Source organism: Pinus tabuliformis, chromosome 9 (genome assembly GCF_031772625.1).
Source record: "Pinus tabuliformis cultivar Carrire ecotype Pingquan chromosome 9, CPIR1, whole genome shotgun sequence".
NCBI lineage: Eukaryota > Viridiplantae > Streptophyta > Pinopsida > Pinales > Pinaceae > Pinus > Pinus tabuliformis.
In genome coordinates, this window is record NC_142307.1 from 875,202,784 (window position 1) to 875,274,872 (window position 72,089).

Genomic DNA, 72,089 nt, shown 5'->3' on the forward strand with positions numbered 1-72,089 from the left:
CAATTTTAAATATGAGAGAATAGTCAACTAGCCTTTTCTGTATAGTTTCCAGAAAATCTTTAATTTTTGAAAAATACCCATGGGAAGGCCTTCAAATATTTATTCTCCCAAGGTGACTCTTTTAGCATAGCATCCATCTTAAAAAGGAGGTAGAAAGGTGATTTCTTGAGGAGTTTTTTCCCTTTTCTACTTGTGAGAAGCTCTAGTTTTTGAAGTGACAATAGTCAAAATTGCATGTAGAAGTCATTATGAATCCAAATATCCAAGCCATTTTCCATTTGGAGGTCTCCACACTAAGCACAACATCCAGGTCGATGCGTTTATAACTTGCATTGTGTTTTTTAAAACAGTAAAAGAAATCAAAATTTGAAAATGACAAAAATTGTTGAGTGAAGCTATAATATGATATGCTATGCCATGAGGGAGGCCTCAGAAGGTAAATCAAGCTTCTCCTTTTCCTTTTGTCTTGTTAGGTTTTTCTTCGTCTTCTGTAACATTCCTTTCTTTCTCCATCATGTTTTTTTAGTTTAGAAAACCTAGGGGAAAGGTGAATTGAAAGGGAGTGGGATAACTGTGTTAGGGAGTTGGTATAGGTTAGGGGACAATTTAGGGAAGTGGGGAAGGGAATGTTAGGAATTAGGGAAAAGTGGAATTCCAAGGATTGAGTGAGGGGAAGCCATTCAAAAGGTAAAAACACAGGCCGAGCCTAGAAAAGTGTAAAATTGTAGCAATAGGCTAGGGTTTGTGGGAAAATGGTGATGTTGAGGGATAGGACTAATCAAAGGTGTTTAAGAAGGTATATTAAGGATACGGGAAGGTTTATGAGCATCATGATATGATTTTTGTTGATATTTTTACCATGGAGATCATGAAACCGAGAAAGATGTCCTCAAAACTCTAGGAGAGGGAAATGAGCTTTATAAGTAAAACTAAGAGACAAATATGGTAAACATAAGGCCACTTACTTGGATTTTATGTAACAAAACCTGAAGTTGATGATGAAAGCTTCTAAAATGATGATTTGGGAACCCTAAAACCTAATGGAGACCTTGGAAACCATAAAACCTAAAGGGAACCTTGGCTGAATGTAATCATGATAAAAATGATTATGATGATGAAGACAACTCATGACTGAAGTACAGTCAGTACAAAGGTGATATGAGCTAGCAAGGAATAAAAATTCTTTAAAAGGATTTGAGAAAAACCCAAGACTACATCTAGTGACCAAATTTTTGCATGATGACCTAATGGAATGATAAAAATTTGACTATGGGACCCTAACAAGACATGATAAGAGCCCATTTGATCACTTGTGACAAGATGCAAAGACTGACAGTTGTAAGTGTTGTTTCGGTGCATGGTATTGACAAAGGCCCTAATTATATAAGGAGGATAATATCAAAGGGTTAAGTGTTCAAGTGAAAGGGTTTTTCACGAATAATTCTATCTGAACTATATTTTGTGTTGTAAGGGCTATGGTTATGATATAGATCTGAAATATCTTGTGCACCCTTGGATACAATGTTGGATCAGGATAATGAGACCTGAAATGACTTATCATTTTATGACCTCATAATGGATAGACTAGATCTGAGTGCTAATACATGTTTTATCCTTTATATGATATGATCTAGGTATTTCTAAAGTCTTGAAAAGTTGCGAAAGTTATAAGTCATTATTTGCATATCTATACGCAACTTCACCTCGGCGAAGGTGCATATACAAGCAAATTCGGCACTTCCAAGTAGCGTATGTAGGACGGAGGGCCTGTTGTTCATAAATGACTAATCTCTCTTATTAGTGTTGTTGTTTTACTGTTGTTTGTTAATGATTTCTTCATTATATCTGAATTAAAACTGATTGTATAAGGAGAATGAGTCTGGTTGACTAATTGATTGAGTAAGAAGGGTGATATTTAGTATCTATTTTGAACTTTGTAATATGACAATAGGTCTTCAGAATGTCTTTAGTTAGTACAATTTTTGGCTCAAAATTTTTATGATTCAGTATCTGTAGAGATATACACAGGTTGGGTTACTGAAAGTGATGTATACATGCAGGTTGGCCTCACTGATGTAGAATATATGTTACGATATATGATTTTCGAGGTTGGAGTTGATTCTAGTTGTCGATGCAGTGTTCTAGGTTCAGCTCTATCTTCTGGTGATAGTGATCTGAATATTCAAATTGATTGATTGACATTTGCTTCAGAGTTGATTAGGTCTCAGTGATTGGCTGATGCAGTTGTATTTGATGGTTGTACTACAATGGTGATTGAGTTTTTTCTTCAATGTTACTGATGGGTCCAGAATGAGAATTTGATGAAACATGGCCTACATATTGTGTTGATGTATACCAGGAGCATCAAGGCTAAAAATTTATGAACCGTGGTACTTGGAGGGAGAGTGAAGGTGGTAGCCTTCTGTAGGTCAACACCTATGTACTGGTAAACATATCAACCAATACAAGAGCTAGGTGGTTGGATCTCCCTTCCAGTAGCAGCTAGGGAACGAGTGAAGGTTTCATCATTCAGTAGGCGTCACCTATGTACTGGTAAACTTATTAGCCGGTATAAGTGCTAGGCGGTTGGATCGCCCTTCCAGTAGAAGCTGGAAAACGTGTGAAGGTTGTAGCCTTCAGCAAGTAGATGCCTACGTAGTGGAAAAAGTTTGCACCATTACAAAACTTGTAAATACTTTTTATATTAAAATAAGACAGAGACAACAATAGCAGGTGGTTTTCTCTCGCTTTGGGTTTCCACCTTAAATATTGGTGTTCATGTGCGTTGGTTCTGTGTGATGGTTTATTTTTTTATTACAGCACATGGTTACCATTTATATAATGTTTAATAAAGTACAGATGCATTAGCTTAAGACAAACATATGATGAATTAACTAAATCATACATTTACTAGATATACGTTGTTTGTCTTAGGAATAGTCGCATGCACGTGTAGGTTACTTTTAGTAAAGTCACGTATAGAAATTTGAATCTGAAATGTAAAAAGTTATTGATTCGGAAATACTGATTCACCCACCAACTCCCCTCTTAGTATAAAGAGTGAAAATTAGATTGATTATATATGGTGGAGAAATAAAATTTTAATTTTAATTAATACCCAACATTTATTCCCAAATAAAATATTAATGCAAAGCAAACAATAACTAATTAATTTGCACAAGAATAACATTGAAACACATGCTACACTACATTTATTTTTGAAGATGAGAAAAACACTTTTTCGTCATCAAATAAATGGATTTGTATTGGTTTGCCTCCACGATAAAAAAATTAATGCGATTTCAAAGAAATCTAAGGCCTCTAATACTCCAATAGTTACTCCCATAACTCTCCATATCCCTAAAGACTATAGTCAGTATTAGTACTTCCATGCCTAATGAGATTCCTTCACTATTCAATGAAGCTTATACTTTTCATGACAATACCAATCCTTGAAATTAGATATATTTTCGTGTTTAACAAGTTTGGATTATATCGAGGGTTAGCCTATGAATGGATATTTCTCATCATGCGATGTATGATTTTGTTGCAAAATTTGCCACATTTAAAAATTTTATACCCACATTCAAATCAATAAACAACTAATTTGTAAAGGTTTTCATCTTCTATATAAGTCATTCCATACTTTTCTATGAGGCAGTAAGGGTTGATTGTTGATCATTCCACTAAGTACACTGACATCCATAAATCCTATATGTATCTTCAATATTAAGTCAAAAAAACATTGCAGTTTTCATATGCATAAGATCATTTGATTGCTTACCTAAATCCATGGATTAGATCATCAACCAGGATTTCTACATATTGGATGTTATTAATGGGTAGGAAAATGATAAGGAAACAATCTGAATCGGAGAGTTATTATGGATTATCACTTAAATATCCAATTGTGTCAATTCATGCTAGTGATCCTACACATTCTATATCTACTCTTATTTAGTCCTACAATGAAGTGCCATCACTTTCTAGTACCCTAAATTATGTGCTACATGGGATAACCATCACTTACATCTAGTTAAAAATACAACTACTAAGATTCAAGCATAACAAGAAGTCAAGGTCCGATTTTTTGGTTTTATTTGTTCTTGAAGGGACTCAAGATCCCATTTTTTTATTTCAATTAATATTGAAAAATATCTTTAAGAACTTTTGGTGTTTGGTTTAAAGATCTTAGTTTTTCTTATATTCATGGTAGGATTTTTTTATTTCACTTAACCTTGAAAAATATCTTGAAGTACTTTGGGTGTTTGGTTCAAAGATCCTTTTTTTCTTATATCTAGATATCTTTTTTATTTTGGTTAATCTCACTAAACTTCCCTCTGTGAAGGCATGGTAGTACAAAATTAAATTAAATGGAAATAAAAAAATATAATGTTAAATACTAATAAAAACCCAAAAGGCTTCATTGCATAGTTGCGTTGTGGTCAATACTTTAACAATCACAATTTTGAAGCCAAATAAATAAATTTAACATTAAGCGATCAATAAAAACCCAAAAAGATTCATTGCATGGTAGTTGTCCTATGGTCAATGCCTTAATACTCACAACATTGTAGCCTATGTTAAACTAGAATTCTTACCATTAATTTCACTTATATAATTGACGTATATGAGAAATTAGGTTTCACTACCATCCTCTCAAGGGTGCAATAACCAACATATGAGGTATGTTGGAGAATGTTGAATCAAGATGGGGCACAAATAAATAGACCAAAATTACATTATTTAGTTTTTATATCACCCTTATATATGTGTCATCTTTTCTAATTCTTTTTATTTTTAGATTCTCTCTCTAATTATCTATAAACAGATAATATATTTACTATATATTTAAACCATTAATTAATAAGTCATTAGAAACATGTACATACATAGGAAACAGTGTAATAACTAATATGCAAATATTTTTCTTAAACTTACTTCTAACATGTCTGTATGTAGCCCAATATCCTCCTCTAAATTATCTTCATATAGGAGGAAGGACAATGTTAAAGGAAAGGTACTCCTTATAGTATAGCAAAGTATCACTTTCTCATAAATGTAGTTTCTCTGCCTGGTGTCCATTTGTCCTTTTGGAATATTACAACTGCACATTTTTTAATGAAACCATATGTACTCTATAATGAATATCAAATGAATAATTAAGAGAAGCTCCCACTTATACAATTCTCATTGCTTAGACAGTAGTTCAACAATATTTGTTTATATCTATGGAGAATTTTTGCAATGGTCTAGATTGTGAGTACTTTGTAATGAACCTGTTAGGTCCCTATAATACTAGTGTATTCCCTTATTAATATTGTCATTGTATCCCCTTATTGTTATTGTTGTGCTCATGTTGTTCCCATATTGCTATTATTGTTCCCCATAGAAGCCCAGTATTGTTATTTTTGTGGCCTTACATTATTATTGTTATGTCGGCTCTGATTATATTGTGACTCCTTAGATTCCTATATATAGAAAGGAGGCCTTGTCATTTGTATCATCCAAAAAATTTTCATTTGTGTAATGTAAAGGAGGTTCCCCCTTGAAGTGGTTTATTTTGAAGTCGTTGATCTATCTATTATTCTATTTTGTGAGCTGGTTGCATAACATTTGGTATGAGAGGTTTAGATTCTAGGGTTTCGCTGCTCCAAATAGTTCATCGTGGAATTTTCACTATAACATTTTTTCTACGATGTTTAGAGGCTGAAATTAAAACCCATTTGTGCCGAAATCATTATGAACAATGGATCCAAATTTTAGATCTTGTCTCGCTATAATTTTGGAGATACGATCCAAGTAAATTAGGGTTTTTGTAGGCTCCCGAATTACATCACAAACAGGAAACCTTGGGAAAATCGTCATTACTTTCGCTCTGAGAATTAGATATAAATTTCATAAGAGGTTACATAAATAGAATGGACTTTAGTTTACTTTGTATCCTTTTTAGGTTTGAAGGTCAAAACTATGACATGTAGCAGGTCATACAAGTATGCTCTACTAAAGTAGTCTATAATCAGGTCATCATGGGAGATTTGGCATAAATATTTCTTGAAGAATCAAATATTGATAGAAATGGTGGGGTTAGAAAGATTACTCAGAGTGATACCACAATGTACAACTTTATACCTTGGAGATCTAAAATAGAGATGCAACAAATTCAATATCAAACTCCTACAAAGCAAAAAAAGGTGTGTAGTGTTTACTAAAAAATTGCATAAGTTTGGTTTGAAAAATTAGTTTGAAGTGATTCAAAGGGAATAATGAGGCATAATTATCATTAATTGATGCTCCAATGAAAGAAAATGGAAACACCTAGTAAGCAACCTGAAATATCTACCATGACTCATGATGGAGAGGAAGAAATGCAACATGATATATCAAAATTACGAGATCAAGTGCAACAATTTTCACTCTCACAAAAAGTAATCAAAGCTAAGATGGATGGTTTAAAGAAATGCATGGAAGCTAATATGAATGGTGTGGAAGCTAAGATGGATGGTGTGGAAGCTATGATGGATCGTATAGAAGCCAAACGTAAAGGCAACATGGAAGATTTGAAGATAGTTTTGACAAAGTTACTACAAGAAATGCTTACTAATGACGAAAGGGTAGTAAACGAAACTTATGATCAGAAATAAAGAAATGTTAATCATGATTTCATAGAATCTAATGTTGGATTGAAGACCCACCATGCTCCAAATATCAATATGAGGATTTTTGATGGAAAGGATCCCATAACATGGATACTATAGATGGAGCCGTATTTTGATCTCCATAGTGTGAAACACACAAAAGGTATGCATTGAAACATTATATTTGGAACCCAATCAGTTTGTATGGTATCGATGGATTTTCTCTCCTAAACAAATTGTAACTTGGTAACTTTTTATGGAAGAAATGATAGAACATTATGAGGATACAAAAATAAACACCTTTTTTAGCCAATTGATAAATCTCAAACAAAAGGGTTCAATGATCGAGCACATTGAGGACTTTCAAAAATTGAATATAACGGTAAACGATATTCCAGAGGATCATATGATTGATGTGTTCATAGGGACTTTAAAGGATAACATCCAAAATAAGGTTTGCCTTTGCGAACCTGATTCATTGGAGAAGGAATTTAGGTTGGCAAGAAAAGTTGAAAACAAATTATGGCAACAAGGAAGCCTACCACTCACAAATTTAAAGATGGAATTGTTGTTTTCCCTAGCCTTCCACAACCTAGAACATTGACACCACAAAAATAGGAAGAAAAAAGAGCAAAAGGGCTTTGTTAATGTTGTGATATAAAATACACTAAAGGTCATAAGTGTGCTAAGAAGAAATTATTTTACATAGATTGTGAAGAGGAGGAAGAAAAGGGACACGGAAAATCAAAAGAAGAGGATATATGCCAGGAACAAACCCTAGAGAAAGAAGAAATGAATCCAAACATATATTGTAATGCAATGGCTGGAATTACCATTCCTATAACTCTCAATATAGAATGACATATCTAGAAGAAAAAGGTAATAGTTTTGATTGGTTCGGTTAGTACCCATAATTTTATTCATTGTAAGATATCCAAGGAATTGAATTTCTTCCTATATCCAGAACCAGATTGTCATGTGATGGCTGCAAATGGAGGAACCATTAATTGCTCTACAAAGTGCCATAATACCAAGCTATCCATGGGAGAATATGTATTGAATAGTCCAATACTTTCCATTCCTATCGGTGGTGTTGATGTTGTACTAGGAGTCCAATAACTACAATCTTTGGGTATGATAGCTTTTAATTTTCAAGAACTTTTCTTGAAATTACTTTTGGAAGGAAAGGAAGTTGAATTAAGGGGTATCGCAGGAAAACAGAGAAAGATAATTAGCTCTAGCAGGATGAGAAATCCTCTAAATAATGAACAACGTGGTGTAATTTCACAATTATGTTCACTAGATGTTCCCACATAAAAATCATCTATTTCTCAAGATCTCCAAAAAGTCTTGGACAATCATTCCAAGGTATTTGATAATTCTAGAGGCCTCCCACCTCTTTGTGATCATTATCATGCTATTCATTTGATTCCAGGAAATGTTCATCCAAACGTCAGGCCTTACAGATATCCCTATGCCCAAAAGAGTGAAAGTGAACATATGGTTGCAAAAATGCTAGAGGCTAGTATAATTCAACCTAGTCAAAGTTCTTTCCTTGCTCCAGTAGTATTGGTGCAAAAGAAGGGCATATCATGTTGCATGTGTCCAGATTACAGGGAGCTCAACAAGCTCACTATTAAACATAAATTTCCCATTCCTATCATTGATGAATTGCATGGATAAATCTACTTCATCGAGTTGGATCTTCATTCAGGATATCATCAAATCATAATGAAGACTGGAGACATTCCAAAAACAACATTTATAACTCATGAGGATCATTATGAATTTTTTATCATGCCTTTTAGCCTTACTAATGCACCTTCTACATTTCAAGGTTTGATGAATTCCATTTTGAAATCCTTCCTTATAAAATTTTTGTTTACATTTTCTGATGATATACTAATATAAAACAAGTCTTGGAAGGATCATGCTCAACATGTTGACAGGGTTCTCAAACTCTTGGAGGAGAAACAATTATATGCAAAAACCTCCAAATGTTTCTTTGGAGTACAAGAGGTGTAATATCCAAGTCATATTGTATCTCATGAAGGTGTTAAGGTAGAGCCTAACAAAATTAAAGCCATTAACGAAGGGAAAATCGCCACATCCATAAAGCATCTGCAAAGATTTCTTGGGTTGACAGGGTATTATTGTAATTTTGTTAAGAATTATGGAATAATAACAACACCTCTAACCACAATATTGAAGAAAGATGCATTTTCATGGACTCCATAAGCAACGAAGGCCTTTGAACATATTAAAGAGGAAATGTGCCAAGCATCGGTATTAGCTACGCCTAAAAACATTTATTGTGGAATGTGATGCCATAGGAAATGGAATTGGTGTTGTTTTAATGCAATTGTAAAGACCCATTGCTTTTGAAAGGCGTCCAATCAAAGCAAAGTATTTACACAAAGGTAGTTATGAGAAGGAAATGTTGGAAATACTACATGCACTTAAGAAATGGTGACCTTACCTAATGGGAAGAAACTTTAAGGTAAAAATATATCATGATAGTCTTAAATGCTTTTTAGAAAAAATATTATCTTCATAAGAGTAGCAAAGATGGGTCACAAAGATGTTGGGTTATGACTTTGAAATCATCTACAAAAAGGGGAAGAAAAATTTTGTTGTAGATGCACTCTCAAGAAAGGATGAGTATGTGGAAGCATTGCTTTCCATCATTTATATTATCCAACCAGATGGGATAAATGAAGCAAGGGATAAATGGGAGAATGACGAAGAAGTGTGGGCACTCGTTCAATAGGTAGAATAAGATCCCAGTACATTTGATACATTTAGCTGGAAGAATGATTCATTATGGTACAAAGATCACTTATACCTCTCTAAGAATTCCTAAATCAAACAAGATATTGTTATCAAATTGAACACCTCTCCCTTAGGAGGGCACACAGGATTTTTAAGACTTACCTCAGGGTTAAGAAGGATTTTTTTTTGGATGGCCTTAAATCTGAAATTCAAAAGTTTGTGGCGGAATGTTTGGATTTCCAACAAAGTAAAGTTGAACAATTAAGACCTCCAATCTATTACAACCTATTTGAAATAATACTGAGAGGGGGGGTGAATCAGTATTATCAGGTCAATTATTTTTCATTTCATAATCAGATTGGCATACACTACTTCAGTTAATGAAAACCGCATATGTACGCAGCTGTAGTTAAGGAAACTACCGTATAATAAGCAAACTTGTAATTTAAATTATTCTTCAGATGTTGCTCATTAATTTGTGCATCAAACCATATAAAGAGTAACCAGGAACAATAAACCAGAATAAGCAGTCACACATAAGAACACAAGATATAAGGTGGAAACCCAATGTGGGTGAAAACCACCTGCTGCAATTCGTCTCTATCTTCTTTTAATTAGAAAATTATTTTTACAATGATTCTGTACTGGTGCAGTCTTATACTAGTACGCAGGCTGCTACTTGCAGAAGGCTACAACCTTCTCTCATTCTCCATCTTCTCCTGGAAGGGAGCTACAACCCCCTTAGCTCTTGTACTAGCTGAGGTACTAGTACGTAGGTGCTGACCTATAGAAGGCTACAACCTTCTCTTTTCTTTCAAGGACCATGTTTCATAAATTTTCAGACTGGATCCATTAATAACATCAATAAAACATCAAGTATATCTGCATCAACCAATCTCCTTTGCACCAAACAAACTGAATTAAATAGTTAATTCTCTGAATGTTGTACCCAGAAAATAGTAACAGTAACCAGACACCAATTCTGAACCCAGAACACTGCAACAATAAACAGAAGTAGCTAAAACATATTTCAAGAGATGTACACTACTTCAATGTGTACAACTTGCATCCATACGCTTTTGTATTAAGGCCAACAAATGTATACGCATCTTTGACTTTCTTAACCAGCATGTATACATGCCTTTGTTGTGCCGAACTTGCATACAGATCTATAAAAGATAATTTACCCTTTTCACTTATTCAGACATCAGCTATACCCAGATTATCAGATTTATAGGTCAAGTCATGCGCCAAATATAACAGATCAAAATCACACAAAGATATTACTATTCAAGCCTTAAGATCTTGACCCATCAATAGTACTTATCCTTCTTCTTACACTCAGGTTCCTCCTTGATTCAGATCCAGCTATGCACCATAACCCAATGACCAGTATTCCAGATCTAGCTCTTCATAAGATATTCAATGATTGAGTCGATACCTTTTCCTAATGATATCCTTCCCCTTTTATATTCTTAGGCTATACACAATACCATGGTGCAAAACCATAAATAATCAATGCCTTGGACCAAATACCTGGGTTCAACACTTCAAACGAGATGCCATGGTCCAAAACCATAGGTCCAAATACCAAGGACTAAATGTCATGGACAAAAAATAAGTTTTCCCATATGTACGCGCTTTTCTTTGCATGAAAGTGTGTGGGTACGTATATGCGCCTTTTGAACATCGATGTAATATCCCTCCCCTTAATAATAAATAATAAATAATAAAAATAATAAATAACAATATAATAATAAATTATAAATAACAAAATAATAAATAAACACAAAAATAATAATTAATAACAGAAATAATAAATAAATCACTTAATAATAAATGATAAAAATCATTATAAATCATAAATGTTAAATAATAAATGATATTAAAAATATATACAAAGAAAATAAATAAAAATAATAAAAATAAAAATAGTAATAACCATACTAAAGCTCTAAATAAGAATAAATAGAAATAAAACAAGAAAAGTATCAAAAAGAAGGAAATAATACAAGAAAGCTAAAAATCAAAAGAAAGTTAAAGAAATAAAACAGGAAAGCTAAAAATCAAAAGAAAGTTGCATGTAGACACATGGAGTGTGTGCATGTGGTTCCCCTTCCAATGTTTGTTCCATTTAATAGATGTTGAGGAAGATGAGAGGCATTCCTGCATTCCATCATTCCGAGATTCTATCTTTCATTCTCTTGGGAGAATGGTGTACTAAGACTTAGGAGTCACTGGCAGTAGTACGTTGATTGACAGTTCGAGGGTGGTCAGCTGTAGCAAATACTCGCGCAATTGAGCCTATGGTTGGGTGGAGAGTCGTCCCCAAAACCTTGTTGCGGTAAGCCTACTTCTACCACAGGTAAGCACTCTTCATAGTTTGAATTTAGTTAATTAATTACATGTTTATTTGGCTAGGTAAGGGCCACTCTGATTTAAGTTAATGTTAATAAGTTAATTAGATATTTATTTTGGGCTGTTACATGTGGTATCAGAGGCAGGTTAATTCTTAAAAACATTTAAATGTTCTCGAAAAATCTTCTCCAAAATCTAAAGACTTTGTTTTACTTATCTTTAAAATTTTCTATTTACTTCGATTTCCTTAAAATGATTGTGACTCCCTACGATGCTCATACTTATAACTTTGCTGCACACTTTTTAATGCATATTTTAGTAATATAAATATCTACCGTTTAAAATGTTTAGGATCTAATATTAGGGAGGAAAAACAAGTATACCTTGTCATGAAAGAGTAAGCATCCAACTAACATATTTTTTTTTGGTAATTTATTTAATTTTATAAACAAAATAGTATAATGATAGATTTTTCGATTTTCAAAACATAAATATTGATGTCAATGCATGGTCGTTATCTGTCTTTATCATGTGCCCCTATGATATCAAACCAAGAAAGGATAAAATACTGAAAGTAAAATTAATCAATTAATTAAGAGATGCGTTGAAATTTGGAATGATAACACAGATGATGGAGATATTGCTTCGCGTCATCGAATTAATTTTGTTTGCTTTAACCGATATTAGATTAATGAAAGCAAAATCTTTGACCAATCTAAGAATAAATTGGAGCATGAATCACAAATGTTATTGAACCAAACAGTGGATAACTAACGCCTGAATGAAGTAGATTTGTGTGTCAAGGAATTCGCAAGATGGATTTCACTGGTTTTGGTTTTGACTGTGTGACAGAATGTGTAATAGTAATGAATCATACATGAAGCGTTACGGCAGTACGACGAGTATTTTGATCTCCAAAACATGAGAAATATTGGATCTGAGCAATAGGGGTTTTGTACACCAATATACCTTGTCTTGCTTACATATACATAGAAAAGGGTACAGCTAGAGTAAGTTTTTTGTCCCAAGAAGTTTCAAATTCAAAACTAAAAAAAAGTAGAGTATATATCTTTCTTAGACTTTTAACAATCAAATAGATACTGATGTTAGGACTATAATACTATTTATCTTTTACATGTTTTTTTGTGAAAATGATTTAACTATATAAAAAAATAGGAGTTTGAGTCTGTTCAAATACAGAATGGAAATGCGGGGTATCAATACCCGTACCTCTCGCATTCTAAGCAAAAAAAAGTTGCTAACATATTTTCAATAAAGATAATCTAAGTAAAATGAGAACATAAATATATGCTACCCGCGTGAAGCGACCAGACATCTATGCTATCTATCTAATGATTTATGTTTCAAAATATTTTAGTTTTCCGTGGAATTTGGCGAGTCTTCCGTTTTTCAAGGGTTAAAATTATAATCTCAAAGCGAAAATTTCTGAAGCTGGTCCATGCATTAGAATAATTCCTACAGATTGGCCGTATGGTAAAGGTGGATGTTTCAGTTCATTATTTGTTAAATATTGAAAGTCATGATTCATACGTTATCAAATTTATTATTAATTAGATATTTAATAAATATCTAACGTTGTGAAGCTTTCTAAACGTCGGAAAAACAATTACTTCTGAGCATTTTAAATAACCGTCAATTATTCATTTATTTCACTATTTTGTTCTCACGTTGTTAGCTGCTGCTGTAACGGAGGAGAACTCGTCAATTATTCATTTATTTCACTATTTTGTTCTCACGTTGTTAGCTGCTGCTGTAACGGAGGAGACTTGATTTTACTGTTACTGAAAAAAACCAATCGTGTTTCCCTATCTAATTTAAGGAGAAGAAAAGCAAAAATCATGCTATAATTGCTCATAGACATGTAAAGGCATTCGGTAAAAGACCTGCTTGATAGAGTAGGCGTTGATTTTTTTTAATAGAGTGAGTTGGACACTTTACCCATTAACATGGTCTATAGTTTAACGTACTTATTATTATTAATACAATAAGGTGGAAGGTGTTTAAATCTAGTAATCAATTCTTTAACGAAATATACGTGTGTGAGCACATTTAAAATCACATTCTTTTTCTGAGATGTATTTGTAATTTTGTATTATATATATGAGTTATAAAAATATAATTTTTGCAAAGTGAAATTAAATTAAAATAATAAATATAATTATTTTGGATGGATGGTAATTATTTTATTAATAGAATAAATAAAAATATTGTGAGAAAATGTAATATTGTATATTGAAATATAATAATAGGTGAAAATATTTGGTATATTGTTAATTAGTATAGAGTAGTAATTTTAAAATTAGTTATGTTATTAGATTATAAGTTGTAGTGAAGTTGTTTTTTTAAATGAGTTATAAAAGATGAATTTATTTTAAAAAAAAAAAGAATTGAAACTGTATATGTTGGTTTAATGTAAGGGGATATCTTAACTATGACAAGGAAAAACTTAATGAATAATATTAGCCTTCTTAATCAGGATACTCGGTAATGCACAAGGCTAAATGGACATAATAAATATTGATTTTTAGGTAAAGTTTAAAGGACGCCTTGATATACAAACATAGTGATTGGTTAACCTTTTTTTTTAGAGCGAAGGGACTAGAAATACCAATTAAGGCCTATGTGGCTACTACATTCTTTCTATCTTGACAAAAACAAACAAACATCTCTTTTCACAATAAAGTATTTGGATAATGATTGTTTAACTTTTGGAAAACGAAAGACACTATGACTAATGAAAAGCACCAAGCATGAAGTGTAGGAGGAAATACTATTGGAAATTCTATAATGTGACTTTGAGAATGATTACACATGAATTGGCCTTAGTATTAGCTGATGCTTGATTGAATTAATAGGCGGTGAGATAAGATTTATAAGCTGTCCAGGTATGAGAAGTACATTTTCTTTCACTGTTTATTACATGCCAATGATTTTCTTTGTATTTTTTTTTAATTAATCATATATGTAATTTCATATATATATTAACCAACATGTTTCATTGACCTCTAGTCACTTTCTGCCCTTTGGAAGGAATCTGATCTTGACTAATTCTGTTGCCATCTCTGCCCCTCAATACAACAGCCCGTGAAAAAAATATTGTTGTATAATTTCTTCTTCCGGTACTAGTAGTGTGAATACTTGGATAAACGAGTATAAACAAATACCAGTTCTATATAATTTGTTGAAGGAACAATTACCTACCTTGGATGAGGAAATGGTACTATTGATTGTGTAAATGGTACTATTGATCTTATAGTGTGTGCAGATTTCTCGACATTGTTGTCAAAAGGAACAATGGAATTTGCAGGAACACGCATAGCCATGGCCGCAAGCTTACAATCTTATGCAGGCAATTTTACGTCTTATCCGGGAAATTAATATGGCTAAATGTATTGTAATTTAAGGGATGGTGTTGCCTTCGTGGGTGCGCTTGCAGGCAGGCCATATAATTAATAAAATGATTTTATTTTGTGTTGGGGAGGGATAACCTTCCCAGTCATCCGATCCGGTTCTGGATCGGGTGGCGGTGTCTCTTCTTTATGGTGTGGAATATTTCTTTGGTTGTTTTATTTCTTAAATTTCCTGATTTATTTTGTTAAAAGCAGTCCATTTAATTCTTCTAACATAAGTTATGATTGCTTAAACAGATACTCACAATATTTCACTCTACAGCACATAATTTCAATTTATCCTAGCACATAAGGTCATGAATCTGTAGACATAATATTGGCATGACATATAATTTCAAAAGTCATGGTGAATTTTCTTTCAGAATTCAAGTACCTTCTTAAAACAATACTGCCACTAATATTCTTAAGCTTTACTCATTGGAATTTTGATTTTATGTTGAGACAATTCTCTAAGTTTTAATACTACAAAACTAGTGATTATTGATAATTTGCATGATCAATCACACAGTTTCAAATTTGGCAATGGCCTGATTGCATGCCATGCAGTAGGGGAAAAATATAGATTGAAATGAATCAAGAATCTTCAAAACTTTGTTGAATAAATTTGGCATGGTTAATACATATCTGGTTAAAAATTCACTGCATAATTATCACAACAATAATCTAAGTATTTTGGCTCTTATTTTATGCTTCTTCAGTGATGAATCTTGATATTAGTGACTGATTACAGTGTTTGGCTATCATTGCATGCATATGTGGGTGACTTGATTTCACTGTTAGAAATATGATATTTTTAGAGGTCGGATATAGGTCTGATCTTGACATTACCGTGATATATTACCTTTGCATTTGGCACTAAGCTTGAATCTAGATCATTAGTACTCCTTATCTTGCATTCAGTGATCATTTGAAAAGTGAATTAGTGGATTGATTGAATCATCTAGTGACTCACATCACATTGCAGTTTTACTTTAATTAGCTATCCAATTTGGTATCTAAGGACTGATATATTCTTGGCAATAAGCTACAACAATCGGATTCTTGACAACAGAATAACGTTGGTATGACTTAAAGTTGGTGCATTCATTAAATTCCTCATTGGTATTCTCATGCATCATTATAGATAGCAGATTCTTTGGTTCTCTGTTCGCATTAGAATCTCATTACATGGTAAAACCACTATCTCATTTTATTGAGTTGTTTGTGCTTCCATCCTCTTATCATTTTCTAAACATAAAAAGTGTTATAATCAACTACAACGGTTCTCTCCATTACAACCATATAACAAAGCGAAATTCTAAATGACTCACCTAATTAAAAGTATATAGTTTTGTTATGACTCATCGATTCATTAGAAAAGTATATAATCTTGTAATCTTGATGGTGATAATCTACCCATAATTGACGATGTATAATTCTCTGAAAGATTGCACTATTGATATGGCATACTGGCATGTTTTTTGGAACAAATCTTGAATGCTGGTGTAACTACTCACCACTAGTTCATTTTAAAACATAGCACTTGAAGTATTTGGATAATTGAAGTTGAAATTTTTCACCAATTAAGGTGCTCTAAAATAGTTAAATCTGTTCCAATTCACAATGGATAAACTCTGATATGTTAGTACCTTTAGATAATCATTGTTCACTAGCATCTGTTCATTATTTTACTGTTCAATCTGATCTAAAAACATAGAGATAACATTCCTTGAATTTGATCATACTATTCATAATTGGGTTGGATTATTGTTCTCATTTCCTTTAGCGATAACAGTTGCTTGACATTTCTCTAGTCTATTATTGCAAGAACACGACTCTCTCAATATGATCTTCTCATAAATTTAATTTTGCATTGCAATTTCCATTCATATTACATGTAAGACTAGGCAGGTGGAATATTTCCTATGATACTATGATGGTATGGTTAATGCATTAGTTGCATGTTGGGTGTGATGATTCACAGAACTCCACAAATGGGCCGAGAGGGTTGGTTTATTTGATGATCTCGTGCGAGCCCATATGCATGAGAGAGAATAAGTAACACCATATGGGTTGGGGACAAAACTCAATCAACACTACATATGCCAGTGGTTCCTTTGTCTTGTGTATAGCTCTTGATAGATAGCTCTTGAAGAGCTATGGAACCATCTTGAGGAGGCCAAGTGCCTGATGTTCTAGGCTAGGTGCCTGTTATTTGATTGGGATGCCGAAGTCTTGAAGGGATGTAAAGGACTTCGATGCCTGGGGCTGTGCGCCTTAGTAATTGTGGAGGGAGTGGGCCGGCCTTGCGAGATGCCTAGGGTGATTGAGTAGAGGACCGGATGCCTACCTTAGGGCAGATGAGGTCTGAGTCAGGCATGAGCCTTGGGGCTAGCCTTGGACTAGGATACAGACTGGGTCAGACTTATGCCTGGTGCCGAAAGTGGGAAAAAGGACAGATATTCCTTGAAATTTCCCAGGGTGTTGGGGACTTTCGATGCCTGCTGGTTATACTAGTTCAGTAGATGGTGTTGGAAACATGAAGTAAATAAAATAATAAATAATAAATAATTCAACTTAACTTCGGGACGAAATTCCTTAAAGTGGGAGAGTATGTAATATCCCTCCCCTTAATAAAAAATAATAAATAATAAAAATAATAAATAACAATATAATAATAAATTATAAATAAACACAAAAATAATAATTAATAATAGAAATAATAAATAAATCACCTAATAATAAATAATAAAAATCATTATAAATCATAAATGTTAAATAATAAATGATATTAAAAATATATACAAAGAAAATAAATAAAAATAATAAAAATGAAAATAGTAATAACCATACTAAAGCTCTAAATAAGAATAAATAGAAATAAGACAAGAAAAGTATCAAAAAGAAGGAAATAAAACAAGAAAGCTAAAAATCAAAAGAAAAGTAAAGAAATAAAACAAGAAAGTTGCATGTAGACACATGGAGTGTGTGCATGTGGTTCCCCTTCTAATGTTTGTTCTATTTAATAGATGGTGAGGAAGATGAGAGGCATTCATGCATTCCATCATTCCGAGATTCTATCTTTCATTCTCTTGGGAGAATGGTGTATTAAGACTTAGGAGTCACTGGCAGTAGTACGTTGATTGACGGCTTGGGGGCGGTCAGTTGTAGCAAATCCTCGCGCAATTGAGCCTATGGTTGGGTGGAGAGTCATCCCCAAAACCTTGTTGCGGTAAGCCTACTTCTACCACAGGTAAGCATAGGTAAGCACTCTTCATAGTTTGAATTTAGTTAATTAATTACATGTTTATATGGCTAGGTAAGGGCCACCCTGATTTAAGTTAATGTTAATAAGCTAATTAGATATTTATTCTGGGCTGTTACAATCGATCCCACATGTATACGGAACTTGGTTAAGAGGAACCTATGTATATAGCTTTTTCCTTCATTCTAAGAGCCTGAACTATGATCTGTCATCGGAGTGAATTTCCATCAAGGACAACACCTGTGTCATAGTGCTAGACCTGTGTCATAATGCCAACAATCTCCCCCTTTGGACTTGATGGCAACCCCAAGTTCCTCAAAGTCATTCTCCCCCTTTGTTATCAAGGGCAAAGGGTTATGCTCCCCCTGAGTACATGCTAAAATCTCAGTTGTGCTGAGCTGTCCATGCTCCCCTTGACTGTAGGCAAGGTCTGCAAGAAGATGTTCTACAAGAAGAAACGTGACTTTATACATCATAAATGACCTTCCTATCACTAGAGACTCATACAGACATCCATCTCCCAACCAAGTGGGGATATACCAATATTGACTCATCCACCCAACCAAGTGGGGATACACCAAATGTTTACACATGATAAAACAAGAACATTACGACATCCATCCCAGGCATAGTGGGGAAACCAAAATAGGCCGTTACATGACCTTGATAAGAAAACAAATACGTGACATAGAGATAAAATATCAACAACAAGACTATGATAGTCATCAACAACTATCATCAGCAGCATCTGTCAATCATCATGCAGACTAGCAACCATGTTCTCCCTCAGCACCTGTTCCACCTGAATCCATAAACGACTATGAACTTGAACCAATATCTTCTAAGATAATTCCAACAATGTATTATCAGAAGAATATATGCTCCCCCTGAACCTATGCCAGATGGTCTCTGTTAGACCCAAATCAGACACTTTTCATCCTGAGCCTCGCCCACTGTTGCCTTCAAACCAACATATACGCGACTGTGTCCACATAAACCAGCGTATGTACATGGATTCTCCTCATGAAACTCGTGTAGAACCACTTTTCTATGAGATAGACAAGTTTCAACAACAAGATGATGCATCAACTACTCCCAGCTTCTGTCTGAGTTATTCAAATACCTCCCTAAGTAGTGGTTTGATAAGTATATCAGCAACCTATTTCTTGGAGGGAACATACTCCAATTTGACCTTTTGTTCAAGAACTTGTTCTTGGAGAAAATGATATTTGATGGGTATGTGCTTGGTCTTTGAATGCATGACTGGATTTTTAGAAATACTAATTGCACTTATATTATCACATAAAATGGAGATAGGTGGAGTACAAGTGATTTGCAAATCTTGCAAAATTTGCATCATCCAAAGGAGTTGTGTGCAGCAAGATGCAGCCGCCACATATTCCAGTTCAGCTGTAGATAAATAAATTGAACTTTGTTTCTTGCTGAACCAAGATACTAATATGGAACCCATAAAGAATGCACCACCACGAGTGATTTTTTTGTCATCCATGCTTCCTGCCCAATCTGCATCTGTATATGCATGAAGTGTGAGATCTGTATCTCTAGGATACCATAAGCCATAGTTTTGTGTCCCTTGAAGATATTTGAAAATTCTTTTAACCGCCTAAAGGTGTGATTCTTTCAGATTTGCCTGGAATCTTCCAACTATTCCCACTACATGCATGTTGTCTGGTCAGGTACCTGTCAGATAGAGTAGACTACCTATCATGGATCTATAGGTTGGTTGATGTACTGCTACTGAATCATCATTTTCACTAAGGCTACATCTTATTACCATAGGGGTACATACTGGTTTCGAATCTTCCATGCCATATTTCTTCAAGATCTCCTTGAGGTACTTGGTTTGTGACAAAAAGATACCGTATTTATTTTGTTGGACTTGTAAACCAAGAAAATATGTCAGCTCACCAAGCAAGGACATTTCAAATTCTTTCTACATCACCAAAGCAAAATTTTGACTCATGGCTTCTTCATTGCTACCAAAGATGATATCATCAACATACACGACAAGTATTAGCAATTTATCATTATCAATTTTTACATATAGATTGCTATCGACTGATCCTTTTGAAAAACATTGTTGATGGAGGTATTTGTCCAGACGATAATACCAATCCCTTGGAGCCTGTTTAAGACCATAGAGTGCCTTCTTAAGTATGCATACAAGTTTTGGATCATTTCTAAGGATGAATCCATCTGGTTGCTCAATATACACATCTTCTTCTAAATCTCCATTTAAAAAAGAAGATTTCACATCCATTTGAAATACTTTAAACTTATGAAAGCTAGAAAGAGCAAGGAACATTCTTATGGCTTCAAGTCTAGCAACCAGTGCAAAAGTTTCTTCAAAGTCTATACCTTCTTGTTGATCATACCCTTTACAAACAAGTTTGGCCTTGTTTCTAATAACATCTCCATTTTCATTCAACTTATTTTTGAATATCCATTTTCTCCCTATGACATTCTTATCATTTGGTCTAGGAACCAACTCCCAAGTGTTATTGTTTTCAATCTGCTCAAGTTCTTCATTCATGGCCTTGACCCAACATTCATCTTTGCATGCTTCACCTACATTTCATGGTTCATTAGAGGAGAGCAATGCTAAATAGCCTAAAGCTTCTGAAATAGTTCTTCTTTTTTGTACACCTACCTCTTTTTGTCCCAAAATTTGAGTTTCTGGATGATTCTTCTGAACGTACCTGGATGGAGTCTTTTCTTCTACCCTTATCTGTTCTTCTGGTGCCTCAGGGGTTTCTTCTTCATCATAAGTCTGATTTGATGTTGAAGTATTGTCTTCATCATCTTTGAAATCTTCAGATTTTACCTGCCTAGGAATATTTCCTTCTTCATCAATCACTACATCAATACTTTCAACAATTTTTCCAAGTCTTTTATTGTAACACTTATATCCTTTGCTGTGGGGAGAGTAACCAAGGAGAATGCCTTCATCTGATCTATGTTCAAACTTGCCAAGGTTTTCATCAATCCTTTTGATGTAACATTTGCTTCCAAAAATTTTGAAGTATTTTACCGTACGAGTCTTACCATACCAAAGTTCATGAGGAGTTTGAGTGTTGTTTACCCGGATGTTTGTCTTGTTGAGAATAGTAACTACAACAAATGTAGCTTCACCCCAAAAGGTTGCGGGAGTTCCAGACTCATCAACCATAGCACGGACCATTTGTTGAACCATTCTATTCATCATTTCCACAACTCCATTTTGCTAAGGAGTCCTTGCAGTAGAGAATTCCCTTCTTATTCCATGTTCTTCACAAAAATTGAAAAATTCATCCGAGGTAAATTTCCCTCCTCGATCAGACCCGGGGCTTTTGATTCTGTGATTTTATTCGTTCTCAACCAAGACTTTGAATGCTTTTAACTTTTTGAAATCTTTGTATTTATGCTTTAGAAGTCTTATCCAACACATCCTTGAAAGTCTTCAATGAACAATATGAAGTATTCTTCTGCTCGATGTGACCTCTTCCTAGATGGACCACATACATCAGTATGGACAAGTTCAAGTGGCCTATTAGTTGATCCTTCCTTCCCAGGGAAATTAGTTCTAGTTTTCTTACCAAACTGACATGATTTGCATATTGTATTGTCTGGAATTTTGATGTCAGGGAGATCACAAATTGCCTGATATTTGCATTCTTTCCTTATCTGAGAGAAGCTTAGATGCCCCAATCTTCTGTGCCATAGCTAGCGTTCATCATTCTTGCTTAGATAGCATTGTTGTTGTCCTCCCTTAAGTATGTATAGATTATTTGGAGTTCTTATGCCTTTGATCATTGTTTCTCCTGTATCAAGCTCACGAACAATACATCCATTTGATCGAAATATTACCTCGTTTCCTTAATCACACATTTGACTGACACTCAATAGATTATGTTTTAAGCCATCAACATACATAAAATTTCTAGCTTTGAATTTTTCTTTCAAAATAACAGAACCTTTACCTTTTATGAATGCAGGGATGTCATTTCCAGATGAGACCTTCCTTTCCTTTTCAAAGGCAATATATGACAGAAGTTTTTCTTTATCACCTATCATATGTTTTGAGCAACCACTGTCGATGTACCACTGATTTTCCTGTCCTTCCGCATATAAGGCTATACCACATCTTTCTGGTTGTGGTTCTTTCTTCCTCCATGTTTTGGGACTCAATGAAGCTTGTTCCTTCTCAGTTGTTTGCCGAAACCTACTCCTGCATTCAAAATCTTCATGACCGAAATTGTTACAAATAGAACATTCTATTTCTATTTCAAGAGAAGAAAAGTTATTGTAGGTTATTTTCATGATTCCAGTCACACTCCTTTGATTTCATGCTTCTATGGTCATGATGGTCTTGTATGCAATGCATTGATTTGATTTGTGTCCAAAGTTATGACAAGAGAAACATTGGCCATGGAAGAAATTCCTGCGATTATCAAATCTTCCGTCCAGGTGATTGTCATTTCCATAGCCATTCGTTCTTGAGGCAAATTGAGAATGATTTACCTACAGTTGGTTGTAGCTTCTGTTCATCCTTGAACTAGATTGCCCTCGATTTACTTGGTGATCTCTGTCCATTCTTGAAGTAAATTGTCCCTGATTTACGTGGTGATCTGCATTCTGCCTTTGTTGTCGATTATCAACCTGTTCACTTCTCCTTGCTGCTTCAAGATAAACTTTGGAGGTAGATGGCTTCTATGCTTGAGATGCTTCTTCAGTATACCCAAGACTTGTCTTGATTAGAGGATAACATTGCACTTTGATAATATTATCTAAGGTTTCAGATCCTTTAGCAAATCTAAGATTAAGAGATTTTGTTTTCTCAATATCTTTTCTAAGTCCCACAATTTCACATTCTAACTTTTCATTGTGTTTTTCCCTTTCAACAAGTTGGAATGTCAAAGTATCTATAATCATATTCTTTTCTTCTAAACAAATTTTACGTTTAGAAATTTCTTCATAAAGACCTTCTTCATCTATAGCATCGAAGAAATCATCATCTTCAAAAGCCATCAAAAGTCTATAATCATTACCTTGTTCATCTTCATCACTATTTGAAAATCCATTACTATCTCCATGTGTATAATAGCTCTTCTTACTTACATTCTATTTTTTGTTCCATCTAACTGGTTCTTTACCTTTTTCAATCTTATCTTTATGAGGACACTTGGCTGCATAGTGACTGACTCTTCCACAAGCAAAGCATTTAAAAGGTAGCTTACCTCTGAATCTTCTAGAACCCCATTGAAGGTTCTTGATAAAGTTTGATTCTTCCTCTCCTTATGGCATATGTCCTGACTCATTGTATTCTCCTTTTCCTGAGGCTTTGAATGCAGATTCTCTCATGTCTGATGGTCCCCCTTTTCTCATTTTGAAAGCAATTAGGATTTCATGCAGTTGTGACATGGTAATGCCCTGAAGATTCTACTTTTCTTCTATGGTCGAAACTTTTGATTCAAACTTAGAAGACAAAGGTCTTAGAACCTTTTCAACCAAAGTAACTTATTTTATCTCTTCACCCAAGTTTTTCAAACAATTAACAATCTCATCTATACGTAAGAAATTATTAGCCACACTTTCATCATTGTGCATTCTGAGATTTTCATATTGAATTCTGAGAGTTTGTAGTTTTGCACGTTTTACCTGATCATCTCCTTCATAGCTCAGAATGAATCTATCCCATATTTCTTTTGCGGTTTTGATCTGCATAACCTTGACAAATTCTGATTGAGATAAACTTCCTAATAGAGTATTGACAGCCTTTGCATTTGTTTCATACTGCTTCTTACCAACCGTATCTGTAGGAGTTGCTAATGGAAATGTGTTTCCTGTTTCCACGATATCCCAAACTTTAGTACCAAGAGATTGAAGATAGGTTGTGATTCTTACCTTCCAATAGACGAAGTTGCTTCCATCAAAGATCGGTGGCCTGATAGATGCCTTCTTTTCGTAGTTTCTCATGACGATAGATCTTCCTTCAAGCGATCAAGCTTCTTCTGAAGAACTTGGCTCTGATACCAATTGTTGGAAATAATACTGAGAGGGGGGTGAATCAGTATTATCAGGTCAATTATTTCTCATTTCACAATTAGATTGGCATACGCTACTTCAGTTATTAAAAACCGCGTATGTACGTAGCTGCAGTTAAGGAAACTAGCATATAATAAGCAGACTTGTAATTTAAATTATTCTTCAAATTTTGTTCATTAATCTGTGCATCAAAACATATAAATAGTAACCAGGAACAATAAACCAGAATAGGTAGTCACACATAAGAACACAAGATATAAGGTGGAAACCCAATCTGGGTGAAAACATCCTGCTGCAATTCGTCTCTATCTTATTTTAATTAGAAACTTCTTTTTACAATGATTTTGTACTGGTGCAGTCCTATACCAATATGTAGGCTGCTACCTATAGAAGGCTCCAACCTTCTCTCGTTCTCCAGCTTCTCTTGGAAGGGAGCTACAACCCCCTTAGCTCTTGTACTAGCTGAGGTACTAGTACGTAGGTGCTGACCTATAGAAGGCTACAACCTTCTCTTTTCTTTCAGGGACCACATTTCATAAATTTTCAGACTAGATCCATGAATAACATCAATCAAACATCAATTATATCTACATCAACCAATCTCCTTTGCACCAAACAAAACTAAATCAAATAGTCACTTCTCTGAATGTTGTACCCGGAAAACAGTAACAGTAATGAGACACCAATTCTGAACCCAGAACACTACAACAATAAATAGAAGTAGCTAAAAAATATTTCAAGAGATGTACGCTACTTCAATGTGTACAACCTGCATGCATACGCTTTTGTATTAAGGCCAACAAGCATATACGCAGCTTTGACTTTCTTAACCAGCGTGTATACGTGCCTCTACTATGCCAAACCTGCATACAAATCTATAAAAGATAATTTACCCTTTTCACTTATTCGGACATCAGTTATACCTACATTATCAGATTTATAGATCAAGTCATGCACCAAATATAAAAGATCAAATTACACAAAGATACTACTATTCAAGCCTTAAGATCTTGACCCATCAATAGTACTTATCCTTCTTCTTGCACTCAGGTTCCTCCTTGATTAAAATCTAGCTATGCACCATAACCAAATGACCAGTATTCCAGATCTATCTCTTTATAAGATATTCAATGCTTGAGTCGATACCTTTGCCTAATGATCTCCTTCCCCTTTTATATTCTTAGGCCATACACAATACCATGGTCCAAAAACATAAAGAATCAATACCTTGGACAAAATACCTGGGCTCAACACTTCGGACAAGATACCATGGTCCAAAACCATAGGTCCAAATACCAAGGACTAAATACCATGGACCAAAAATAAGTTTTCCCATATGTATGCATTTTTCTTTGCATGAAAGTGTGTGCATACGTATACGTGTCTTTTGAACGTCGATCCCGCATGTATATGTAACTTGGTTAAGAGGAACCTACATATATAGCTTTTTCCTTCATTCTGAGAGCCTGAACTGTGATCTGTCATCAGAATGAGTTGCCATCAAGGACAACACCTGTGTCATAGTGCCAAACCCGTGTCATAATGCCAACAAAACCTTCATCCATTCAAAGTCAATGTTCAGAGAAGGTTTCAATGGATTTTATCACGGGTTTACCCATGTCTGATGGAAATAATGTCATCATGGTGGTAATTGATAGAATTCCCAAGTATGCACACTTTTGTGCATTAACTCATCCACTTAATGTGAGTACAATTTCTAGTGCATTTATGGAAACAATTCAAAAGCTACATGGAAACCCAAAGATTATTATAAGCGATAGAGATCCCATTTTCATTGGAAATTTTTGGACAAAATTATTTTCTTGTCTCAGTACTTACTTAGATCATAGCTAATCTTATAATTCTCAATCTCATGGGAAAACTAAGATAGTAAAAAGAAATTTTGAAGGATATTTTCATTTCTTTGTATCTGATAAATAGACACAATGGGTCAATTGGTTGCCTCTGGCTGAATGGTGGTATAACAATTCCTTCTATACTTCAGTAAAAATGACCCCATTTATAACACTTTATGAATACCATCGACCGTCCATCACATCATATTTAAGAGATAATTCTAAGTTTCAAGAAGTGGAAGATCACATCGAGCATAAATAACAAGTTGTCCAACTCTTAAAGGAAAACCTCACTTTGGTACAGAATAGAATGAAACAACAGGTAGATCAACATTGCAACGAAATAATTTTTGATGTAGGTGACTTGGTATTTCTATGGATACAATCGTACAAACAAATGCCCCTCAAGCAATCTAAGAAGGATAGTGAATTATCACAAAAGTATTATGGTCCGTACAAGATGTTGCAAAAGATTGGTACTATGGCATACAAATTGGAGCTTCCTACAACTTCTCGAGTGCACCCAGTTTTCCATGCTTCATGCTTAAATAAGGTTATAGGTGACAAGCTCCTAATTCAAAAAATATTTCGAGAACTTGACGAGGAAGGAAAAATCATATTGGAATGTGAAGCAGTCATAGAAAAAAGAACTTGACAACTACGAAACCAATCAATTTCAGAGTATCTCATCAAGTGGAAGAATTTACCCACTGAAGATTCCACATGGGAGGATGAGAATTTTATACAGAAACATCCATAACTACTCAAGCATTGAGAACAACACTTTTCTAAAGGAGAGGTGCATGTTAGGTCACGATAATAATAGTGTATTCCCTTATTAGTTTTGTCATTGTAGCCCCTTATTGTTATTGTTGTGCCCATGTTGTCCCCATATTATTATTATTATTGTGCCCCATAGAAGCCCACTATTGTTATTGTTGTGCCCTAACATTATTATTGTTATGTCAACTCTGATTATATTGTTACCCCTTATACTCCTGTATCTAGAAAGGAGGCCTTGTCATTTGTATCATCCAAGAATTTTTCATTTGTGTAATGTAAAGGAGGTTTCTCCCTCGAAGAGGCTAATTTTGAGGTCGTTGATCTATCTTTTCTTCTTTTTTGCTAGCTGGTTGCATAACAGAACCTTATTAATACTTTGTAAGGTGTTTCTGTGGATTTTGACTTGTTATGATTTTATTTTTTTGAAATGTACCTTACAATTTTGAACATATAGAAGATGGTTTTCCTTCGTTTTACTTACACTTCTCATTGATATCAAAAATCGTGTTGGAGAAAAGGCCACATTGATTGAAGGAAAAATTGAGAATACTTCATAGCCATATGATCATTAGCAGGTTAATGTAGATGACGAGTATGATGATGGTATTGATGATTTTGACATTCGTGCAGAAGATAAGAGTTCTAATAATAACCACAAACACCCTCATGATTTTTCATGGATGCAAATTAATCATTTTCAAATTAATGATAAACTGGATTTACTTGAGACCCAAAGTAACTCATATAAAGGGAATTTAGGTGAAGGAATAATGAACATACCTTCATAGAGTAGTTCCAGAAGTGATTTCCATCAAGAATTTTCTTGGCACAAAGACCATGCACTAGTTATAATGAACAAGATTTAGAAAATGCTTAAAATACTTTCGTTGCCGATATAAAACCAACAGAATGGCTGGAAAGTGACTTGGAATGGAATTTTTCTTATTCGTTCATGGTTTTCCACTATATATTGAAGTGTTACTCTTAGAGTATTGTTAGAGGGATCAACAAACATAGATAGTGACAATTCTTCTTGGAAAGTGGATGCTCATAAGAGGAACACATATTTTTCACACAATGTCACAAATATCCAATAATTTTAGGTGTATGTTCTAAGGATGTGTGCATGGGAAATACTTTCATTTCCAACTTGTACCAAACAAATAGTCACAAATAACCTGAAGACCAAGGTTGACAACCCTTGGGAATTGACAAACCTTGCTCCATCTCATGAGGCATACTTGATTTGGAGCATCCCAACAGAATTTTAACATTTTATGCAATAGGAGGAGAACATGTTACAATGAAGACTAATGATGACACAACTTTTGTTGGTAAAGCCAAGTCATGAAGGAAATGTTTTAGCACTTATGTTAGAGTAAAATGTGCAACCCAAAGGGCCATTTTTATAATATGAATGATAGGTAAATATTTAATGTATAACTATCCAACTTTATATGTGAGCCCTTATGTCATGAATCATGTATGGTTTCAACCTTATTTTGGAGAATTTGAGAAAGTTTACTTAAGTTCACAGAGAGATATGGAACAAGGAAAATTTCAATTTCATTATGGGAATTTGATTAGAAAAGATACAACCCTTTCTCATTGACTAAAATAACAGACTATATTTAGAGAATTATATTCATGATGTTCCAATACAAGGTCCACTAAATTCACTGTAAAATAATGATTTCTCCTTTTTTTGGATTATTCATAAGTGAAGATGTCAAGGAATCCAAGATTGTTCCAGGAAAATATGTTCATGAAAATGCTGAAGGTCAAGTAATTTTGATTAAAGGAAACCCCTATGAATAAGTATGGAACATTAAAAATGTTGGGTAAAAAAATTTAAAGAAGTTTAAACCATGTGTGGCAATAACAGAGAAACAATATAGGAGCAACTTTTCAAATAAAGTAAACGAAAGGCAATATACCAACACATGTTGTTGTATTTTAAAAATTGAGTACACAGTATACAAAATGCTTTGACACACCAATGAACTTCATTTTAGGCCCACATAATGTGTCGAAACACTACAACTTGATTACAATACAGAAGATATATTACCATTGTTGTTGAAAGGTATATATATATATATATATATATATATATATATATATATATAGATATAGATATATAGATATAGATAATGAGAGAGAGAGAGAGAGAGAGAGAGAGAGAGAGAGAGAGTAGTAGGAAGAATTTGCGTCATTTATCTTTAAATCACACATTTTCTCCTTTTCTGCACAATGAAAAATGCTTCTATGAACTATTGATTATTCAATTGGAAATTAAGGTGTGTATTGATGTACTATTATGAAAGTGTCTATGTTTCTCAACTTGGTAGTTTCACAAACAGATAGTGAGAAGAGAAAAAAAACTAGTCAATATCACCATGGTGATTATCATCCATATAAGTCTCATGGTCATTACCTAATTTTTTTATATTGTGTGGTCATATTGACAAGAGTACGAAAGATAAATAGAATTCCTCTAGCACAGATGATGTGCACAAGCTCCTCTGGTGCCTAACAATCCCACAAAAACCCAAAAACATTCAACAGAAAAAAAGGAAAAAAACTAAAAACAAGAACTCAAAAAAGCAACAATCCAAAAAAGAAAAACTAACACTTCACAAATTTCTGTAATGCAACAACAAATCTACCATAACGTTTCCAAAATAACTGTGAATGAATGAAAAAACCACTGTCGAACAAAAAACTATAGAAAAGTATGAAATGGTCTCAGGACCCACATATATACATATAAGTTTTTTCGATCATAAAAAATTTTGGACTAAAGAACTTGTTCGATCGAAAATGTTTTTTGGCTGAAAAAATTGTTTTGTCAGATTTTTCCCCCACTGAAAAAAATCTATTGCATAGTTGTCGTTAATTTAAATGGACAATTTTTTGGCCAAACATTAAATTTCACTGTTTGGCTGAAAAATTAAAGTTAAAAAAAAAAATAAACACTTCGGCTGAAAAGGTACAATTTTTTTAATTTTGGCAAGCAATTCCAACAAAAGCGTAACCCAACTTCACATTTTCACCTAGGTGGGTTTGTCAATCTAAAGTGGTGTTTATGATGCTGATAAGGATATGGTATAAGGTATGTGTGCAAGGAGGTGAGGAAAATTCCTTTTTCTCCTTTAATTGTTTTCAGCTAATAATATTTTGTTCCAATTTCTACATTCTAGAGTGGCACAGTAAGTTGTTCTACCTGCTAATGAGTGAATGGTTATGCCACATTGTTCTAGTAAGTTTGTCAAGATTTGTCAAGGAATTCATTACGCATTTTTTCGTTTGGTGTTTTTTTTTTTTCATATTCTATCATTTCACTTGCCTAGGTTCTTGAGGGTTGATTCTTGATTACTTTGTTTGTTTAGGTCCCAATCAATTAGAGAGTTTGCAGTTATTTGGGTTATTTTGATTTTCATTCTTTGAAATCTATTTCAAAAGGGTTTAATGTTTGGGTTTAGTTTAAAGGGATCTAGTTTACCTGTGCCATTCTAGTTTGGTTAAATTTACATAGTCTGGTATGAGTTGGAAACATTAAGGGTTCTGGATATTGTCTGAGCTCACTAGAATTAAGTGCACGGATCAAGAAATTTCATTGTTTGTGGTTTGGTTGTGTCATGTTTATGAGTTGCGCAATGATCGATAATTTGCTCGAATTCACCCTTATGGTGTAGCATTTTGATGATGATTTATGTTGTATCTTGTCCTTTTTTTTGGCTTTATAGGCAAAGGTTCTTTCACTCCCTGTTCTCATTTTTCTCAGTGTTCAATGGTTACTACATTCATGCCTCCTAGATAGATAATGTCTAGTAGGAGGGGTGGAAGAGGCAAGGTAGCAAATAAAAAGAGTCATCCTTTTTCCTATGAGTCCATCACTACCTTCTTTGATGTTCTTCCTCTAGAAGTTAGGGAGGAAATTTTGTTGTCGGAAAGAAAAGAGATAGGGAACCAACCATGTCACTCATATTTTGAGTTGGTGGAGGAAGATATGAAATGGGTTTGAGACCCCTAGAAAATTTAGGAATAGAAGGCTTCATTTTATGAATTTTCTAGTCTTACATTAATAAATGACTACCCTGCTACACCTTCTTTATAAGGACAAAAAAGTGGAGCACTACAATGTATCAAGTGCACTCCTCATTGGAGGATATCAAGCGTATGATGTGCAATCAAAGATTCTATTTGGATAATTTGGACTCTCGCTTGGCTTATGTGGAAGGCTTTTTGGTGAGTGATTCAACCACTGGAGAGCTAACATATCCTCGTGTTGATAGTGGGAAAGGTCCTACCATAAATTCCTCTGATCAAGATTAATGATGGTCTGTTTCCTGAAGTTTTGCTATAAATTTTTAGTATACATCCTTCAGTCCCTCACTACTCTTCTTATAGGTAATTCAATGGTAACATTGGTATTGAATTTTGGTATGGGCAATTTTTTTCTAGTTCGAAGTTGGATGGTTATGGCTCTCATTGTTGTGTTGGTGATATTGTCTCTGTGCTTCTCTGTGGACTTTTATCCTTGTCCCTATTTTTGTGGACAACTCTATGTTTTTGACGCATATGTTTCTTTTCTTGGTTGTTATTGTCTCATGCGCTCTTTGCAAAATAGATTATCTTTACTCTATTGTGCTATGAATTATGGATTGGTTTTCCTCTAGCTTGCGAGAGATGTATTGGTCACAAGGAATGTTGCCACTCTTTTGATGTTTGATGCATCGCACAAAGTTTCAATGTTTGCACTTTTGTCATGCTAGAGGTATTGCACATTGTTTCAATGTTTGAAATTTTTGCATCCTTTGGTTATTGCAGCTCTAGAACTTTATGGTCCTAGGCATCTTATGTATACCTCTTGGTGACCATATGGAGACAAGGTTTCACATGGTTTATTCTAAAGTAGTTGTTATGAAAGACTACGGAAGGCCTGGAGTGTGTGTCATAAGGGTCTATGATTGGTTCTCCTTTACTTTAATTATAAAGATTGATTATTTCTCCTTTCTCATAGTAGTTATCCTACAATTATCTTATGTATTTATGTCGAAATTGTCATGTATACAATCATTGTAGTTATCCTACAACTATCTTATGTATTTATGTTGAAGTTATATGTATACAATCATCAATCATGGTATCTATAGTTTTGGAATATATTGCAATAATGAACATTATAGGTAGTAAAAAAAAATTGCTTTTTTTGTGTTGTTGAGAAAATCTAAATATACTAGTGATATATTCTATGTAAACTCTGTTTTAATTATAAATACTAATTATTACAATTCACAAAAAAAAAATACAAATATATTAAAAAAATACTAAATAAATTATACCCCATTTAATCATCTTTATTAATATTTTAATTTATTGTAATTTTAAAATTAAATTAAATTATTATTATTGAGAAACCCAGAGGGAAAAATAATAATAATAACTTTCATCCGAGGCCTCAACCTCCAATACTTCGAGACCAAAACAGGGAAAGGAATGATGGAAAAATCTGAAAATGAAAATGAAAACGAAATTTCTTCGATTGTGCAAGCTTATGCATTGCCCGAGAATACTCCGACTTTACGTTACATCACATCCTACCAGTAGCATTGAAGGAACAATGACGCTCCATCTCAGTCGATTATCTTCCCAATAAACATCACGGTTGCATTTTTGCCACCTTCATCTTCTTATATGGTCTCACGTCGATCTATGGAGCTTTTAAAATAATAAAAATCAACTGGACCTTAAAGGAAAAGAATGTTTTGAGAAAATTTATTATAATTTAGTCAAATTAGTAGAGAGATAATTAGTAGAGAGATAATTATTTTGGCTGATATTTATGTAAATTGAATCATCCATATTATTCAAGAAAAATTATAATAAAACTATAATTATCATTGACAAAATTTAATTTCCAACCATTCATTTATATTCAACCATTAATAAACTAAAATAAAATAATTGGATATTTCTGAAAACTTTTGTTAAACTTTATGTAATTTGTAATTATCGGAGAACTCATCTTCCATTTTTCTCGCATCAGTTTGGTCCGCCATTCGATTTGAAAAATATAGCAATATGTATACTTCAGAATTTGTATTAAGTCTTAGATGATTTACTGTCTTCTATATAGAGATCTACTGGTGATAGTACTTAACAATCAAGCTTTCATTACTCCCAAATACTCCCATATGCTTCTGGATCTTAGGACAGTTTATTTCATTATATAAAAAAAAACCCAACTCTTAAAATTGTCTACACAGCTTACCGTTGATACTAGGGACGACATGGATCACGGCGATCCTCCGCCTAACCACAAATATGCTATTTCTCAATATAATGATGTTGCAAAAATGGCATATATTTATTTATTTTACTTTTACCCATACCCACACCCATGTAGTATTATATCTTATATACGATTAGATTTTCAGGAGGATCTCAAAACAAACCTCCAATATAAAATGGAGACATAGGATCAAACGATAATGTTTGGATAAATATAATATGTTCAGCTCAGTTATATAGACAGTCACCGTAAAAACACAAACATATATAGGGGAATTACAATAGGCTGGCCATGACTTTGCAACCCTGTTAGTACATACAGCTGCACCAAAATAGATGATGCATGCTCAAGCAATTATTGTTTTTGAGAATTCACATGCCTAAATCTTCCCTTAGTCGTTCTCGTTTGGATACATGTGTTATTCACGTTATCTCGGTTAGAGGCAAAGATGTGCAGCATATAAATAATCAATATACACAGCAAATAAATCATACACAGGAGACATCTAACGTGGTTCACCCAACCAATCTCGGCTACGTCCACCAAACATAGGCATCGGCAATTCTTTATTATCAAACAGGAGATTACAAAATAATCAAATTCCTCACAAACTCTCACACAAAAAACAATTCGTATGGATACCTGTTTTATAGCTAGGAGAATCTAACTGCCTCATAAATCCTCTCACATCAAATATATGATACATTAACTCTCTCCCAACAACCTGGAGCTTATCTAGCAACAAATTCCTATTGTTGTCACACATTAGAGATTTTTGCCTACTTTGAGAAACAGAAAATCTCAACAATCTCCACCTTGACAACAATTAGCCTGATACCCTGTTTGTTTATTATTTTATCTTTTCTGCAAGCCAAGAGAAGCTACGTTGGTGTTTGGCTTCTGAAGTAGTTGTTATGAAAGACTGACGCAAGGCCTCGAGTGTGTGTCATATCGGTCTAAGGTTGGTTCCCCTTTACTTTCATTATAAAGATTGATTGTTTCTCCTTTCCGGTAGTTGTTATCCTACAACTATCTTATGTATTTCTGTTGAAGTTTTCATGTATACAATCATAGTAGTAGTTATCCTACAACTACCTTATGTATTTATGTTGAAGTTGTCATGTATACAATCTTCATAGTGGTTATCCTACAACTATCTTATGTATTTATATTGAAGTTGCCATGTATACAATCATCAATCATAGTAGGGTCTATAGTTTTGCAATATATTACAATAATAAGCATTATAGATAGTCAAGTTTTTTGCTTCTTTTGTGTTGCTTAGAAAATCTAGATATATTGGTGATATATTCTATGTAAACTCTATTTTGATTATAAATACTAATTATCACATTTCAAAAAAAATATTACAAATATATATTCAAAAAAATTACTAAATAAATTATACACCAATTTAATCATCTTTAAAAATATTTTAACTTATTGTAATTTTAAATTTAAATTAAATTAAATTATTATTATTATTGAGAAACCTAGAGGGAAAAATAATAATAATATTTTAACTTATTGTAATTTTAAATTTAAATTTAAATTAAATTATTATTATTATTGAGAAACCTAGAGGGAAAAATAATAATAATAACTTTCATCAGAGGCCTCAACCTCCAATACCTCGAGACCAAAACAGTGAAAGGAACGATGGATGCCTTTTGGATTTAATAGGGAAAAATCTGAAAATGAAAATGAAAACCAAATTTCTTCGATTGTGCAAGCTTATGCATGGACGGAGAATACTCCTACTTTAGGTTAAGCTCCATCTCAGTCGATTATCTTCCCAATAAATAAAGCACATGAGTGAAATTTGCCACGTAAACAATACGTCAAACATTACCTTAAACTTTCTTGAATATTCCCCACGGTCATATCTTTCCCACCTTCATCTTCTTATGTGGTCTCCCCACGGTCGCATCTTTGCCACCTTCATCTTCTTATATGGTCTCCCATCGATCTATGGCCCTCTTAAAAGAAATAAAAATCAACTGGACATTAAACGAAAAGAAATTTCAGCTGCAGAACATTTCATTAAAAATGTATACCCATCTTATCCCTTTCTAAGAACCGAAAAGGATTTTACGATTTCAATTAAGCAAATCATTTTACATAAATTTATGTTACTGGTTTATTATATAATTAAATAAAAATTTATGTTTTTATTCGTAACAAGTTTATATGTTTTCAACCTAAACATAAACATAACTCATCGGCATAGAGTGGAACCCCTGAATTTATATAAGTTGTCCATTAAAAAAATATCTCTATTAGTATAAAAAAGGTTTATTAAAATTTACGAAGGTTTTGAGAAAATTCATTATTATTTAGTTAAATTAGTAGAAAAATATTTATATTTATTTTTAACTGATATTATTTATGTAAATTAATTCATCATTATTATTTAAAAAAAACCATAATTACTAAATTTAATAGAATCCAAAATCCGACAATTCAATTAGACTCAGCCATCAATAAGTTATAATACGATTCGATACTTCTAAAAAAAATTTATGAAACTTTATGTAATTTATAATTATTATAATTATACGATTCGATACTTCTACATTATTTAAGTTTAATTAATTATTAAGAAATTATCTCATAATGTATTATTAAAACAATCTCATTAACTATTATCTTGTTATCTTGTTGTTGATGGATGAACTAACAGCTTTAAGCCTCTCAAACTTTTCATTTTCTTTTTTTGGGAGTTTTCCCTATTAACTTTCATTTATGAGTTTTTACAACTAACAAAATTGAGAGTTTTTGAGATTTTAATATTAAAATAATTAATTTAAGAGTTTTTGAGATTTTAATATTAAAATAATTAATTTAAATTATTAAAAAAATAAAATTAAAAATAATAATAAATATATTTCCGAATTTGTATTAAATTTTAGATGATCAAATTTTTTCCGAATTTCATAATTATGAGGGAAACAACTTGGCCACTTAAAATGATCCAATAGTGATCAAGCTTAAAAATCAAGCTTTAACTACTCCTAAGTCTTATCCGGGTCAAACAAATATAATTTTAAATCATACTGCAGAATACAAAACTACCTATATGCATCACGGCATGGATCACGGCGATCCTCCGCCTAACCACAAATATGCTATTTCTCAATATAATGATGTTGCAAAAATGGCATATATTTATTTTATTTTACTTTTACTCATACCCACACCCATGTAATATTATATCTTATATACGATTAGATTTTCCGGAGGATATCAAAACAAACCCCCCATATAAAATTGAGACATAGGATCAAACGATAATGTTCAAATGAATATAATATGTTCAGCTCAGTTATATAGACAGTCACCGTAATAACACAAACATCTATAGGAGAATTACAATATGCTGGCCATGACTTTGCAGCCATGTTAGTACTTTCGGAACATGCAGCTGCACCAAATTAGATGATGCATGCTCAATAAATTTTTGTTTTGATAATTCGCGCAATCTTATAGCGCCTAAATCTTCCCTTAGTCATTCTCTTTTGGATACATGTGTTATTCACATTATGTCTCTGTAATTCCACCACCGGGAATAACCACTTTTAACAGTTGGATGACAAGTATCTACTATCAACAGCTCTTCTAATTGCGATGGACCGATGAGTTAAGGACATGAACCGCCCCGGCCAGGAGACCTGTAGTTCTGACAAGGAGAGGGGCGTGACGGAGTTACGGGACCCCTAAGGGATTCCAACCATCCATTCACCATCTTAATATTATTATTATTACTTTCCATTTCATCTCCTTCAAATATGAATTTCAATTGCAGTGCCCTATTACCCGAACATTCGCTAACCATTGTGACCATCATAAGCATGGCAATCAATATTACCAGTCGTGCATATGCTACTCTGAATTCCATATCGCTTCAACCTATACAACTCTGATCTTCACAACCGCAAAATAATAAATTGAGAGAAACAATATCAATATCAATATCAGAAGAGGATGAATAATGATATTATGAGTGTATGTATATTAGGATGACTAATGATATTAGGATGACAAATATATATAGCAAGTGGTTAGGGCAAGAATAAGGAAGAGAAGACGAATAATGATATTATGAGTGTATGTATATAACAAATATGTATAGCAAGTTACGGGAAGAAAAAGGAAGAGAACAAAGAAAACGAGGAATCGAGCTTCAAGAGAGGACTTTATTATTTGGTCGTTGGGATTCGTTCAATAGAATGAGTTGGACTCCTAAAATTGAATCCGGATAGCTTTCCGGACAAGTCTTCTGCACATTGTTTCTAACTTTCTTATTAAAACCACTCAATTTTGTGGCTCGACTTTATAGACTCTTCCGTCCCGTCAACAATCCCCAGCGTCGACTGAGATTACAAAAAAGGGTTTCTATTCTTCATTGTAGAAACGCTGGTTGTGAAACTAAATTGAATTACGAATAGAGTTGTGGCCTTTCTTCTTCTGTGTTGCCTGTCAAGGAAAAATGTATGAGCTAAACCAGCATTTGAACGACTTGCTGACGTTGATGTAAAACCTTTGACGCTTTCAAACCTTGTCACTTCGTATTAACTGTAACTCTCTAGACTGTACCTAAAACTCCCTCCACTCCTGCGGAAAATAATATATGTGGAGCTATTACTTCATTAATATTAGTTCATTAGTAAATTAATAAATGGGGCTCTATACGTGACATATACTGCCCGGCCCATTAACCTACTACTGCGACTGGGAGATTGACTTTGAAATTATGTATTTAACTTTCGTATTAAAACTTTTGACTCACTTTGGTAGCCCCACTTTATAGCCTCCTCCGCCCAGTGACCAATTCCCAACGTTGAATGGCAATAAAAAAGAGGTTGTATCCTTCATTACATTTACATAAATAGAAAAGCTGTTTCTGAAACTACATTACATTTATAAAATAGAAATGCTGTTTCTGAAAAGAAATTAAATCGGCACTCCTAGTTCCAAAAAATAGAGTGAACATTTCTGGCACATTATTAATAAATATATATATAATTTTTAAATAATGAAAATAGATAAAGGGGAAAATTATTTTGAAGAATAAATGTTATTGCTTTTAAATTTAAGAATGAGTTGTGGGATTAAGAGCTAGAAGGGAAAATGAAGCTAATGTATTATAAAGATGCGATCAACCACATTCGTGGTAACCAGAATTCTATTTCCGTCTTGATTAGTACTATGAAGAAAATGAACATTGCAAAGATCAAATGAACATTGCAAAGATCAGAAGTAATTCTCATGAGCTCCAAAGTGAAACAGTTAGTCTGTTCCTAAAACATCTTGGGATGAAAGAATATGTGATCTTTACCATACTAAGAGGGTTGAAAATGAAAACCACTTTCTTTTGGATTGTCTTGTTCTTATGTAGATCGGTGTTCATTTCAAAAACATTTGCCACACAACCAATCTTCTTGACTTGCTAAGTGAGTAAGCAAAACTATAGTAACCTGAGAACACTTCTTTCCTTTTTTTTTATCATAGAAATAAAATATTAAAGAGTTTCATATCATATCTATTGAGGTCCCATAGACTACATTGATCTTAATAAACATTAATCATTATCATAAATTTATATGAAAATTATTTAATTAATTTTTGATTTTTAAATAAATTTTAAATTATTTTTAATTAAATATATTTTTATTTTTCAAAATACAATAGCGTTATGCAAATTATATATATATATATATATATATATATAATTTGATCCTGCCAGTGGTCATATGCTTGTCTCAAAGATTAAGCCATGTGTGTCTAAGTATGAACTATTTCAGACTGTGAAACTGTGGATGGCGCATTACTGTGGATGGCACATTAAATCAGTTATAGTTTTTTTGATGGCTGCCTGGATATATATATATATATATATATATATATATATATATATAATTTTTCATCGATTTTGATTTCCAAAATTCTTCTCACATTGCTAATCTTTTTGACTTATTAAATTAGTGTGTAAAACTATGGTAATCTATGAATGTTTCTTCATTTTTTTTTAATTGTAGAAATAAAGTATGAAAGACTTGTTATTCATATCTTTTTTGAAGTCAAATAAACAACATTAATGTGATGAATCATACAAGTTGGTTCTAAACGCATCGGCATAAATTTACCAATGTGACTTTTTCCAAAAATGTTTTCGACTAATAAAAATATAGATCAAAAAAACTTAAATTTAAATAACATTGTTTTTAATACACATTAGTCATTATCATAATTTTATAAAAAATATTTATAATATATTTAGGCCGATAGGCCTTCCTATGCGTCAACAATCGTCAACACTTTTATACTACTCCGTTGGATCAGGTGAGACACTTTCAACCATTGATTTGAAGTGTGACTGTTTTTTCCAAATATTGGTTGAGTTGCTTTACTCCTTTCTCCCATTCTTTTATGTCACTCTTGAAGATATTTTCACTGCTTTTTCCCTACCAGTTGTTGTTGTTGTTTTTCTTCGCTGCCTTTTGGCAAGCACTGTTCTTCTTCCCTGGCTTTTGGCGTTCTCACTTTCATCTCATCATTTTCTTCAATACTTTGCATTGCATTGGCTTGCCTTGTTTCTTGTTCAAGTTTATTTTCTTTGTTTCACGGCCATGCATTTTGGATTTTACAGATTTTTATTTTTGTTGTGTTTTCTCTGTTTTGAATTTAATTTATGTTTTTTTTAAAAGAGTGTTTGCATGGTTTATCCCGGGGATTCTATTTTGTTGCTGTTATGTTGAGTAGAGTAATCGATAGAGATGAAATTCTTGATCCATTGGAATGAAATTCTCAAAATCTTTTATGGATAGAAGCAGGTATGCTTTGGTTTTCAATATCTATGGGTTTTACTAATAAATTTGTACAAGGAAAAACAGCGTGCGTGGTAGATAAATGCTCAACGACCAATTCTCTCCATCACACTAAGTTTATAGGTTGCATTGTAAGTTTATATATCACTTTTCCACTGGAATTGATGTAAGATAGAGCATATACTCTGAATATGTTATATTGGGAATCATTAAGAATGTTTGCTGGGCAGTCTGTCGTTATTTGAGTTTTGATTATATGCTTACTTTAAGCTCATATGTTTGTATTTGTTCTGGTTTGTGTTGTGTAGGAATCTCTCTCATCTGAACCTCAGAGGAGAAATTTCCCCAGTGATTGGAAATCTAAAAAGCTCAGAGTCAATGTAAGTGAATTCAGAAGTTCACTGTATAGGTTCACTATATATTACTTTTAAGCACTTTGGGTTCATTGCAATTAAACTGATAGTCTTAATGCAGACTATATTGAGCAGCTATTTATAATATATATGTTGTTCATAGTTGATTCAACGTTCTGCATGCAGTGACATTAAAGGAAATGGTCTCTTAGGCCAAATTCTCGACGAGATTGGAGATTGCTCTGCATTGAAAATCTTGTGAGTTACTCTCTTTAATCTTGCAAGACTACAGTGGTTAAATCAGGTCATCTCCATAGAGAACGTGTAACACTCCTAACCGATATAACTACATAGGAATTTTTTTTTTATATTAAAACTCTCACACTATCTATAACCCATCGGGGTCACACATGGTTCAACCATTCAGTATGACTATTTACATGTGTGTTTGCATTGACTGACATGCCCACCCCCTTGGCATTGTTTTGGGTTAAGTTTCCGATTCACCCTTGTGATTAGTGTTCCAGGTGCGTTTATGTCAAATACTTTTAAACTGCCAACAAACATACTATATGTTACTACTCTGCCCTACCACTCCGTAAGTATTACAATGTGAATTCATTTGGCATTATAGTTCCTGCGTTGCATTTAACTGTTACGCTGTCCGGACTGATGTGGCGTGGTAGATGAGACTTGGGAGTCTGTGACCTTGGGTTCCCCACCCCATCGACGGCGAAGGAGAAAGGATGCCGACCCAACGGCTTGGCTCCTACCCGAAGGTTATTCCACCACCATACCATGGATATGCATCATTCTCTCCCTTATCTTTTACGTTGGATTCAGCTCTCTGGTTTCTCTTTTACGCAGTGAGCGCTTCATGTGGCCGAATGACAACCAGTGGGGTTTTATTGCAGTTTAAATCCTTCATAGGCGCCTGGATGGCTCGGTTCTACACCAGGTGAACGTTTCTTTTCTGTTGACGGTCATTCATACTTTTTTTTTTTTATTGTACAGCTCGAACTTTTCCTGTTCTCGGTCTCAGTTCTTTAATTTCTTTTTTACTATGTAGTTATATCGGTTAGGAGTGTTACAGAACGGCTCATGAAAAACCCTTGAAAATCCCTTTAAAGAAATGTTCACCCCACCTATCTAGGAAAGTCTCTTTTCAAGCATTTATCTGTCCAAACAAAAATGATCGTTCAGCTACAAGTTGGTTAAAGCAGATCTCACCATATGCAACACTCGTAGTCTGGTTCAAGATGCATATATTACTTTACTATAGATAATTGTTAAGTATTATGCTGAAAACAACTATCTTTTGAGAAGATATCTGATGTTGAACCAAGCTGCTGTGTACGTCTAAACGTCCCTCTAGTCAAATCTACAAGTCATCATTCTCATGGTTTATATTTCGTAGAAACTGATGACTTGATTTGATCTTCAATGTTGCTGCAGAGATGTCTCTTTAAGTTATTTATATGGAGACATTCCCTTTTCAATATCGAAGTTAAAACAGCTAGAACAACTGTAAGTATCCTAACATTCTGCACTTGCTCGCTATTGTAAAGAATTTAGCTTAATTTGTAGATGTTTTTGTATTTTGCCCTGTCTTAGAAGGGAGTGAAAGATCCTTCTGACACATTGATCAAATTTACAGGATTGTGAAGAATAACCAGTTAATGGGGCCTATACCTTCAACGTTGTCTCAGATTCCAAACTTGAAGAAAATGTAGGTTGGGAATACTATTTTGGATTCTACTCTCTTTGCTGCCCTTTACTTGTCAAAGAACTGCATAGGATGTGTAAACTCTGGATTCTGGAGGAGTATCATTTAACAATGCTTTTGCATTTTTTAGGGATTTTGCAGACAATCAATTAAGTGGGGAGATCCCCAGGCTTATCTATTGGAATGAAGTTTTGCAATATTTGTAAGAGTCTGGGTTCTTTATGAGTTTTCTTGGGCTTATCGTTCTCTCACTAAGCAAAATTTGTTTTTATTTTCCTGTTAAGGTTTGGAAGAAGCATTTGTGTTAATAGTACTGTTCTTAGGTTTGCAAACTAAATTTGGCGCCCATTCTTTTTGAAATGGGCATATTGTTATCATTTCCAGGGGGCTACGCAACAACTTCTTAGTTGGGACTCTTTCCCCTGACATGTGTCAATTGACAGGATTGTGGTTCTTGTAAGTCACAATACTTCTGTCTTGTGGAGTAGATGCAGAATTTTTTAAAGCTTTCTTTCATCTAATTAATTCTGCATATGAAACCCATCAAAACTCGTGGTCACAAAGCATTTATATTTAAATTTATGTATCTCGATGCAGCACTTTCAGTGCATTAACAAATTTTACCTGAAGGATTCTTCGTGGTAGTGTAAATGTTACTAAATAGTTGATCTCTGTTATGCAGTGATGTGCGAGGCAACAACTTGTCGGGGACCATTCCTGAGAATATTGGCAACTGTACAAGCTATGCAGTTTTGTATGTTTTTTGATTTATCTAACTGGATTTTAAATGAACAAACGGGTGTAAATGTATGGTTTGATGCAAGACACATGATCTCAATTACTTACTGAATTAAGGCTGGTATTCTTATCAGGGACTTATCATACAATCAACTTACCGGAGAGATCCCCTTCAAAATTGGGTTTCTACAAGTGGCTGCTCTGTAACTGGAGACTTATCATACAATCAACTTACCGGAGAGATCCCCTTCAAAATTGGGTTTCTACAAGTGGCTACTCTGTAAGTGGATATATTTCCAGGACTGAACTGTGTTCTAGTATCAGGAATTTTGTGTTGAATAGGCAGGGATATGAGATTATGCAGGTTGTCTATGTAATGCAATTCATTGCATGGTATGCACTATTCAACCGACATCATTAATTTGGTTTCTTTAGTTGTCCTACCCTAATTTTAAAGTGGTTATCTTAGGTCGTTATAAGGAAACAAGCTGATCGGAAGGATACCTGAAGTAATTGGTCTCATGCAGGCTCTTACTGTTATGTAAGTACAATGTTTTCTAGATCTCAACTTGTCCAAAAATTTCCTGTGATCAGATTAAAGTATAATCTCTTACATTTAATTGCATGGAAGCCTAGATCAATAAGAATCCATAATGATTTTGGATATTGTCAATATATTTCTTATGCAGAATCAATCAATATTCCTTCATTCATTGATAAATTTTTTGTGACCTTTGGCAAAAACTTGATTATGTAATTATGGTGTAAGCTTTAGTGTACTGATACAATTAATATTTATTACAGGGATTTGAGTGACAATCATCTTTACTGGAACAATTCATCCGATTCTAGACAACTTGACTTACACTAATAAACTGTGAGTTTCTTGCATAGTTAATGCTCGAATTGTTCCCATCTGGGTTTGTGAAAGTCCATTACTTTTTGACTATAAATTTCATTTATGTTCAATTTTCAAGAAGCTGATTCTCTTGTACTTTCTTTTGCACTACTCAGATATTTACACAGTAATAATCTCACGGGATCTTTTCCGCCAGAATTGGGGAACATGACAAAGCTGGGATACCTGTAAGAGATTCCAATCACATATTTTGTGATGATTGATATGTAAGAAATGGAAACTGGACGTGCATGATAAGAAATAGCTCTTTGATAGTCAACGGTTGTATGCATATGCAGGCAGCTAAATGACAATCAGTTGACTGGGCAAATTCCACCTGAGCTGGGGAATTTGGAACAGCTGTTCGAATTGTAAATTTGTGTCCAAACCTTTTTCTAGAAAGTGGAGATAAAAATGATAGAAATATCTTGAAACCTCCCATACACTAAACATTAATCTATGATATCTTTTGGATTCTTGCTGTAAGTATTTAACGTTCCAAGGTTGTATTTTTTTTGAGACAGAAATCTTGCCAGAAATCAACTTGAAGGTCCGATCCTAGAGAATATTAGTGCATGTGTTGCTCTCATTTTCTTGTAAGTGATATAATCCTCAAGCCAAGTGATGAATTTACGGAGCATAATTTCCCACTGGCTAACAATGTTAATGCTGTTCCTTCATTGTCCTTCGTCCTATAGCAATATGCATGGCAACCGTTTGAATGGAACTATTCCTTTGGAATTTCAAAAACTTAAAAGGCTAACTTATCTGTAAGTAATCCTGGGCCATATTCTAAATTGACCTATAACATAATGAGTTGTTGAATTGCATTAAGCATATTCAATGTGACTAACGGATAACGTTGCTGCTTTTACAGAAATCTGTCCTCCAACAATATCACGGGAACAATTCCTGTAGAGCTGGGGCATATTATAAATTTAGACAGATTGTGAGTTTTAGTTATTCTAGTGTCTTGGTACATTCATCTTGATGGCCAGATGCCCAGTGAGAAGACCGTTGGTCGCGGAGATGATGCCTTCAACACTTTCTTCAGCAAAACTAGAGTCGAAAGCATGTCCCCCCTGCTGTATATGTAGATCTGGAGCCAATTTTCATTGACGAGTAGCCTGTAAGCTGGCCAGCAGATGCCAACAGATGTTCAGCTTGTTGGAAAAAGTTGAACATTGTAATAGAGATGGCGAACAATTGCGGACGACTTGGCCAGTGGAATATTTGTTGCATCATCATCAAGGGGTATGAATTCCAAAGAACCTGTTGATGAAAATTTCCAAGCAAAATTCTGTGAAATGAAAAATTTATTGAGACCATTGGGCACGTCTATTTATGACGGAAGTATGTGACTCGAACAAGAGATGTCATATCTCTGATATTGCAAGAATTTTTAGACCATGAACTCAAATTCATTGAAATGCAGTAGCATAATAGTGAATTGTAAAAATTAAAGATTCAATGTGGGTAGTTTTAATGAATTAAATTATTATGGGATTGGATTAACTGATGAACTGGTGGAGTTCTTGGGATTAGCGTAGCCCTAAAAGCATGCCACGAGTTTCAGGAAATGGTGTTCTTATTTAATTATATTCAGGTCATGAGAAGGATGCATTGTTTAATAGGGTTCCAGAGTTGATCATGATTATTTGAGGGAAATTCCTCTTTTACTTGCCTCTATATTACATTTCAATTACATTTCAACTTTCTCTGTGGAGTGAAATCTTGTAACAACAGTCTGATCCTCAACAATGAAGCTCCAGATATTTTCGTTCTTTTCCATGGATAAGCAAACACAACTTTTCCTCATAAATAATATGCTCTTCATTGCTCTTCATTAATTTGTTCATAGCTTATCTTCTATTGTCTGGAATATCCGCCATGAATGACCAAAATGCAGAAGAGTTGTGCCCCATACAAAATAATACTTTGTAATTTGATTTTGTATTTGAAATTTACTGCAAGAGGAAATCTATGGAAATTTGAAAACAATATTTTGATTATTTTATCAAACGACAAAAAGCGTTTAAAAGGGTAATTGCACAATGATCCAGTCCAAGAAAACAAGGTTTTCCACAAAACAATTAACTCTTCTAGAAAAATTCAACAATTCTAATTTAATAATCATATCGGCCTCTCTTTGTACCTTTTGGGACAATTGCTAGTATTATTATTATCCATTTCTAAGGTCACAGCCAAGACATAAAGACATACATACTCTACCCCCTTTCTGATTTTAAACCTATAACCTCTTAAGAGGAAACACACGTTCTTAACTTTTAAGCCCACTCAAATTATATTTATATGAAAAGTTATATAATTATTTTTTTTTCTCAATTGGTCTACTCCTATTATTTATACAAAAAGTTACAGCGAGGCAGGCCTCGAGATTTCTTGCCATGAGGTTGGCATGTAGCAAAAACTTGACATTCTGACTATAGAAACTTCAAAATGACTTACAATTGTGAGCATAATATCCGGGGACATTGAATCATACCAGAAAGACACAAAATCTGACCGAAACAACGTTATTGAACTGGGTGAAGCATTGATGTTTCAAGGATCGATTTTTACATAGAGATAGGCAAAAAGACCCTGACCTGAGACATGAACAAAAGCCTGAGATAGACATGAGCTTTAACTTTGGAGACAAAACCTTGGAACCAGAGGCGCTGACTGTCAATATTCATCTGAAGTGGTTGGTTGTTCCTCTATGACCCTGCACCCAAAGTGGCCGAAGTCCGTGGAGTTAGAGGAGCGGTTTGTAGAGCTGGAAGGCTCGCCTCTTGTGCTTGGGCCGACATTGGCCTCAAGGTGCGTGGTGGGCAAGCTTCCAGTGTCTTGGCGTGGGGTGGCAGTTTGACTTGCCACCTTCTGCTCCTCCATAGGCCCCTGATGAACAGCACCCGAACCCGTGTTGTGCTCACATCTTTCGATGGTGACAGAGACGATAAAAGAGGCATTCGCTAGCGAACAGGGAATACGATAGCGAGCAGTGGGATGCACATGGTGCTGACAGGCTTCTCCTCTATCCCGTCCATGACCTCGACCTCTGCCGCTTCTTATTGCTGGGTAGGCCAACACTTCTTCAGGGGGATCCAGGGAGGACGAGATATGTTGGGCGGTGGCTCGACCACGTGAACCTCCGCGCTGGCTAATCATACGCATCCTTTCTTTCGGCATGCTTGCGGGATTGAAGCAATTAAAGGGAGGAGGGCAAGCAGAAGATCTGTCACGGGACGAAATCGACGAGGGGGCAGGAAACTGAGCCTGAGGAAAGCAGAAGGCTTTAGGAGGAGGAGCTGAAGGGAGGCCGAAGCAGTCTAAAGCGTGAAAAACTCTGCAGAGCAGGACCAAACCGGAGGAAATCTCGTCATTTACCAGAGCCGCAAGGGAGCTTACAGGCAGTCGCTCGCTAGGAGAGAAACCCAAGACCATGCCCTGGACTGAGCCGAGAGCATACCAGAGAACCTTGACAATTAAAAAGAGGTAGGGCGCCATCGTTCCAATGACCAAACAGAGGGTGGGCAGAGTAAATGCTGCCTTAGATGCAATTGTGCGAAGCTTGTCGTCCTTGTCAAGGGTCATGTGCTTCACGGAGGTGGGCTGCCACCTGCCCATCTCGCGCGCCACCAACAAACCTCTGTGACTAACAATCACCCGCATCGGGAAAAAGTTATATAATTATTAATAATATTATTTATATTTAATTTAAATTTAATACTCACACGTTGCCAAACGTTTAAATGGAACGGGAAAAGGACATGTTGGCAAAAGCGCTTTCAGAACATTAACTAATTAGCCACGTTAACCAACATGGTTTCTATGTCGAGCATACTTATTTGAAGATGACGTCAGGACGAGAGGCTTTGGGTATCATTGGGTAGGAATCAGGTTACGTTGGCTGTTATAAAATAAAACAAAAAAAAATTGAAAAATATTTTCACATCGATTGATTTGGTTCGGCTAAATCCCACACGGTTTTTTGTTCCGGTCAATAAATACTTTAAGAATCAATGAGTGTATTTATTGTTAAAATGTTTAATGTTTTCGAGTATTACATCATATGCCTCGTTGTTTAATTATTAAATATAATTATTGTATTGTTTTGTTTTTTCTTTTTTCCATATAAAAAGATTTTTTATTAAATTTTATTTTTTTATTTAAAAATTTATTATAATTATATGAATTTAACACTTTAAAAAATATATCTGGGGTATTTAGATTAGGACGAATTTACAATTTAATTTTGTGATTTTATTAAACTTTTATTTAATTATAGATAAATTAAAAAAATTATGTTAACAAAATCTCCAAAAACTTGTAACAAATAGAGTATAACATTTAATATTTATAAATTTAATAAATTTTTTATTTTATAATAGATTATCATATGAAAATTGATATTTGAAATATTAAATTTATTGAATATATATATAGAGAGAGAGAGAAAGAGAGAGGAGAAGATTGTCAAACACTTTTCTACAACTCAATTGCAATTATTTTTCTATATTTAAATAGTCTTTTCTTTTATATTCATTTTATATCAATGTTGATCAAGTACTAATAAATTCCCTTTCATATTGGCCCATCACTCTGATGTCATGGAGGTGTGGTATGTCAATATACACCACTACTTAGGGTTAATACTTGATAATACATATTGTATAGTAATATATTATATAGCCTTCAACCATCAGTCCCTTTGGAGTTTCGATATGATAGTTGTTGATACAATGACTTTAATACTCTCAAGTCCATCTCCACTAACCAAATCAAACTTCCATGCATGGGTCGACAAATTTCAATCTCTTCAACTACATGTTTGAGGTGATTCTCTTGTGGATTGAAAAATCTTGGAAGTAGATAATCTAATATTTTACAAATTAAAGAAGCAATTTATGGCCTCTAATACTTAATATCTTCTTTATATATTTGACCCTATGATAGTCATCCACACATGCAAAAAAATCATATCTTTAGAAATAATAATATAGAGTGCAAGTAAATCAAATGTCAATAAAATACCCATAAGATTTTAATTATAACCTTTACCTGCCTTATGCATACCTTATTAAATGTTACTACCAATTTTATTCTGGACAGCTATAGATAGAACATACCAGAACAACGGTGCTAACTACATAGAAGCATAGTCCCTGCCTCTTTGTGTGGGGTCTGCATTTTTCCATTATTTGAAAACGCTTCATTTCTGTAATTGTTTCCACAAGTTGCAACTCTACACAATCAAAACTACCTTGATACATGCACACGTTGCAATCATTAGAGAAATTCCTCCTAACCGGTAAATATATGTGTGGAAGAGGTGTATGTGGAGGAAAAGAGGTGTGTGAAGCAAGGAACAAATCTTTTCTTCCACACTTACTGCTTTCTAGTTGGATTCTTATGTTAGCTCCTTGGATTTTCGTTGAAGCTCGTGTGGTTTCGGCTTCCTTTAAGTCTTGCTGGTTGAGATCCTGCACTTAGCCTTGTTTCAAGTCAACTCTCATATGCCAGCAAGTCTTCTAAAAGATTGAATTATTTTTTTGTAACTAATATAACTTATCTTGCCTTTCTGGCTCACCTTATGTTGCTAGGAAGTGGTGAAGCCTCTTTCGAGAGTGTTAGGCCATAATTGTGAGAAGTTGAAAAGAGTTTATAATATAGTCATGCGTTAATGCAACTTATGCATGATTGTACAATTCCTCCATTCAATATTAATCTGGTTGAATGCATGCATTGTCAGAGTAGGAATGCTACGAAAGTGAAGCGAGCACAATCTGTCAGATAATGACTAGAAAGAATCACGTAGCCCTACGATGGTGGGGAATGTGGCATAATAAATAATGTTGTGTTTCATTATCTACCTTGTCATTGGATCATAGCTTACAATTATGAACCTGTTGTCGCAGTGAAAACGACCCTCTAAAATTTTTTCCTAAGCTAATTTTGGAGCCTACATAAACCATTGTTTCAAGCCCCTTAATGTTGACACGTCATTTGATTTGTTATTTGTGTGTTTTCTCCTAGTGTCACATCCTCCTAAGTTAATGTTTCCTAAGTGTCGTCACCTAACCCTCAAAAGCCCTTAAGTTATATAGTTCATGGTTAGGTGAACTCATTACTTATCTTGACTTAGAAACTTTCCTTTTCGCCATGCAAACACTAGAAAAGCACTCAAAAGCATAGAAAAAAATAAAAAAAAGCAAGAAAACCACCATTAAAGGAAGAATAATTGATCTGAAATTGGTAAAGGTGATATCTTCCTCTTCTCCAAAAGCAAATAAAAAAAACTTAGGACCGTGTCAACTCTTTACAAGCATAAAAATAGGTCTTGAAACAACAGGTTTATTCAATTTCTCTTCAAAGATAAATTAGTATTCATATGTGATTGAACAGCATTAACATAACAAACATCATCCATGAAGACATGATGAAGAACAAGACAAAGGTTTGTTGACAGAGTTCACCCCTCCTGGGCTACATGTCTGGGCCTAATAACATGACTAGACCACTCATATATTCAATATCAATGAAGTAAACAAAAATTTGTTACAAGTAAATAAATGGCTATTACCGTTACAAGATAATGTTCTCCTACAAAGAACTCACACAATGGCAACAACTCAAAAATCTCCTTCAAAGATGACATACTTCCACTGAAATGAGCTAGAAACTTCATGTGCATGCTTCAATTCCACATTCAAACATATAATAAAAAATTCATGATAAGAGAAGTTGAACCTGGGCTGAACCCTGCTGGTTACAGTTGCTGCAATAGCCTTCTGGAAGTGAGAATACCCCTACAAGGTCTTCTCCATTCCCAAAAACTTCCGAGAACTGCTTCCAAATCCTGACTGAACAGAACACCTTTAGTCTCAAACCTGCAAAACTACCTTGTAGATCTACTCAAATTAGAAAATAGAGGTTACCTATGGATTTAAAACATCCAAAAACCTTAAGTAGCCTCTTTCTAAGCTCAATTTGTATAAAAATATCCAAACTTTATGAGCTCTCAAGCTCTCTCATGAACTTATAGGTTAACCATCCTACAATTTGACCTAAACCTGGCTTGAGAGCCCCACAGCTGAAAATAGGGCGCAACACTGGCCTATAATCATGCCCCATGGGTGAAATTATCGAACACTTAAAATCTCCACTAGTCCCCGAAATTCTAAAATTGGTTGTCATATGGGGGCATGTGCCCAGGGGCTGGGGCTAACCTCCCACCCCCGTCGGTTGGTCCCTAAACGATATTTACACCTGGTTATGTTATGACGTGTTTGGCACTTGGAAACTCGAGGCTAGGGCCAAAATTTATGCACGCCCCATCTGCTCGAGGGCTCGGTCATGTGAGGGTCTATGTGACTTGGGGCTGACCCCCGCTGCATACGCCTAGGGGTTGGCCCCCTCTGCTCCTCTGCCAATTTTATATGGTGCACCATATATCTAAGAGCTAGGCCCTACACTCTACCCATCTAATACACTCTCACCTGTAGTCATTTGTGGCCCATGTCGACTAGGGCTGGATTGCGCTCTGCACCCTACGGGTTGGCCCCACTTCAAACTTCGACTGTGGTTCCATTGCGATATGTTTCATGGGTTGTGACCATGGATTGGGGCTGGGGCTAAGCCACAAGCCCTTGTCTCCCTCCTCTAGTCATGTGGTGTGGGGTGTGGCCATGGGCTATGCCTTAGGCTTGGCCCTTTCCTCGAATAACATTTTTGCATTAGTTTAAATGTATGCCAAGAATGTATATGGTAAGAAAAATGTGCGATGGTGCTCTAGTAATGTGGTTTGATGCTTGGGTAGAGGTCTCATGTTCGAATCCTCTTAGGCCCAGTCCAACCCATAATAAATTTTACTCCAATGTGAAGAGGCCACCTAGCAGCCAACCATTGGCCCACGTGGCCCTCCACCACTAGTCCAACTCAAAACACCAATATCCAATCCGATCACTGAAAAATTTCAACAACCCTAGAGATGTCAAGTGGTAGCCTTCCACTGGTCCATTAAAACCCAAAAAAAAAACACAGTAAAACACCAAATTTGCCATTTTTTTACATGTTTGGGAAATTGATCAGTAGAAGATAACTTGAGCTCCTGGAGCCAGATAGAGGAGAACTAAACATCGTTGGATTCAGAATGATATACAATTTAATTTGGCACCAGTTTCAATAAGTTCTAAGCACTTTAATTTTATAGCATAAATTTGATCACCTGATCACACCTCCCCGCTAAGAACTTTTGGACTCCAAAAATTGACTTCCCTAGTCAATATAAAGAGACTGGAACTCAAAAATACCCAAAAACTCAATCCAAACTGCAAAATTTTCAATTGGTGCTCTTCAAGCCCCGATCAAGGCACTTCACTTATCATTCTCATGAAGACCTATTGTCTTGTTAAGAATTGAGCCAATATTCTTATTATTGTTGTAGGAACAATACCGATGAGTGGAATATGAAGATTATCTTTAAGCTCATCTTTGCAAAGTTCTAGAAACACTTCATCTTAAAGTTTGAATAGTTCAAGACAAACTTAACTCCATCTTGGAAATCAGAAACAAAATAATTTTTCTTTAATATCTTCAAGCGGAGCTTGTACATGAAAAGTACACTTCTCCAGAATTTTCCATGATATGATTGACATTGTCTATAATACATAGCCATCTTATACAATCCTAAAAAGAAAGATTTATTTCACATAAGTGTCAAAATGAATAATTGTATCAGTGAATATGTGACAATTTGTAGACAACTTTGAGCGATAATATTGTACATTCATAATATTCCTTGAACATGTTGACTTATAACAAGTCAATACATACATCAATGAAAACATGTACTTGTTGAACATAGTGACAATAATGTTCACTTTACAAAAGTACCTAAACAGGTAATGAGAACAAGTATTTACAAAAAATTTAAAACAACTTTACAATAAGTGTACCCAAACTTTGCCTCTCTTAGGATTATGGATTCTCTTCTTGCATCTTCTTGTCTTGAAGGTCGCTTAGGATTGTGGAGAGTTTTGTTTTCAACCTTTTGTTTTCCTTGCATTATGCAGAATAATATCTTTACCTTTCTGTGAACAAGTTCTAGATGCAACTTCCAACATCTTTCAGTGTCATGTCAATGCACTTTGTAATGAGCACATAAAAACATCTTCTTGTTTGATGACATAGAAGTTCTCTCATGCAAAACAAAGTCATTAGGCTTGATGAAAAAAAATTGGTTCATTCGTTTAACCATTATCATACATTTCTCACATACAACCACGCAATGGTCAAAAGCATCACAAAATGTACAAGGATACTAATTCCACAAGTATTCAAAATTTCCATGCATTGGAAAGCACTCTTGAGAGTTATACCTCTCTAGAGTTGTAGCTTTGAAGGTTGTCACAAGGTGGTGACATCTCATGCTTAGATGTTTGATGTACCTCAAGCTGTTTGGAGCATTCTCCAAACTCCTTTTGGCTATATCCCAATCCCTGGTACTTTGGTCTTTCATCAACCATAATCGGATTGGTAATACCTTAACCATTTTTCCAAGATCTCCACCTTCATATCCCATCTTGGAAAGAAACTTCGTACCTATTCCCTTGGTATGTTACTAGAATGCTCTGAAAGAGTTGTTATGCATGAAAACATAATGAGTGGAATTTGAGATACTAATTACCTCTTTAAATTTGTCATTCATCTTGTCAGCTATTGATGATGATGATGATGGCCAACTTGTATATTAATTTAGCCACCCACGCTTGTCCACTAGCATATGGTATGCCTCTTGAATATTCTTGAAAAAAGCACATGCAACATCTTCCACATATGGTCCAAAACCACTATTTGAACCATGACCACACATTGGCCTCACTCTGACGTTTCCCTTGTTGGTGCAAGAGTATAGCTTCCTGAAACTTTTCATCAAGAACTTGCTGCAATAAAAAATGCATGTGTCTCTTCTCCTCTTCAACTATCTCCCACATCCTTCTCAATTCCATGTTCTCCATTCAAAGAGCCAAATTATTCTCCTTTACCTCTTGGATATTCTTTTTGTTGCCCATCTTGTAACTTGGTCAACTAGTGCTATGATACCAAATTGATCTGAAATTGGATTTGGGGATTTCTTGCTCTTCTCCAAAATCAACTAAAACAAAACTTAGGGCTGTGTTGACACTTTGCAAGAATACAATGGGTCTTGAAACAACATGTTTATTCAATGTATCTTCAAACATAAATTCGTCTTCATATGTAACGGAACATAATGAACATAACACACATAATCCATGAAGACATAATGAAGAATAAGACAAAGGTTTTATGACGGACTTCACCCCTCGTGGGCTACATCTCTAGGCCTATCAACATGACAAGACCACTCATATATTCAATATCAGTGAAGTACATAAACATTTGTTGTGGGTAAATAAGTGGCTATCACCCTTACAAGGTAATGTTCTCTTACAAATAGTTGACACAATGGCAACAACTCAAAACATCTCCTTCAAAGATGACATAATTCAATTGAAATGAGCTAAAAACATCATGTTCATACTTCAATTCCACATTGAGACATATAATAAAAAATTGATCATAAGACAAGTTGAGCCTGAGATGAACCCTATTGGTTATAGGTTTTGTAGTAGCCTTCTAGAAATGAGAATACCCCTACAAGGTCTTCTCCATGCCCAAAAAATTCCCATAATTGCTTCCAAACCCTGATAGATACATACACCTTTAGTCTCAAACCTACAAAAATAGCTTGTAAATATGCTCAAATCAGAAGATAGACATTACCAATCGATTCAAAACATCCAGAAACCATTAAGAAACCTCTTTTTGAGCTGAATTTGGATAAAAAAATCATAAACTTATGAGCTCTCAAGCTCTCTCGTGAAGTTCTATGTTAACCATCCTACAATTCGACCTAAACCTAGCTTGAGCACCCAAAATCGAAAGCAACATGTAAAACTAACCTACAATCATGCACCACAAGTGGAAATGTTGGACACTTAAAATTTCCACTAACCCTCGAAATTATAAAATTTGTGGTCATATGGGGCCACATGCCTAGGGGTTGGGGCCAACCGCCCTACCATGTCAGTTGGGCCCCAACGGTTTTGAACCTGAGGCATGTTATGGTGCATTTATTCGTTCAAAACTTGGGCCTAGGGCCAAAATTTCTATGTGCCCCAACCATTGGAGGGCTTGGTCATGGGAAGGTTTATGTGACCTGCAGATGGCCCCCCCATTAGGGGAATTTTGAGGTCTAAAATGGGGATCCTAAGAAAATTATATAATAATAGTGGAAATAATAAAATAAGATTAGATTACGTCATTAAATGTTAGAGGGAAAAAATGAAAGAACTACTTTTTTCAACTTGTATTTTCAACTTATCTCCCTATGGGTTTACTCAAATTTTGAGCGATAACACTCATTGGATGAAAAATTTGATACCTCATCCAAGGAGTACCCATGTTGCATACTTTTGATGGACCTTGCTACATGAAAAATGATAAATACATTAAAAACGTGATTGTAATCAAATTATTCCATGTATTTCTCATTTTTCATGTAGCAGGGTCCAAGGAAAGTATTCAACATGGGTACTCTTTGGATGAGGAATTAAATTTTGCATCCAACGAGTACTCCCACTTGACATTTGATTAAAACATTAGGGAGATAAGTTGAAAATACAAGTTGAAAAAATAGTTTTATTATTTTATTATTTTTTAATCTTTTTACTTTTTTACTCCAAATTGGTGAATCATACCCCATGGTTGACATCATTATCATGAATCTTAATTGTTCTTATAAAGTTTGTTTTGGCTGTACATTTTTCTTAGGAGACACATTTTAGACCTCAAATCCCCCTAATGACTATGTGTGCCTAGGGGATGGCCCCCTCTGCTCATCCACAAAGGTTATATGGTGTGGAATACATCTGAAGGCTATGCCCTATACTCCACCCATCCAATATGCTCCCACCTGCGGTCATGTGTGGCCCATGTGGGTCGAGGATGGCTTCCGCTCCGCACCCTACAGGTTGGCCTCCACTCCAAAATCCAACTATGGTTCCATCGTACTATGTTGCGTGGGTTGTGACCATGGCTTGGGGTTGGGGCTAAGCCCCGAGCCCTTGGCTCACTCCACTGGTCATGTGGTGTGGGGTGTGATCATGGGCTATGGCTTAGCCCTAATCCTTTCCCCCAATAACATTTTCTCATTAGTTTAAATGTATGCTAGGAATGTATATGGTTAGAAACATGTGTAGTGGTGTGTTGGTAGTGTGCCTTGATGCTTGGATAAAGGTCTCATGTTCAAATCCCTTAAGGACCAGTCTGACCCATAACAAATTTTACTCCACTCTGAGGAGGCCACATGGTAGCTAGCCATTGGCCCACGTGAGCCTTCACCATTGGTCCAACTCAAAACACCAACAACCAATCCGATCATTGCAAAATTTATAGCAACCTAGAGACGCCAATTGGCAGCCTTCCACTGGTCCATAAAAACCCAAAAAACACAGTCAAACACCTAATTTGTCACTTTTTTTACTTGTTTAGGAAAATCGATCAACGGACAATAAATTGAGCTCCCGGTGTCAGATTAAGGTGCAACGAATGTCATTAAATTTAGAACGATAGACACTTTTATTTGGCACTGGTTTCAACAAGTTCAGGGCACTTCTATTTTTGAGCATAAATTTGATCACCTAATCAAGCACACTCCAAGTTGGTGAAGACATGTGCTTGAGTTAAGTGCACGCCTTCGGTCCAATGAAGTGACCGCTCCTTGAGTTCAGTCCTTCATGCTGAGCAAGTGCGCCCTACCTTACATCACTCCTTCATGCTAAAGACACGCGTCCTTCTTAGATGCATGCATGTGCCCTTGTGTTGCATGTGGGCACACTCCAAGAAAATAGGAGGCCACTTAACTTCCCTTAACTAATGCTTTCACTCATTGACAAGTGGTGATCATGAATGAATCAAGTTTTCATGTAAACTATTTTAAATTAACCTGGTTAATCATTCATTTTCATTACCATTCTCATCTAGGTTGGATGCATAATTGTGGCTCAAGAAACTCTTCGTCAAACAATGCTACAAGTAAGTCCTACATGTTGAATATTTTCACTTCCTTTCATGATTCCACTATTTTTATTTATTTTTTTATGTTGTCATTCCTTTCATTTTCAGTTCGCTTGTTGGCATCTCTATTCAATCTTCATGCTACAAGTGTTAATTTGTTGTCGTATGAAAAAAATCTTCACATTCTTCAACCCTTCATATTCCACCATGAATGCGACAAAATCTATATAATCTTGCAGATTCTTCTTCTCCTCATTCTTATCATGAAATCTTGCTGTTAATTTTTTTTTTGAGCTTTGAGTAGGTAGAGTGCACCTCTGGGTATCGAAACCTGACCAACCTTGAAAACTACACCCAAAAAAACCAATTTTTCCTTTTGAGCACATTTCTTCACCCCGAAGAACTGCTCCCTTGATTGAGCGCATGAGTGTACCACTAAGACTTGAAGCACATTCCTTCGTCCCTTCGACATGCAACAATGTGCCCTCCTTTTCTTTGAGCGTATGAGTGCACTATGAATGCATGAAGCCTTGACAACCCATCCTGTCATCCCTTTGGAGCATGACAGTATGCCCTAGAAGTTTTTATTTCACTTTCTTGAGCACATGAGCACATTGCAAAGAATCAAGTAACCCTTGACCTTCCTTTGTGCTTTGAAAGTGTGCCCTCCTAGCTTGCATCCCTATTTTCTTATGCATGCAAGATATTTTATGTCATCATTAATATATTTACATGCTCAGTTATCTTTTATGGCTCTTTGTACATGATTTATGAGATATTGTTGGCTAGTTAGTTACATTAAGCTAATATAGTCTTTATGAATGTGTTTCCACCAACAAGTGTTCATGTTGCAAGTATTGTCACCCTTTCATCATCTGTTTGAGCCATGCCTCCTCAAAAAGTGACCTCCAAAGAAGTCTCAGAAGTGAGCACCAATGAATTTGTTGAAGAGACCAAGTCAACCATTCCTATATATATATGCATACCCTCAGTGTTTCATCGATAAGTCTATTAAGGTCACATGGAGCAGCATATATAACACATTCATGCAAAAAGAGTTTCTTGAGGACTTGGAGGACTTACTAGTATGCATAAATATCAAGAGGTTTAGGATTCATAGGATCGCATGTAGATTCTTTGTCATCCCCTCTGTAGAGATAATTGAGTGGATCATTACACATATGGACAACTCCCATCTGGTGCTTAACAGTGAGAATGACAGTCAACTCACCACTTATTATGGAGAAGACATGCAGATGTATTATAAGATGCTTATGCCCAAACAATATGAAAATGATGATTTCTGCATGAGATGGGCCATCCTCAACACAAGTGAGATTATCAAATCATGGTGTTGAGGGCCTTCCAAGTTTCGCCATTTCCCATCCGCAGTCTATCCGACTAAGTTTCTTAGAGACATATATTAGTATTTGATAGCCATGTGTTATCTATTGCATCGATGCAATAATGTTGAGGTGTCTAAGAAGAATTGGATATATATGCTCAGTGTGGTGGTCATTGAGGGTAAATCTTTCAATTGGGAAGATAAATTATCATTTGAATTGCAACGTGATGTTGGGAAGGAAAAAACATCTTTGAGGGTGAACCAAGCACCTTAATTCTTCATGTCTGCATTTATTATAGATGGAATATGTCCATCATATGCTTTACTAACATTGTACTGGAACTAGACTCCCGAGAAAAAGTTCCCGGTCTACTTCCACTACATAGTGTTATCAAAATCAAGCTTCAAGGGAACATATGAGAAATTGATTGCGCCCTTCTTTGTATTTATTTTTCATATGATATTCGAGACAAATCATCCTTGTATGACTGATCAACTGAAGGAGTCACTGTGAGATATCACATATTGGTTTGCATCACCCAAGGGTACATACATCAAATATTTTGGTTGTCATATATCCCCTCATCTCATCCTGCGATATGTGATTGGTAAGTGGTGATGAAGGAAGTAGAAAATTAGTTGGACAATATTGTTAGGAATTCTTCAGAAGAGGAAGAAATTCTACACAAGAGGAAGAAATCCCCTTGCGCTACCTTCCCATTAAGGATAATATTATATGATTTGAAGAGCCACAAGGCGAGAGTAGTAGAAATACAAGAGCTAGATCGCTTGCACTTCACCACTAAGTACTTTCATGGTTATGATCCCAGGAGAGTGTGCAGGAAACATTTTAAAGGATTAGTTTCAATACAAGGTATTCATCAATGTCCACAATAGAAGATGAGAAGATAAACAACTTGTAAAATGCAGTTAGAGAGACACATCCAATAGCGTATACTAGTTCACCCTAGGACCTATCAAATCAAGATATGCAAGTACAGGAGGAAGAAAGAAATAACCCCTTAATCAAGGAATGTAGCTCCTAATAAGAGGATTATATATGATTTGACAGGAGAGAGGAGTAGGAATTTGAAATTTGATTCTTTGAACATAAGATCTATTCAAGAAGAAGAAGAGGATAAGAGGAAGAAGGGTGAGTTGCTAGCAAAGCAAGAAGTAGTAGAAGAAGAGAGGAGAAGGATAGAAGAAGAAGAACAAAGGCAGTCCCACGAGGAAGAAGTAGCACAAAAGCTAGAAGAACAATAGTTAACTCAAGAGAAAGAAGAGGAATAGTTGGAGGAAGAAGATACCATGCAACCATTGGAGAAAAATTTAGATACACTAGAAGAACATCCCTTCACATGTGGTCATCTCTCATTTGGGGAGATGGGGATCACACCTCAACCAGTAGATAGAGTCATGGATGTATGCAGTGTCTTGTTTGATCAAACTAATAAGAGGATAGCGTAACAAATGAATAGATACTTCGAGAAGGATCCTAGGAATCCAGTCTCAGTTTCTACAGAGGAGGTGATTACTACCAACAACAGAAGTAATCCTAGGGAAATCATGGTGGAAAATGTTTATTTTTCCACTACAGCACAAGACAACTCTGAATATCTACTGAGTTATAATGTTAGATTAAAGAAAAAACTTGTTGTAGTAAAGCAATACGTGGAACATCTTATGGCAAGAAATCAACGGTTATCATCACAAAGTTTCAATACTGCAGAATGATAGTCATCCGTCTAGAAATAACAAGGGCCAATGAAGGACACCCTGACACGGGTATATGATGAGATCATACTTATACAACATGTGGTGGCTCCTCTTGTTCCCATCTAGAAGAGAGTACAACAAGTGGAAAAACTCCTTAAAGCAGCAAATAGAGCGGTCATCCAAATTCAAGAATAGGTTGCCAAGTATCTGCATGCTCCACAACATTTGGAAAATAAATGCAAGATTACCACAAAAAGGGAACGAGTTTAGTTGAGACACCACCTATATAACTACTTGCATCTTGGAGCATAGTCGATTGGTAATACTACTACCTATAATCAACTACATAATGGTTTTGAGCCTGTAATATAGAAGCATGGGATGCTCGCAATAGGAGCACTTGAAGCGATTAGAGGCAGAGAAGTCATCTTCCAGTAGATTAGGAAATATGTTGAACATATCAAACAGGTAACATAATTGGAAGGCTTGGAGGTTAACAAATACATGATTCTACAATACACCTTTGCACTAGTCAAATCTCATATGAAATTTTCATGGCTCTTTAATAATGTACAATCAAGCTCCAAGAACATAGTGACGAAGGTAGTGGAGGTGAAGATGTAGTATGTAGGGGACTTTCTAGTTCATGTTAAAGCAATCTCAATGAAGTTTAGGTCATGATACACTTACCATACAAGTGAAATACATGAGGAATCAAATGATTTATCCATTTGATGAGCATTTGTCCCATGATCAATTTCGTCTTATTAGGACACCGTATGTTTCCATGAAATTCAAAGTCAAGACAAGTGAGTAGGATATTTTAGCCTACAGTGATGGTTATCCCAGGTTCCTATGACCTCAACGATATTTTTTATTTCGGTCAGTTCATGATCCTTTTTGCACAATTTTGTCACTAATTTCATCACATAGGATGTAATCTCTCCCCTGAGGGATGCCCATTTTCTTCAGATAAATTTTTTAAACTCAATGGGGATAAAGTTTAATTTGACTATTAGCTTCCATCACTGCATCCCGCCTCAGGCAAATATTTAAACCTTGATGTGGAAACAAAGAAGGGTTTTAATGAATCTTCTTCATCATCCATCAAATAATATCACTTGCATGAAATCATGGATTGTGGTCAACCTACTAATGTTACTTATGATGTGGATTTTCCTTCAATTAGATTTTCCTGTCATAGTTTCCCCAAATGTTGTTTCCATGATCCGATTGGAGATTCTTTAGAAGAATATTTTCAGTTCAGACCCATGTCTTATGGACTCTACTTGTATGCCCTTCATTGATTCTTGTATGACCATAGGTATGGTAATTATTGCTATTTTGGAATCTTCTATTTGATAGAATAGTTGAGTTTATTAAACTGTTGTGATTGCACATCTTGTTTCCTTGTGTCAATGTGTATTTTTTTATTCTTTTCACTGAACTACACACTATCCTGGTTTCACATGATCACATCCATCCACCCAAAGGTCTCGAGCAGCTTTTATGGTTGCATTGGAAGTTCTAGTAGACATGACCCAACCATTATAGGTTTAATTTTTATAGATACATTGCACTCATGTTTGTTATTTCATCTTCCCTTTGTTTTGTTAGTTCTTGAATAAAGTTGGTTTGAGCTTTGAGATGATGTGGCTAAAAGTTTGTGCAAGGCAATTTATAATACCTTAGAACTCTTGCCTTATCTGTTACCCTCTTCTTTTTGTTGGTTTACATCTTTCAAGTCAATCATGGAAAATATGATCCTTCAGCTAGGAAGTTGTACGGAAACCTTGATACCCGTATCTATTCAGGATTCTCACTTTTACACTCGGTCCTATTATGAATATTGTTCTTTCTTCTCTATCTAAGTAGAGTAAGATAAGGGAAATTTGTTTTGAAATCAAACCATAAGAGGTCTTAAATCTGTCTCTAAAGGAGTAACCTCTTCTGCTCTAAATAATATGGGATCCCCCTTACACCCATCGAAAAATAATAAGTTCCTAAGCACAGTCTTATTGAAAAATAATAAAAATAAAATGGTGAAAGAGGAGAAAGGCTTCCTACACAGGTTGGTGAAGCAAGCTAATTTTTCTAGGTACTATCTAAGCTCAATGGAAGTGAAGAAACGTTTTTGTTCCTGAAGTGACTCTGTCGGGGCACTGTTGTGACCACCCCACCCAAGGTTTTGGTATGAGCCACATTGTAAAAAGGATGTAAATACTTTGGAATGTTTGAAATAATAGAAAAAAGGGGGACTGAGTCATGGGACAGAGATTCCAAAGCTGGGGATCAAGAATTTCTTCTTGGGATGCTATGGTTTCTTGTGGAAAGAAGAAACCTGAACTTCAGGACAACCATTAAATGTTGGTTGGTACATAAAGTAAAGCGACTGGTTCCTAAAATTAAATGGGCTAAAAAAAGTACTCAAGCCCATGCTTGCTTGAGAAAAGACAACACGAAAAAGAGGACATAATTTATGAAGGGTTGCAACAATAAAGGAATGTGTAGCAGCATTGACAACAAAAAGGAGGAAGCATTCAAGAAAAGGGGACGAGATCTCTAGAGGGAGGTCATTATTCAGAGGAGGAGAAATTCAGGGGGGCAAACAGAGAGGGAAGGCAGAGAGGGAAGAGAACTCTTGAACTCATGATGGAGAGAATTATTCATAGAGGAAGAGGAAAAAGGACTCGAACATGGAGGAGGGAATTATAGAGTGGTATGAACAAATGGGAGCCCTGAGATGAAAGAGAATTGAGTAGAGCTAGAGAGGAAGAAATCAAGTTTAGGAATTAGACCAAGCCAAGGATGAGAAACAAACCTTCAACAATAGCTTCCAACAAGTAGCGATGAAGAGAAGAGAAGAGAAGAGAAGAGAATAGAAAAGAAGAGGAGAAGAGGATGCGATTGATTCTCTTTCCCTAGACGTTGTGGGTTGAGTGCTAGTCTCTGGAGCCCTCTAATAGCTTGGGATCCATGAAGGCTATGGGTTGAGATATGATTCCTAGAACCCTATAAGAAATTGGATCCCTAGAGCCTGTGGGTTGAGACAAGAGGTCTCTGGAGCCCTGTAACAGTCGGGGGCCCTAGAGGCTGTGGGCGGAATGAAATCTCTAGAGCTTTGTAATAGCTTTGTATTCCATGGATTATGTGGGTTGAGCCAAATACTTTGGATCCCTATAATAGCTTGGGAAGAGACCATCCTTAAGCTGATATAGAGACAAGCGTGAGTCACATCTCCTGGTTACTTCCCTGACTGATACAGTGGTTTCTGGACTCCCTAGGAGGGGGTGAAACATTTTATGCGCATGAGGGGGTGAGGTTGGTCACCTATGAACTTCCCATGTAGGAAATAAATATATAAACAATTGTGGGAATTGAGGAAGGAGGTCCTTCGAAGCCCCTAACATTTATGGCAACTTGAGTGTGGTCCCAGCAGCAAGAAGACCCCTCCCCCCGAGACTCTAGAATATGGCTCGGGGTTGACAATTGTAAGTAGTAGTGGCTGCAACTGTCTATGGTGGGGTGGAGAGTCGTAGTCCCAGACTAAATTTCCCTACAAATAACAAGATAAGTATTTGTGAATACCGCTTACAAATTAATGGATTATGATGTGTTATAATTTGTAATAAATATAGATGAAGAGGGACTATAATTTTGTTTTGTGTATATACTTGTGATGTAATTGTGAAGCAATATTTCCCTAATTTGTATGTTGATTATGGATATGAATATGTATGCATACATGTGTGTTGTTCTTACATGTAAAAGTGAACAACTTAATAGCCTAAATAATGGTAATCAAAGAGTATCTAATGTTCCGAGGTGGAATAAGAGCCCCATAATAGTGTTGCTTGAGCTATATAGTAGAGGTAGAATCTTACTGAAAATGAAATGCTCATCTATGTTAGAAATAATACAATGGCTAAAATGAATGAAAACGATGATCTATATCAAGCCGAAACCATGAACAGCTAAAAAAAGTGATTTTTGAGACCCTTGTATTAATATACAGTTTATATGAAAGACCCGGTCTTGACTTTGAATTTCATGGAAACCTGATCAATTTACTCAAAAAAGGGTTATTATGCATATTATGAGATTTAAAAAATTGAGGTTAAAGAGATTGATTTTCGATATTCCCCCAAAAATCATGAATGATAACCATGTCATCTTCTTGATCAAACGAAGTTATACCTGAAAGAAAATATTTGATGATCACATTAGACTCCCATTGGAATTCTTGCAAATCTAAATCTTCCTCTACAAACAAAGATTCATCCGTGTTACTTGAATAATCTATCTCATATATTTTAGAGAAAGGGAAATCATGAAGGCCATTGTTTTTCAAGGGTTCAACTTGATTAACAGGTAAAATATCAACTAATGAGATATCAAGATTTGAATATGGTTTATTGGTAAGATCAAATAAATCACCATCAAGGGAAATATGTGAAAGAAAAATTAATTCTTCATAAACAAATTGATCTTCCAGTTTAATGATTGTTTGAGGTCCTACAGATGAAACATCAAGAGGAGGAGGACATGGGACAAAAGGCATATCCGATTCTTCCTTAGGATGTTGAAATCCTTCTTGATCATGAGGATATAAGTCTAATTCAAAATATTTTCTTGACATCTAGACTAAGAAATGAAACTTATCATCCAAGAACTTCTAGTCCACATCCTCATCTGGGAATTCCTAAAAAAGATGTAGCAATCAGTCAACGAAATGTTCAAGAGACTCATTCAATTCCATTCTAAGTTTATCAATCTCATCAATAACATCATGATACTCATATTTTTTGAAGACACAACGAAACTTGTTAACCAATTGTTTAAAAGATAATATAGACGGAATGGGTAGATAATAACACCATTTCTTCACACGACCATAAAATGTAAGCATAAACAATCATGTGAGGATTTCTTCATAATAAACGCCACTTGAAAAAAAATAAAAAACTCAATTACATAAAAAATAATGGTTTTTGCACCATTTTCATCGAATTTAAAATGTGACAAATTATGTAGAAAGTCCACGGGTATTGAAAGATCTGAAGTTTCAAAAGAACACCTTAGGATTATGATTTGCGATGAAATCATAAGACATAGGAGACACAAATATACTTTAAAGGCTCATCTTTTCATTTGTCCCTCCTTCTAGTGCCAAAAATGTCGAAGGTGCTAAATGCCACCAACATTATAAGGGCATATCCCCAATGTGAAGTCCCAATTAACCACACACTATTTGGTGTAGGGGTCACATCTGGTCTAATGCTCTGCCATTGTTGGAAAAGTTTCAAAGATATGCCTTGGTTACTACTATGCACAATAGAACACAATACCTCTTTGGGGCTGCAAGTATGTGAGCTTTGTAAGACACACAATGTAAGGTGCAGGAGGGAATATTTATGATTTTTAATGGAAAATGAGCCTCTCAATGGAAAAGTGATAGTATTATCCTAAGTCAGGACAAGTGAGTAGGATACTTTAGCCTACAGTGATGGTTATCTTAGGTTCCTATGACCTCAACGATATTTTTTATTTCGGTCAGTTCATGATCCTTTTTGCACAATTTTGTCACTAATTTCATCACATAGGATGTAATCTCTCCTCGGAGGGATGCCCATTTTCTTCAAATAAATTTTTTTAACTAAATGGGGATAAAGTTTAATTTGACTATTAGCTTCCATCACTGCATCCCGCCTCAGGAAAATATTTAAACCTTGATGTGGAAACAAAGAAGGGTTTTAATGAATCTTCTTCATCATCCATCAAATAATATCACTTGCATGAAATCATGGATTGTGGTCAACCTACTAATGTTACTTATGATGTGGATTTTCCTTCAATTAGATTTTCTTCTCATAGTTTCCCCAAATGTTGTTTCCATGATCCGATTGGAGATTCTTTAGAAGAATATTTTCAGTTCAGACCCATGTCTTATGGACTCTACTTGTATGCCCTTCATTGATTCTTGTATGACCATAGGTATGGTAATTATTGCTATTTTGGAATCTTCTATTTGATAGAGTAGTTGAGTTTATTGCACTGTTGTGATTGCACATCTTGTTTCCTTGTGTCAATGTGTATTTTTTTATTCTTTTCACTGAACTACACACTATCCTGGTTTCACATGATCACATCCATCCACCCAAAGGTCTCGAGCAGATTTTATGGTTGCATTGGAAGTTCTAGCAGACATGACCCAACCATTATAGGTTGAATTTTTATAGATACATTGCACTCATGTTTGTTATTTCATCTTCCCTTTGTTTTGTTAGTTCTTGAATAAAGTTGGTTTGAGCTTCGAGATGATGTGGCTAAAAGTTTGTGCAAGGCAATTTATAATACCTTAGAACTCTTGCCTTATCTGTTACCCTCTTCTTTTTGTTGGTTTACATCTTTCAAGTCAATCATGGAAAATATGATCCTTCAGCTATGAAGTTGTACGGAAACCTTGATACCCGTATCTATTTAGGATTCTCACTTTTACACTCGGTCCTATTATGAATATTGTTCTTTCTTCTCTATCTAAGTAGAGTAAGATAAGGGAAATTTGTTTTGAAATCAAACCATAAGAGGTCTTAAATCTGTCTCTAAAGGAGTAACCTCTTCTGCTCTAAATAATATGGGATCCCCCTTACACCCATTGAAAAATAATAAGTTCTGAAGTACAGTCTTATTGAAAAATAATAAAAATAAAATGGTGAAAGAGGAGAAAGGCTTCCTACACAGGTTGGTGAAGCAAGCTAATTTTTCTAGGTACTATCTAAGCTCAATGGAAGTGAAGAAATGTTTTTGTTCCTGAAGTGACTCTGTCGGGGCACTGTTGTGACCACCCCACCCAAGGTTTTGGTATGAACCACATTGTAAAAAGGATGTAAATACTTTGGAATGTTTGAAATAATAGAAAAAAGGGGGACTGAGTCATGGGACAGAGATTCCAAAGCTAGGGATCGAGAATTTCTTCTTGGGATGCTATGGTTTCTTGTGGAAAGAAGAAACCAGAACTTCAGGACAACCATTAAATGTTGGTTGGTACATAAAGTAAAGCAACTGGTTCCTAAAATTAAATGGGCTAAAAAAAGTACTCAGGCCCATGCTTGCTTGAGAAAAGACAACACAAAAAAGAGAACATAATTTATGAAGGGTTGCAACAATAAAGGAATGGGTAGCAGCATTGACAAAAAAAAGGAGGAAGCATTCAAGAAAAGGGGACGAGATCTCTAGAGGGAGGTCATTATTTAGAGGAGGAGAAATTCAGGGGGGCAAATAGAGAGGGAAGGAAGAGAGGGAAGAGAACTCTTGAACTGATGGAGGAGAGAATTATTCATAGAGGAAGAGGAAAAAGGACTCGAACATGGAGGAGGGAATTATAGAGTGGTATGAACAAATGGGAGCCCTGAGATGAAAGAGCATTGAGTAGAGCTAGAGAGGAAGAACTCAAGTTTAGGAATTAGACCAAGCCAAGGATGAGAAACGAACCTTCAACAATAGCTTCCAACAAGTAGTGATGAAGAGAAGAGAAGAGAAAAGAAGAGGAGAAGAGGAGGCGATTGATTCTCTTTCCCTAGACGTTGTGGGTTGAGTGCTAGTCTCTGGAGCCCTCTAATAGCTTGGGATCCATGAAGGCTATGGGTTGAGATATGATTCCTAGAACCCTATAAGAAATTGGATCCCTAGAGCCTGTGGGTTGAGACAAGAGGTCTCTGGAGCCCTGTTACAGTCTGGGTGGCTGTGGGCGGAATGAAATCTCTAGAGCTTTGTAATAGCTTTGTATTACATGGATGATGTGGGTTGAGCCAAATACTTTGGATCCCTATAATAGCTTGGGAAGAGACCATCCTTAAGCTGATATAGAGACAAGCGTGAGTCACATCTCCTGGTTACTTCCCTGACTGATACAGTGGTTTCTGGACTCCCTAGGAGGGGGTGAAACATTTTATGCGCATGAGGGGGTGAGGTTGGTCACCTATTAACTTCCCATGTAGGAAATAAATATATAAACAATTGTGGGAATTGTTGAAGGAGGTCCTCTGAAGCCCCTAACATTTATGGCAACTTGAGTGTGGTCCCAGCAGCAAGAAGACCCCTCCCCCCGAGACTCTAGAATATGGCTCAGGGTTGACAATTGTAAGTAGTAGTGGCTGCAACTGTCTATGGTGGGGTGGAGAGTCGTAGTCCCAGACTAAATTTCCCTACAAATAACAAGATAAGTATTTGTGAATACCGCTTACAAATTAATGGATTATGATGTGTTATAATTTGTAATAAATATAGATGAAGAGGGACTATAATTTTGTTTTGTGTATATACTTGTGATGTAATTGTGAAGCAATATTTCCCTAATTTGTATGTTGATTATGGATATGAATATGTATGCATACATGTGTGTTGTTCTTACATGTAAAAGAAAACAACTTAATAGCCTAAATAATGGTAATCAAAGAGTATCTAAAGTTCCGAGGTGGAATAAGAGCCCCATAATAGTGTTGCTTGAGCTATATAGTAGAGGTAGAATCTTACTGAAAATGAAATGATCATCTATGTTAGAAATAATACAATGGCTAAAATGAATGAAAACGATGATCTATATCAAGCCCAAACCATGAACAGTTAAAAAAAGTGATTTTTGAGACCCTTCTATTAATATACAGTTTATATGAAAGACCCGGTGTTGGCCAAAGTTGGTTACTGTATACATCAGGGTATATCTTTACAAGGTCATGTGTCAACACTAAAACAGTATGTGAAGGATTAATGGAGTGTTCCCAGGGTTGGATGTGCCCAACTGTCATATTACCATGGTCTCTAGGTTTTCTCATGCATAAACCTCCATTCTCGCCACGTGAACTTTTCCGATAAGAACTACGGGTCCCCACCAATAGCCAAATTCTCCAGCAACCCATGAATCGTACCAAGGAGTTGCTTAAATAGTTCATGTGGAATCTGGAATATTTGGCATGTAGAAGGAAATGTGTAAGAATCTTGGAAGCTTGCGCCAGGCTTCTGGCTAATAAGAGATGCAAGAGTGCCTACACCGCTATGTGAGGAATTCCCTACACAAAAGTAGGGAAGGCCCATGGGGTAGCAATCCCTCAATATAGATATCACCCAAGCTCAGAAAGGGTAATGTCATGGAACATCTTAGTCTAACTTCGACAGGGTAGTTGGGTCTTGAAGTCGATCGAGAGGCTGAAGAGATCCTAGACACTAAGCCGTAATCGAAATAACCAACTTGAGGAAGTTTGCACAATGATAGATTGGGTCTCCGTGGAGAGCACAAAGATTGCTACCAAAGGACCAGTGAGAAAGCACTAGTGAGAAGAAACATGTTATTAAAGAATATCATTTTTATATCAGTGATGATCATATACATGATACACATTTTGTACAACATTACTTTCATAAAATTAACAACTCATTGAAAGGTTGTGGAATAAAATTCAATGAACATTGGATATGGTCTGATTGATGCGTAGGTCAATTCAAATCTTCATGATCATGATATTGGTTGTTCCATGTTCATATGAAAACCAACATTAAGCGTCGTTGAAATTTCTTTTAGACTGGTCATGGAAAAGGAGAACACGATGGCACAGGGGCACACATAAAATGAGAACTTCAAAGATATCAAGTGGACCACTCTACAAACTGACTTGTCTTAGCTGATCAACTTATTCAATGGTGCATTGTTGCACTAAGCCATGAGACTAACCCATCAAGGGAGGTACACAGGTATGTACATATATATATATATATTAACTTGTATATATTTTTAATATATGATGATTTTTATTAATTTTTAGTTTTAAAAAATGATATATTATACAGTTTAAATAACATATTAATGAATATATTTAATATATAAAGTATACATAATAATTAAAATATAGATATAAAGGTAATAAAATCAAGAAAATTTTGATAACTATTTCTTGTTAATTATTATCTGAATTCACTCTCTTCTTTTATTGTGGATATGTTTTTGCTGTAGTTGCACCCATTAACAACATAGAAAATTTCAAGTATTATTTGATGCGGTGCACTGATCAAAAGATGAAGTTATTGGAGGACTATGATGATAACAATTTTATATATGAAAGATGGTATATTATAATGAAAAGATATTTTTTCCAAGAAACTCATCAAAATGAGAGTCATGCTTACTTTCAATACTATCAATCTGATTCCATAAGTTTTCAATAAGTCACTTGGTGTGTGCAATGCGCATAATGTTGAGAGATGTTCAATTAAGAAAAAATAAAAATTTAAAAAATGGAGAATGTCAAAATTTGACCATGAACGAATCATTGAGGATGGCATTCCATTAGAATTTTTTTAATTGAACTGACAAACAATATCTTGTCCTTGTATTCATCTTTGAAAAATTGTTCAAGTAGATTGTGAGCCTTTCCTTTTATGCACTCTTAAGTTGCCCATTGTAGCTAGTACTAGGTATTACAAATTTGTTTTCATTAATTTCGTGGCTTTGTTGTTAAGTTAAAAGGAAATTGAAATATCCCAAATAATAATATAATTTAAGGATGTAGAATATCACAATCTTTTCATTTATTATTGATTATACACCTATCATCTTTGCAGTGTATATTTCTTTTTTTATGTCATCATTTTATCTTTTCAAATATTTTTAGTGCTATCTTAGTAGCATTATTTACTTTATTAAAATCACATTACCATCAATTTCAAATGTTTTGTATCTCTTGTACATATTGATAGCTAAAAAAATGCATTTTATTGTGTTCTTCCTATACATGCAGTGCATACACCATCTATATGTGCATTGCATAAACTGTGTTATATGCACCTATTAAAACTAGCAATGCATGCTCCACACATAGTATTTAATATTTGAAATTTTCATTTACTTAAAACAAAAGCTAGGCCCATATTGAGATTAATGCAACTTTTGACACTAGTGTAACTTCAATTGATTCAACATTGCAATTTTAAATTCTCGATCTCTAAGCTTTATAAAATTTCATGAAAAATACAATAGTAAGAGAATTTAAGACAAAGAAGGTACTTTAGAATGTATGTTTTTTAATGGAATTGATAGTATGTTTTCTTTGAACAATTTCATATTAAAGTTTAATGTATCAATAGACATCTGTAGTAGCTCTTATATACACGATGATGATCTATTCATGAATGCAAAATGTACCAATAAATGAAAATTTACTTTCCTTGCTTCATATTCATGAACTTAAATTAAAAATTTTAAGCATCAAACCCATCATCATGCAAAATATTCCATGTTTTGTAAATTGAAATTTTACTATTCATTAAAAAACTTGACAAAACAACTTGACAAAGCCTAAGAATCAACCCAAATCCATATTATCTTCTACTAACATTATAAGAATAATCATGGAACATGTACCAACTAAATTGAAATTTACTTTCATTGCTTTATATTCATGAATGTAAATGTAAACCACTTAAGAATCAAACAATGCATCATGAAAAATGTACCATGTTTTATAATGCTATTATATAGAATGTTTCCTTTGAACAAATTATACTGATATTTAAGTATCAACGCACACCCATAGTAGCTCTTCTACATAATATAATGATCTATTAATAAATGCAAAATTTACACCATGCTTTATAATGCAATTTTAAGTTATGCTTGGTTTAGACACCTACACCATGGTAAGATTCATGAAAGAAAAATGTACCATGTTTTGTAATTTGCAATTTTACTTTCATTAAACTACTTGACGAAAAAACTTCACAAAACCTAAGAATCAACCCAAATCCATATTATATTCTACTAACATTATGAGAATCATCATGCAAAATTTACCAACTAGATGAAAATTTACTTTCATTGCTTCATATTCATGAACTTAAGATTGTAAAACCTTTAAGCATCAAACCATGCATCTTGCAAAATGTACCATGTTTTACAATGCAATTTT

General features: G+C 34.8%; 1 protein-coding gene across 1 annotated transcript; it reads left to right on the forward strand.

The window, feature by feature from the left end:
• Positions 1–43,873: 43,873 nt before the first annotated feature.
• LOC149151582 (uncharacterized) lies at positions 43,874–45,067 on the forward strand. The gene is made up of 6 exons (XM_089437784.1): positions 43,874–43,946; positions 44,084–44,155; positions 44,267–44,338; positions 44,492–44,563; positions 44,666–44,737; positions 44,845–45,067. The coding sequence occupies exons 2-6, from the start codon at positions 44,136–44,138 to the stop codon at positions 44,918–44,920; spliced, it is 312 nt and encodes a 103-aa protein (XP_089293910.1). The 5' UTR covers positions 43,874–43,946; positions 44,084–44,135; the 3' UTR covers positions 44,921–45,067.
• Positions 45,068–72,089: the final 27,022 nt, after the last annotated feature.

What these genes read in the sequence shown, in the direction of transcription:
- LOC149151582 (XM_089437784.1), top strand. Translation starts at nt 44,136, where the DNA reads ATGACAAAGCTGGGATACCT. An exon ending in ATGACAAAGCTGGGATACCT is followed by an intron (nt 44,156 to 44,266) that starts GTAAGAGATTCC and finishes ATGCATATGCAG; the next exon opens with GCAGCTAAATGACAATCAGT. An exon ending in CTTAAAAGGCTAACTTATCT is followed by an intron (nt 44,738 to 44,844) that starts GTAAGTAATCCT and finishes CTGCTTTTACAG; the next exon opens with AAATCTGTCCTCCAACAATA.